General features: G+C 45.7%; 5 protein-coding genes and 2 pseudogenes across 7 annotated transcripts; 4 read left to right on the top strand and 3 right to left on the bottom strand.

The window, feature by feature from the left end:
• Positions 1–1,923: 1,923 nt before the first annotated feature.
• LOC133907036 (monosaccharide-sensing protein 2-like) lies at positions 1,924–6,240 on the bottom strand. Of its 3 annotated transcripts, none has more exons than XM_062349023.1 (6): positions 5,975–6,240; positions 5,728–5,826; positions 4,788–5,354; positions 3,746–4,698; positions 2,806–2,993; positions 1,924–2,700 (listed from the first exon to the last, which is right to left on the bottom strand). In XM_062349023.1, the coding sequence occupies exons 2-6, from the start codon at positions 5,804–5,806 to the stop codon at positions 2,256–2,258; spliced, it is 2,232 nt and encodes a 743-aa protein (XP_062205007.1). In that variant the 5' UTR covers positions 5,807–5,826; positions 5,975–6,240; the 3' UTR covers positions 1,924–2,255. The 3 variants fall into 3 exon arrangements, with proteins under 3 accessions (XP_062205007.1, XP_062205008.1, XP_062205006.1); XM_062349024.1 differs by having other exon boundaries at positions 5,936–6,240; XM_062349022.1 differs by having other exon boundaries at positions 5,728–6,240.
• A 3,862-nt stretch (positions 6,241–10,102) lies between these two features.
• LOC133907274 (protein PLASTID MOVEMENT IMPAIRED 1-like) lies at positions 10,103–13,086 on the bottom strand. Its single transcript, XM_062349272.1, has one exon. The coding sequence runs from the start codon at positions 12,848–12,850 to the stop codon at positions 10,388–10,390; it is 2,463 nt and encodes an 820-aa protein (XP_062205256.1). The 5' UTR covers positions 12,851–13,086; the 3' UTR covers positions 10,103–10,387.
• Positions 13,087–24,724: 11,638 nt separating this feature from the next.
• On the top strand, positions 24,725–25,318 carry LOC133907090 (histone H4). Its single transcript, XM_062349109.1, has one exon. It carries the CDS (start codon positions 24,820–24,822, stop codon positions 25,129–25,131), a length of 312 nt encoding a protein of 103 aa, XP_062205093.1. The 5' UTR covers positions 24,725–24,819; the 3' UTR covers positions 25,132–25,318.
• Positions 25,319–26,113: 795 nt separating this feature from the next.
• Positions 26,114–29,741, top strand: LOC133907089 (protein ALTERED XYLOGLUCAN 9-like). The gene is made up of 2 exons (XM_062349108.1): positions 26,114–27,542; positions 29,050–29,741. The coding sequence occupies exon 1, from the start codon at positions 26,459–26,461 to the stop codon at positions 27,518–27,520; it is 1,062 nt and encodes a 353-aa protein (XP_062205092.1). The 5' UTR covers positions 26,114–26,458; the 3' UTR covers positions 27,521–27,542; positions 29,050–29,741.
• Positions 29,742–33,857: 4,116 nt separating this feature from the next.
• LOC133907673 (tobamovirus multiplication protein 3-like) lies at positions 33,858–37,314 on the bottom strand. The gene is made up of 11 exons (XM_062349742.1): positions 36,917–37,314; positions 36,624–36,714; positions 36,487–36,539; positions 36,304–36,396; positions 36,146–36,217; positions 35,733–35,805; positions 35,444–35,489; positions 34,900–34,963; positions 34,765–34,818; positions 34,595–34,672; positions 33,858–34,229 (listed from the first exon to the last, which is right to left on the bottom strand). The coding sequence occupies exons 1-11, from the start codon at positions 37,082–37,084 to the stop codon at positions 34,137–34,139; spliced, it is 885 nt and encodes a 294-aa protein (XP_062205726.1). The 5' UTR covers positions 37,085–37,314; the 3' UTR covers positions 33,858–34,136.
• Positions 37,315–39,421: 2,107 nt separating this feature from the next.
• LOC133907997 (uncharacterized) lies at positions 39,422–41,418 on the top strand (annotated as a pseudogene).
• Positions 41,419–42,727: 1,309 nt separating this feature from the next.
• On the top strand, positions 42,728–46,242 carry LOC133908051 (F-box protein SKIP16-like; annotated as a pseudogene).
• Positions 46,243–71,494: the final 25,252 nt, after the last annotated feature.

A 71,494-nucleotide genomic window follows, 5' to 3' on the forward strand; every position in this document is an offset into this window, starting at 1 on the left:
CTTTTTCCTCTAACCAAACAGCCTGTTAGTAAACATAGGTGGCGCAAGTGAGATGCAGTGAGACACCTGTGCAGATATGGCAAAAATCTAAAATTAGACAATATACATGAGCGTATTTACCAAAATAGATAATATATTATCGTATTTATAAATTTAGCATCCATATTCGATGCATCATTTATCGGAAATGGATTTTCGGTACACCGTACGTCGAAAAACCATTTCGGCACACCGTGTGCTAAATACGGCACTGTAGCTCATATTCAGCACACCGTGTGCCGAATACAATTGATATTCACTGTGCCGAATACAGGCTACAGTGCCGTATTCAGGCTATAGTGACGTATTCGGCACACGGTGTGCCAAATTAGTGACCGCACACAGGCAAATGCCATACTCGGCACACCGTGTGTCGAATACGGTACTGTAGCCCATATTCGACACACGGTGTGCCGAATATGATCGGATCCGTGTTTTTTCGGTGTACTGTGTACCGAAATTCCATTTTCGATAAATGATATGCCGAATACGAATACTAAAATTATAAATAAGATAATATGTTATTTATTTTAACAAATAGACTTATATATATTATCTAATTTTGAATTTTCTAGACCAAAGGTTCCAGAGACCACTGACCAGAGTCGGTCACCAACTCCTGCCACTGGCAGATGCCCAGCTCGGATCACCGCGAATCCCCCCGCGGTTTCCGTCGTGAGCCCGAGGACACAGCGCATGCCATGTTTGTTTGGTGCCAACACGACGAGAGAAAGGGCGCTGCTGTTCAGCGTCAGCAGTGGTGTAGATCAGTTGCGGTGTATACTACTATACAAATACTAGCGCCAGCTTCCAACTGCCGCAATACGGAACTCTCCCTTTTCGGCTTACTTGCTGCTTGCTCTGTCTTTAGACACGAAACCTTTTTCCGTTTTAAGAATCTACTACTTCTAGAGATTATTGTTCCATGGGTTTGTTAGGATGCCTTGCAGAACGTGGCCAGATTTTACTTCAGATTTCCGAGATTTACCAAAGGACGAGAAGAAATGTTGGAACGTTTTTGCGTTTCTAGTGGACCGATATAGGCTCAAAATGCTCCGAAATTAGCGCCTTTGCGAGAGCGAGACCCACTTCATGCATCCTGGAGTTCCTCACTCTGGACACGTAGTTTCTACATCTGCAGCTATAGCCAAGCAAAGCTCTGAATCCTGAGCCAATCGGCGAGAACGAGCGGTAGCTCGTTTGGCAAGTGGTGCGATGGCACGCTGCACACCAGTGTTCGTTCCTCAAGATCAGCGCTGGTGTCTTACCGGAGCTAATTGGATGTTACTGTTCGAGACTATCTCTTTAAGACAGGCGTGTAAGTCATATCTCTTTAACACAGACGTATAAGTATAGACTATAGGTGTTAGCTTACGTTTAAAGGGGTGTGTGAATGAGTATGTACGTATAATGAGTGAGTGAGTTCAGATACTATATCTGTTACTTCTAGGGCCTACTAAAACAAAGCCTGAGCCAATCGGCAGATCCAGCGCCATTCCGGTCGTGTGCACCTGGTGTACTCATCACATATCTGAAAAGCAGCAAATGAGAGGACCCTGGCTCCTCCCGAATCTTCCCCCACATGTTCCTGAACCTAAAGTTTGCCAACCTGGGACCTCATTTTTCCAATCTGATCTCGAGAGGTACCACTAGAAGTGAACACATCACCTTTTTCGCTGGGATTGTGAGTCACCAAAACAACCATGAAAAGCCCAAGAGCAGCAGCTTTTTGGTTCTACTCTGACGGCCAGTAGGGATTACACTTTCTCTGCCTTCATTGGAGATATTCAGGTAGCATGAATTGTATGATTGTACCTTCTCTGCCCCCATCGAACAGATGGTGATCCTTGATCAGTCACTAGTCTTTTCGTGAACAACCAGAACTCAAATTAGAGAGGAACTGTACTGAGAAGACAAAAAACACAATAACATAACTGTCATACACCACTAGTGACAGGCAAAAATTCCAACGAACACAAATACAGAGTCTCCAAGCAAAAAAGAACAGATGATGATCTACACATCCTAGTTCTGAAAGCCGGCCTATGACAGTATCAAGCCTCACGATGTACAGTCGACTCATCTCTTTAGGCGCACTGTCCCCCGCTCCGTAGGACGGTCCAAGTTTCTTTGACCCGGCATCAAAGGATTAACCACAGTGAAGTTTGAAGACCACGAAATTACTGCCAGCGACGCTGATCGCCGGATCTGAGCAATTAATCCTCCCTAGGTTCCTTGGCTTGCTTTGCTCCAACTGAGAAGAACTCGGTGATAACCTCAAGAGGCATACCTTTTGTCTCCGGCACCTTGATGTAGACAAATACAAGAGCCAGTATGCAAACCACAGCATATATTCCGAAAACACCAGCAAGTCCGATGGCGTTCAGCATCACCGGAAGGGTGTACGTCACGATAATGTCACCAATCCAGAAGGTTAAGGCACAGATGGCTATGCAGATGCCGCGAACAGTGGTGGGGAAGATCTCTGCACAAAGAATGTTTGGAATAGGCCCAAACCCCATGACGAAGAAGCAGAAATAGACTATGACGCTGGCTGTGGAGAGAGCAGCATGTACCACGGTTCCCACATCCACAATGTTGACCACGACCAAGATAGCTAGTGCTACTATCAGGACAGGGATTGTTGCAAGGAGAAGAAACCTGAATGAGAAATAAGGCAGAAGAATTGTTACTCTTTCTACTTAGTTTTACCAGAAGTACATTCGAGCATAAATAAGCAATAGCATGTGAGACATGAAGTCTAACCTCCTTCCAGACATATCCATAAGCCTCATAGCAATACCAATGCTCGGAAGCATCAGTAAGGTTGTCAAGGCACTGATAAGAATAGATGCAGAAGACGAACTTAGACCAATGTTTGAAAGAAGAACACCAACACCTGCTTGCTCAAGAATCTGAGGAGTGTAGTAGAGAACACCATTGATGCCGGCAAACTGCATAAGAAGGTAAGTTAATAGCCAACACACTAACATTTTGTATACCATATTGACGGAAAAACAGTAAAAAGGAAAACAAAAATTACGTCACAACGTGAAATGTTGTGCTGAGCCTTTATTCTTGGAAGGCTGGAACATGTTCACAAATGTCCTTGCAAGTGAATGGGGAGAAAAGATCAACCTACCATTTCCATGTTTCCAATAAAATACCTATTAATCAAGTTCTGTGACCTAAACAAAGTTCAGGGGTGCCAACTCCCAAAGCCCACTCAGAACTGTTACTTAGTATCTTATTTAACAGAATATGTTTATGTGTTCCTTATATAGAACACCACGGCATGTGGCTTCAGATTGACTACTGCGAGATGTCAAAACTGACTTGTGTTAGGAACTAAAGATAAATTGGTAGTGTTTGCAGTCAGAAAAAACTATGCTATCCAGATTAGCATCCATCGTATCATCAGATTCATTTCCTTCTTGGGAACAGAAACAAATACCAGAGAGTTCATTACCATAATCCATAGGCTGTTAAACATTTGCTGGTAAGGCCAAAAGTAAGAGCTTTAACAAGAAAGTTATTAGCAGCAGTGCAGCACATAGCAGCAAGATGCTTTAATTTTAACTCTTTAGTTTAAAGAGAAAGAACTTTAATTCATGAAAGAACTAGAAGAAATAATTTGGTGTTTCTCAAGTGCTAAATTAGGTATCACGTCCACTTATGAATGTATATAGAGGCAAAATCTAGTTACCTGTTGCAGGATCTGTATTCCTATGCCAACAAACAGTGCATGCTTCACTCCAGGTTCAAAAAGGTCAGCCCATCTTGGACCTTTAGCAACTGCCTCAGATGGATGTACCATGGCAGGACCAACAGCACAACAGTGTTCCATCAGTTCCTTAGAGTAAAGAGCTGGTTGGCTCACAAGAGCTGCAGCCTGGATGAACTCACCACCGGGAGGAACATCCCCTCCGGGTAATGACAATATAGAACCCCTGTTGCCTTGTACCCCCTCCTCATGCAAGTAAATACGTTGGAAGCCACCTTCTTTTTGCCCATCTGCACCTTCTCTCTCAGTCCATTTCCATGCCAGCTGCCATCCTCCACCAATACCCATGCTGCTTACTGCCTCCCCTCCCTGCATAAGACTACTACTTCTTCCCACAGCACCCATTATGCTACCATGAGGTGCAGCAATCTCCTTTCCTTCTACACTTGTTGCTTGACGCGAAATAAGTGGGCTTTGGAGGTTATCCTCAATGTCATCTCCACCATGATCTGAAGCATACTCTTCACCTTCCCTTTGACTCTCAGCATCCCAGTCAGCTTTAGACTGCTGCTGTTCCGCAACACTAAACATGCTGCCAAAGTTGGGAAACAATGTGCTCCGCATGCTCCCCATTATCTCAGGCATCTTCTCGTGGACACTTCCGAAAAGAGTGACAACAGGATCCACAAAGGGCTTACCCTGACTAACCATACTCCCATGCTGAGAGATGAGACCTAACGCACTTCCAAGAGCACTTTGCCCCCGAACAGGACGGGCAACCCAAGATAGGCCTTCTTCAGGTCCATATAGTTTGATCTTTTCTGGATCTGGAGCCAGCCCTTCATCAGCAAGCTCATCATCAGGGCCAATCATGTATTCTTCAATACGCGTATCTTTGCCAACCCCCAAACCTTCAACTAGAAGAGCCATTTCTCCTGTAAAGTTAATCCAGCATGAGTAATCACCACACAAACCATATAGCTAGTACAATACATTGAATTATATCTTGCAAAGTCACACAAACCTGAAACATCTTCCCTTCCCCTCAGCCTTTGCAACACTCGCTTAGCCTCAGCCATCCTGCCTTTGCTCACAAGCCACCTCGGCGATTCAGGCAAGTAGAAGACAGTCAATGCAAAGTATATAAGCGATGGGATCGATAGAACCCCAAGCATGATCCTCCAATCAGGTTTTGGCATGAGGGACATCCCAAACACCATGCAATAAGAAAGAAACATCCCTCCCGACCCACTGAACTGCGGCAATGTGTTCAACAGTCCTCTAATGTCTGTCGGAGCAGTCTCAGAAATGTACAGAGGAACAAGCGTGACAGCCAAACCGATACCAAACCCGTCAATGAGCCTTGCCAGGAGCAACACATACACGTTTGGTGCCCAGAGCATCACCAACCCGCTAACAAAGTAGAGGACAGCCGAAGCGATCAGCATAGGCCGCCTACCAACAGAATCAGCCACTACCCCGGAGAACATCGTGATGACTGATGCCCCAATGAGCGACATGGCCACAATGAGACCCTCAATGAGGGGCTCGCTCTGCAAGTTGAATTCCTTCTTTATGTACAATACCGCCCCTGCAGAGATCAGATATCAGGTCAACAGGGTCAGGATGAAGTGAAGACATCAGTATCAATTCAAAATTTTGAAACATGTTGGCCTCCATGGTAATAAGCTTCAGACAGAGAGACTATGTATGGCGGATTCATCAAAATTATTTAGTCGCGCTAAGAACAGATTCGAAGTTCTCGAGGAAATCACTACTGTTTGGTAAAATTGAAGGTCGAAAAATAATAAAGAAATGTTTTACTATACTCGATTCCACCAAACACATCATGATCTCGACAGGAACCCAATAATTGCTACCCAACATGGACACTTGCGCAACATAAAGACATATACGAAACTGTATAAAAAGATTTAACCTTTTTTCTTTGTAAAATGGGTTACCTGCGATGGTTGCATTATCCCAGCCCTGCAGCAGGTTGCCGATGGAGGCCGCGATGGCGACCAGCACGGCGCCCGTCATGGCCGCCGAATCTACTACCCCTGCACAACCGACACCACGCAACAACAGCGTGCGTCGTCACTCACCAGCATACGAAATCTTGTAACCCTCGAGCAAACAAGAAATCGAATCGGACTCGAAAGAACCAGCCTACGCAATCAAATCCAAGCAGGAGGCTCTCTCGCTTACCCCGCTCAGGCGACCGAGATTCGGGATCCCCGGTCGGCCACGGGACCTTCTTAGCAGGCGGCAGCGGTGGACACTGGAGCGGAATCCGGGGACCTCGTCAGGTGGCCAGATGGGAGTACCCGAGGGGGGGGGGGATTCTCGCCAAAGTCGCAAGCTTTTCTAGCCCCGTGCGTTGGGATTGGAGAGCGAAGGGAGCTAGAGCAGAGCTGCAGCCTGCGAGGGGTCGGAGGGGGGAGATGATAGCGGACAGTGGAGTGCGGGGTAGAGACGAGTGTTGGGTCTTTTTCCTCACACACACTCAGCTAGTGACCCCAGAACAGGCTGACTGGTGGGCCCAAGAGTCCACTGGGGTGAGATTTTGGCGTGAGAATTAGCGCTGCGATGTATTTGTTTATTGGCAGGTGAGCACCAGGGAGAATTATATGGGAGACAACTGGACATTATGTGCTTGCTATTAATAAAAAAAGGGGGTTTTGGTAAGTGTTACCATTGTTCAAAAAAGAATTAAATCATACTCCAAATGGAATTCCCAAGAACTCAAAGCAAGGTTATTCTCAAGGAAGTGCTAGCTTGCAAGGAGGCATACATATGATATTGAGTAAAAGCGGTGTTGAGCAAAATAGAGCACATGTTGAGCTAAATATATATGATAGTGTTGCGGGTCTTTAAAAGTACAAAGAGTTTGATGTTGATATTAGAGACGAAGGTAGAAGAGCATTTTTGTCTATAGATCTATGTTAACTTAGTTGATCATAATTTTTCAAAAAAAGAGAATGATGGATAAATAAGGACATTTGTAAAAAGATTGGTCCGAAAATTTAGCACCTTTTGGTTGGTTCATGGGTCCGCCGGTGCATGTTGCTCCAAGGAATGACGACGCATCCCTGCACACCTTGAAGTAACCAGGAAGAATAACACAAAACGGGTGACCTGATGGTCCCAAACTTTATAATCTACAATGCTTATCAAGATGACGAAGACATCTTTTGGTCCTGCAAATGTTTGGATGCCACCTTGTCCAATTTCCTATCTGATGCGTCATAATAAAATCCTTTAATTTAATCTAAATGACGTCCTTTGATTGAAGTGGAATATAGAGGTGATCCACATGTCACCCTCTTCTTTTTTAGAGAGGTCTGTTGTTTCTAATGATCTTCTAGATACGCTCCCGGTGTCAATGCCCCCGGTTTAGATTCAGTAGCGAAATGTGTACTATGGTCAGTTTTTTTTTTGTTCGAGAATACACAGGATAGCTACGTGCTGAATAAATAGATCATTTCAGCAGACATTACAACAATATCTTACGAGTGTAAGATCACATAAGTTTCATGTAATTATTCATGAGACCTGACACGTCACACAAGAGGTCAGGAGCCATTACAGGTGCTGGATTCTAGAGTTTAATTTAAGAACTAGCTTAAACATCTTCTCTTTTGATTCCGCTTCTATTAAAAAATCCAATAAAATGTTTCATGCACCGGCCCCAGCAACGAAAATCTTAAGAATTCTTGTGCAGATATGAGCAATTGAGGGGCCAACCTGCCCCTATTTGTTAACCCTAGATTCTTTCGGGCCCTCATAATTTGAGTGGTGGCGTTCTACATTTTCATCATAGGTGTAGAAAAAAAGAACCTATACACGTCACTGCATGTTGCTTTCAGTAGAAAAAATATCATCAAACTTTGCCCGCAAAAAAAGAAAAATATCATCAACCTTTTGGAGCTTCCATGGCCATAGTTTGATCGTCCCATCATAGCTGCCCAAACAGGTCACTGTAACTTAACCAGCCGGTTTGCCTTTTATATCCACCTCAGCGTACCTCAAATATATCTTCACTGTGCCTTAAACTTATTCTCAATTCCAAAAATAAGTTAGCAGCAGAGAAACCATCAAAATTCAAAAATCGAGCCAGTCTAGCGTAGATAACGGTAGGTTTTGTTCACGTTGTCTCGAATTTTGGTATCTATTTTTGTAAATAGGGTTAAGTTATCGTATGGCTAGAGCTGATAGAAAAGCTCTAAGCTCATGAAACAGCTCAGCTTGTGATTCAACTCGGATTTTAAACAAACCGAGCCAAATCTCTTTTTAGCTCATTTTCTTAATGAGCCAACTCGTGAGCCGCTCAATTAGCTTTTTATGCTCAATAAATATGACAATCTCAAACTCCAAGTTCAAAGTATAGTAATATTATTATGTACGATGATATCCAACTTGTCATCCAAACTATAAGACAAACTTGGTATTAGCAAAAGCTATGTTAAATATCGAAACATCTATGTGTTTTTTAATATTGTCATGGGTTATCATAATTTATTAACATTGTCAAAATGCTTAGTCTCACGTGCGCTCTTGAATTTAAAGTTAAACTGTACTTAACGCATGAACCATCCAGGTCATATCTATCGGGATTAAATAATCTCGAAGAAGGTCCCAGGTAAAGTTCTAGCTCAAGAGGACCCGGTAAAAAATAATAATAAATCAAACGAGACAGATCAAGCTTTTTAACCGAAACAAACTCCCTAGTTTTAGACCATCTCTAACAAAAATTCTAAAAATATATCCTCTATAATATTATTACAACATCCTCTATCACTATTACAGCATTTATTATTTTTTTCATCTCCAACAGACACCATATTTTCTACTTTCAATTACTCTACTTCTCATCTGGATCCACACGCATACACTATAAACAGTATTGTGGGAGCCGTTTTCTTGCTGCAAATTTGCCGTGTCTCCCCTCCATCCCGCTTCACTGTAGCAAAAGCCCGCTTTGCTGTAGCAAAACGGTTTACAGCATCTGTTACAGATGATTTGTTAGGTCCCATCTATCCCTATTCTACTGTAGCACGTGAAAAACAGCACTTAAAAAACAAAAACACCATCTCCGTTGAAGCCGAGCCAATTCGTTATCCAAGCGAGCTAGCCTCGACAAACCGAGCTATAGGAGCCTCGTAAATCCACGACATTGCGTGTGCTGAGAGAAGTATGGGCGCGGACAGGTGTCAGCACGAGGCGTTCGGTTTGGGACTCTGGTCGATGAGTCACCGGCGGCGACAGCCCGCCTGTGTGCGAGCGGCGCGTGTCCATATATGCGTTGACGTCGACGGACGGGGCGCCCGTGCTTGGGCGGCGCTGGACCTGTGCGGCGACGCCACGGCTCCGTGCAAGATGGTCGCGGGTCTGGAGATATCTGAATATCTGATGAACTGATCGATCTGGAGGACGGAGGCTGATTAGCTCGGCGCCGTTAAGTTGTTTTCTGCTCACGGATCTCTGAAGATCTTCAGAATCACGTCTGTTTCAGATGTGCAGATCGTTTGGAGAAAGGAAAAGATGAACGATCCAGGTGCAGAAACATGTTAGTCTGAACTTAGGTAGCATATGTGCACAAATGAACTCGTTTTGTTCATGAGATTTTTCTGTGAATCTTTCATTGGTCAGGCCTCTGAGTTGCTAAGGAGTTGGCGCCTCCATTTGCTGCTCTGATCCATGACTTCTTGTGGTTGTGGCAGATTGCTGGAATGGTGTGAAATATCTTAAATGAACTTTGCAATCGAGAATCTCTTGGAGGATGCACCCGGGAGCACATGTGTGCGCAATTGAACTCGAGGTCATTTTCCAAGAACCGTCCGTAATATGAAAGCATCGTGAGCTGAAGGATGCTGAACAGTCTACCTGTACTGCTGTAACTGCACAACAGTGACGGTTTGAAGAAAAAAAAAGGAACTGTACGACAGTGACATTGTCCAAAGTAAACAGGTCATTTTGGATTGGCTGCTGCTGGACGATCAAATGCTCGGTATTTTTGTAGTAGCGTCTGGGTTTGGGTCTAGAGTAGCTTAGACTACATATATGTGGGTGTTTAGTGGTACTGTAGTTTTCGTGTATTAGAGGTCTTGAGCTTTCTAATCTTTTTTAGTATGTATATAGACGCGTACTTATATGGTGTGGGTACGTAGCCTTAAAAAACGCTCGGTATTATTGTTTCAAGTACAAAGCTGCTTTTTTTCAGGGGAAAGTGCAGCGCTGTGACATGCTCCAATTCATCACCGTTGCTTACTGGGGCTTCAGAGAAGAACAATTCTTTCTTGGTCTTAAGATAACAGGCCCAGTGCAACTAAAGAATCAGGAAAAGGAGCCAAAACTTCCTACAAAGTCCAAAGTTTTTAAAATTCCGGATTAGTAAACAATCTCCTATCAAATCGATTACTATTTAGGCTTTGATCCAAGCCATAGCAACATGAATGATCACATGACGATCTGAAACAATAATGCTACTACACACACTGACAATTCTACAACACTGATCTTGCACGTCTGCGTATATATACCTCTGGAATCTAGAAAGATACCATGAAATCAAGCACAACGCGCCCATGCACGTCCTCGCAATGCAGTCTGCAGATGATCTCACCTGCCGCAGGCGCCGATTCTCACGTCCGGGTTGCGCACCGTCTTGAGCCACATCCCGGCGAGCACCCTCGACGACAGGCTCCACACGACGTCGGGACGCTGCACCCTCTCCCTCGCCTGCGCCGACGGCATCGTCGCTCGCTTGCCTGCGCGGGCCGGCCCGTGGGCGAGCATCCACTGCATCGCTGTCAGCTTCTGCCTCTCCGCGCCCCAGCTCGCGCTCCCGCCGGCTCCGGACGGGGGGCACCTCATCTGCACGCCGCCGACGTGCAGACTCCGCACCTTGAACCTCCCAGCGCTGTGGCCGGACGCGCCCAGCAGCCTGGCCGACTGCACGACGGCGACCATCGGTGCGCCCACCGCCTCGTAGCGCCGCGACGGGTCGCGCAGCTGGAGGGACACCACCAGCGTGACGCGGCCATCCGAGCCGCTGGACTCGGACCACTCTTCGGAGGGCACCAGCGAGTCGAAAACGCTCGTGTCACCCGCGGCCGCCGCCACCTCGAACGGCGCGTCCTCGTCGGCCATCTCGGCCTGGACCGCGAGGGCGTCCACGGCCATCGCCTCCAGCTTCTGCAGGGAGAAGGCGAGCACCTCCTCCAGCGTCTCCGGGTCGTCCCCCGCGCTCCAGATGCCAGTGGCGACGCGCTCGCTCCGGCCCTCGTACACGGCGCTGGCGAGCTTCCGGACGAGCCGCACGGACCGCGCCGCGCTCGAGCTCGCGCCCTCGGTACGCCGCCCGCCGATGACCGCCTCCGCGATGCCCTCGAAACCCACCTGCTCGGGCGCCTTCCCCGTGAGATTGTCCATGCCCCCGAGCGACGCCACCTTGTCGCGCACCTCGTCGGCGCCGCCTGCAGCCGCCATCTTCTGGAGCACGTCGAAACCGGTCGCGGCCATGGAGCCCGGCAGCACGAACGGCCTGGACATCTGCATGGCGAGCTTCGGAGGTCCGTCTTTGCTCGCCAGGGGTAAGTCGAACGGGTTCGTGGAGACCAGGAACCCACCGTCTCGCGTTTGCACCACGGGGCCAATTCCCCGTCCCAAGTCCGGCACCACTGGCGGCGTCGCCGCCTTCCCCGGCGACACGCTTCTTGGAGTCACGGGCTGCTTGAGCTTCATCTTGTCATCGTCCACCTCAAGCTTTCTAAGGAACTCCACCGTCACCATCTCTTCATCCGCGTCGAGGCGCTGCTGCTGGTCCACCGCCTTTGGCGACTTCTTCCCGCCATTGGTCATCAGCGCCTCGATGGCCTCTATCTGCTCGGCAATGGAGTCGAGCTCCCGTAACACGTCGCGGTGAGCCTGATAATGCACAACTTCTTTGACCGTCTCTACGCCCTTCTCCACCACTTCGTACTCCTGGAGGTTGGACAAATCCCCGGCGTCGGTGGTGGCTATGGAAAGCTCATCGTCGCCGGGCTTCCGAGGTATCGGATACCTTACAGGGTCTCCATTCTCGTCGATTCGAAGCCTGTCAACGAGCTGCTTGTAAGCTCTCATGGAAGGTGAGATGGCAGCGTCGGACGCTGAAAGCTTGGGCGTACTCGAGATACTGAATGAGTTCTTGGTGTGAGCCCTGGCACGACCGGCCGGAGACACGTCACTGTCCTCCGCTTGCGTGTAGAGGCTGAGCCCTGCGTCCTCCATGAGCTGAAACCCCAGCTTGAGCATCAGCTCGCCGCCGGCCGCCTTGCCGGAGAGTGCAAACGTCTTGTCGAACCACCTGACGCGGCGTCCCTCGGAGCTCTTCTCGACGGAGTCGAGCACGAGCTCGCTCACGTCGACGGTGTGCGTCCCCAGGCGGACGGCCCGTGCCTCGATGGCGACGACAGACACGACGAACCTCCGCGGCACGAGCTTCAGCGGCTTCCCGGTGCCCGCGCCGCCGGTGAAGTAGAGGTTGCATCTGACGAACAGCGTCTCGTCGAAGTCTGCGGCGCCCTCGTGCACCCGGCACGGCATGGTCTGCACCGCGCCGTCCTTGGTCTCCGCCTTGCGGACGGTGACGGCGAGGCGGAGCCCCTCCATGGAGGCCGGCACGCCGCGGACGGCGGCGACCTCGATCGAGAACAGGCACCCCGCGCGGCGCTTCCCGAGGTGCGAGAGCGCGCGCACCGGCTTCCAGCTCCTCCATGCCGACGACCCCTTCTTCTTGCCACCCTCCGCCTCCGTGCCGGCGCCCGGGCTCCTCGAATCCACAACGGCCGCCACCGTCTCGCCGGCCGGAACCCTAGAACGAGCCCCACGCCACGAGGACAGCGAGAGGCGGCGCGACGAGCGCGCCCTCGGGTCCTCCCTTCCGGATCCATCAACGACGAGTGGGCCATCCCTCGCCGCCCCGGAGCGCACGATGGCGAGAGACGTGGCGCGCCGGTGGATGGCGTTGGGCTGGTCGAGGTAGTCGCTCAGGCCAGTGCCGGAGCCCGCCGGAACCGGCTCGCCGCCCGATCCGGCCATGCCAACACCTCACACTCGCTAGTACGTACTCACTCTTCGCTCCCCTTCCTTGAGCTGGACCAAGAACTCGTGGCGCGCCCGCGCTAGCTACTAGCTAGTACCCGGTACCTTTTAACGCTGCCGTGTTGGCGCCAACGCGGGTTGAAAACCGAAGGCGTACCTACCACCACACCACTCCGCTGTGACAGAAAGATCACCTGACGACCTAACTGTATTCTGGCAATTTTCAGTGGTCCTGTGTATCAACGACGAAGTTACTCATGCAATTACATCTCGATCTCCATCCGACGGGTCTGATTCGACCCGTTCGCACGTCGTTGGTTCGATCAAGGGGTCCTCGTCGCGCCATGCCGCTCCGCCTCCGCCCGACGGCTGTGGCTTATCCACGGCGCGAGCCGGACGGGACAGGACGAGGCGGTGGCCACATGCACACGGAGAGGGAGTGATGGGATTGAAGCCACGAGACTTTGGTGCCTGATGGTCATGGACTCATGAGCTTCTTCTGATGCGGGCAAAGCAAAGCTGATGTGATCCGGCGTGAATGCTGGAGAGGGAAATGACGCCCGCCGGGGTCAATTCTTTGCTTGGCTGCGTGTAGGTGGCCTTTGCCACGGCAAGAACTATTGGGATGGGATCGGTGAGCGTGTCGTCTTGCCGACGAGCTATCGGCGTCGCCGATCGATCGGATCGTGCTGCAAAGTTGCAAACGAAACGACGGCTCCGTTCACACGTGCTAGCAGACTAGTAGTCGAGCAGTACGTGTACGACTGTACGTCGGTACTTGGTGCGGTGCACGTTCATATTCGAGCAGGCAGTGGATGGGGACGTCGTCAGGATTCTTCTAATCTAATCCACGAGTATTTCTTTGTTGTGAGGCATCTAATCCACCATTTCTACCCTTCTCGTTTGTGAGTCTTTTCAAAGAGCAATAGGTCAACTGATCGTGGCGAGATGTGACCAGGATATTAGACTCTGCACCGTTTAGATTGACTTTCGTGTTTCTATTCGTTCAGCAGTCATTTCAAAAGAGCAACCGGCTCGTCGATTGATCGTATATCTCGTAATGTGGCTAGCCATGCGAAACTTGATGCCATCAAGGGGGAAAACATGTGGAATTTGACACGTAAAAAGGCTAGACACGCGGAAGGCAACTCTGCATGTGGTGTGGATGCCATCAACGATATTAGTTGATTTTTTTATTTATCTTGTGATTTTATTCATCTATCTATCTCTTTCGTACGAATCTTAATCTCAACGTAAATTCATGGTTCTGATAATGACTAGTGAAATTTTTCCTTGAACCGTGTTCTTTGAACAACCGGTGACAGGCAGCACCGTACAGGCTCACCTGATCCTTTCCTAGCCCAGTACAAACGCAGCGTCGCGGGCCGCCCCTTGGCGTCGCGGTCACCCACTCGCTCCCGCCTTCCGCTCCCGCCCACACACGGACACACCATGCACCGGCATCCCAGCCACAAGACCCGCCCGCGCGCGGAATCACACGCAGCACGCAACGCCCCGCGCGAAGCGAACGGCGAGCGCCCGACGAAGCAGCGGCCGCGCCTGCCGACCGACGAGTCTGCCGTCTCCTTGCCGTGGGCTGGCCGAAAGGTGATCGACCAGGGCGCGCGCTCGGCGCAGTCCACCTCGCCCGCGCGGCCGGCCGGCCGTCCTGGGCTTGTGGCCTCCGGAGCCTCCTCGGCCGGCGGCCGTTATCCAGGTTAGCTACGGACCCACGTCCCGTCCCAGCACAACCCAGCCTCTCTTTGCTGCACCGAGTTTGAACTGAACAACCTGCTCGGCTTTTGGTTTCGCGAGGACGCCGCGCCGCGATCCTGCCAAAGGATGTCAAACCAGTTTCACTTGGATCAAACTGGACAGTGGCCATACACTTGAACTTGCTCCAATCAACAGAACCTCGCCCCTGGTTAACTTGTTCCATTCTGAATCTCTGATACTTGTAAGGTGGTTCCTCCAGAATGCGCTTGTAGATAACATCATGTTGGGGATTTTAGATATTATGACTGAAGGGGGTGTAAACTTCTCCTAACCTCAAGTGTAGAAAAGACCAAAGCATCACTGTGTTGATCACAGCAAATAAAGAAACAAAAGGAAGAACACCAGCACACAGGAAAATATGTAGGCATCAAACGGGATGCATTTCCTATACTGTTAAATAGCAGAGTAGCAACTAAACAAACGAACTAATCGCTGATACATATACAACGACCATAGCTTTGTTCTTACAGAACACACTTATACTACCTGTATACTACTATCAAGTACTAGCCACTCTTACCACTGCTCGACTATTTAGACTATGTTCTCTTTTCTTGATGTCGCAAACCTTGCCCACGGGTTGCCAGGAACCAAATGAGCAGCCCAAGAGAACGGAATCTTTGAGCGGCAGGAACATCAGTAAACTTGGGGTGCCTCCCTCAGGGGTAAATTTATGCTGCTTTCCATTGCCTGCCACCCAAATCCAGGGCTGTTGCTTTGCATCATTGCGACGAATTCAGAATAGTCGATCTGACCATCCTGAAAATTTACACACCAGATTTTCAACAGGGAAGAAAATTTTCAACATGATGTTTTTCTATTGTTCTTAGTCTTGACAAAAGCCATGCCTTATCGTTTTTGTAGCACTAATAAGATATGAATGTCTTCCTATGACAAATCAGACATATATGTCAAAGAAGAAGACATATATTTGGATGAGAACTGCTGGAAAGAGGAGGAAAAAATGAAGGGTGATGAAAATGCTGCTCTAACTAGACCCTTTACTATTGAAGAAGTGAAGTTTGACGTGTTCTCAATGAAAAAGAATACAGCTCCGGGGCTTGACCACTTACCTATTGAATTCTATGCAGAATATTGGGATTTTATTGAGTTTGACTTCATGCAGATTTCTATGACTTCTATGATCATGATCTAGACATCGATAGACTTAATTGTGGGATTATTACCCTTTTTGCCCAAGCTAAAAGAGGCCAACACAATTCAACAGTACAGACATATCTGTCTCCTAAATGTAAGCTACAAGATATTTATCAAGATGCTGACCTTAAGACTGGAAAAATACATGCATAGACTGATAGATCGGTGCCAGAATGCCTTTATAAAAGATAGAAATGTTATGGAAGGGATTATGTGCCTTCATGAAATACTGCATGATACCAAAATTAAAAAGAAAAATATTTTGGTGGTGAAACTTGACTTTGAAAAGGTATATGATAAAGTTAATTGGGAGTTCCTATTTAAATGCCTGGAATACAGGGGTTTAATGACAAATGGTGCCTTTGGACGAGAGCTATGGTGACACAGGGTACTCTTCGTGTAAAAGTGAATGAAAAAATAGGGCCCTATTGTCAAAGAAAAAAAGGGGTTAGGCAAGTGTCGCTGACATGGGAACCGGGAGTCCTCGAGTCTTGAGGTCAGGACAGCAGAATGTCACGTGGTGTCTTCCCTCGGGGACCATCTCCCCGAGGCTCGAGAAGACCCAGTTCCGGGGGGGTGCTCGGGGCTATGAACAGTGGTCCCCGAGTACCCGTAGTTCCCCAAGGACTCGAGAAGACCCAGTTTCGGGAGTAGTGCTCGGAACCATGAACAGTGATCCTCGAGTACCCGGAGTTCCCCAAGGACCCCAGAAGACCCAGTTCTGGGAGGGGTGCTCAAGGCAATGAACAGTGGTCCCCGAGTACCCGGAGTTCCCCGAGGACCGAGAAGAGACATATCCTGGAGAGGGCGCTCGGGGCGATGAACAATAGTCCCCGAGCGTCCAAAGTTCCCTGATGACCTGAGAAGCCCCTTGCCGGTGGACCCAACAATGGCTCAGCGGTGAGGTGTCAATTGGTGAGAGGCCCGATGCTGCATTTAAGAGGGAGTGTGGCATGTCACTTCCAACCACTCCCCCCTCCCCCCACGCATGTCGTACTGAGTACGTCAGTCCCTGCCACCGCCTGGCAGGAAGGCGTGGGGACATTTAATGCGACGAGTCCCATCGCACGTCACCCTGCGGAACCCATAAGGGGAACGGCTCGGAGATATCGTTGCTGGGCTCGAGGCATATCGCCTACCGCCTGCCGTGTCAGACCTACTCTGATCGAACGGGCATGCGGGGTTGTTCGGTGGCTGCCCGATGGGCCCCCCCTTGCACCTGCTGGAGTTGGCGTAATGGGCGACAGGACCGGCCGATGGTGCATTTTTAACTCCCTGTAACGTCAAACTGTAGCCCCATGATGGTTGCTTTTCATTTATGGCTCATAGGAACTCGTGCCCTCCTTTCTGGCACGCCAAGCCTCCCCCAACGAGATAAAAGGGGGGTGCACTCCGGAGGAAAAACAGGTCGAACAAGCCTGACAAGTCTTACAAGTCTGAACCCCGACGAACAAGCCGAGTAGAAGCTCAAAGAGATCGGCACTTGAAGACCGAAGCTCTAGACTTAGACAAAAAACCTTGTAACACAAGAGATCCAGAGAGAGGCATTCCAAGAGCATTAATAGCATACACACAGGAGTAGGGTATTACGCTCGTGTGGCTCGAACCTGTCTAAAATCCCTTGAGCATTTACTCCCACTAGCAGTCGATCATCCGTCCCGCCTACATCTCACATATTCGCATTAAATCCAAATCCACGTACGAGATAGATTCAGAATCATCCCCCTGGCCGAATCTCAAAGGGGGTCCCTCAGGATCCCCGCTTGTGGAGTTCATCCTCCTACAGCAGGGGATCCTTTGTCCCCTTTCCTTTTCAATATTGCAGTCGACACCCTTGCTAAAATGATTGCTATGGCTAAACATGATCATTTTATTAAAGGGTTGATACCTGACTATATTGAGAATGGGATTGTTGTTTTTTACTATGTAGATGATACTATATTGCTCTTGAAAGACAATGAAGAAATGGCAATCAATCTAAAACTGCTCATTTACAATTATGAGATCATGTCTGGTCTAAAAATCAGTTTTCAAAAAAGCGAAATCCTCATGATCGGTAAGGAGGACGAAAAGAAACACTTTTTTGCTAAAATATTCAATTGTGTCATTGGGGAATGACTCATTAAATACCTTGGGATCCCTGTATCCAACAGCAGATTCCTTGTGACCCATTGGTTATCTTTGGATGAAAAATTACTAAAGAGACTAGATGGATGGCAAGGTGGTTCCCTTTCCATTGAGGGTAGATCCACCTTGGTCAATTCTAGTTTGAGCAGTGTGCCTATATATCACATGTTCATGTATCTCCTACCTAAAATCATTCATGAAAAACTAGATAAATTAGGAAGAAATTCTTTTGGCAGGGAGGGAGAGTTAAAAAAAATATCATCCGGTCAAATGGGGCAACATGTGTAGTCCTAGGATGAAAGGTGGATTGGGTATTCAGGATCTCAGAAAATTGAATATCAGTTTATTGTGCAAATTGTGGTGGAAAATGGAAAATGAAAATGGCATCTAGCAACAGATTGTGGAAAAAGTACATCAAAGACAAATGTGATTCCCAGCTATAGCTTGACCCTAAACAGACCCCTGTGTGGAAAGATGTAGTTAAGGTTAAATATTGTTACCTTACTGGTAGAAAAATGAGAATTAAAAATGACATGAAAACTGACTTTTGGAGAGATATCTGGTGTGGTGAAGTCTTTTTTATGGACAAATTTAAGGAGCTGTTTGAGATTTGTAATGACCAAAATATGATTGTTGCTAATGCTACCACTAAGCAATGGAATTTTCTTGTAGAAGATGGCTTAATGAAGAGTTGCAATACCAGCTAAGAAGATTGAGAGGTGTCCTAATGACATTTGCTCTGTCCCCTGAGAAGGACAAGCCCATTTAGCACTGGAGGACTCTGGGATGTTCTCTGTGAAATCAATGTACAATCATTTGCATAGAAACCAGACCAGTGCCCAGTATAAGATAATATGGAAAGCCAAACTTCCTTTGAAAATCAAAATACTCATGTGGTTGTTACTTCAAAACACCATACTCACTAAAGATAAATTGATCAGAAGGAAATAGAAAGTGGATCCCAAATGTGTTCTACTATGAATCTGAGAACATCAACCACTTGTTTTTTGAATGTACCATGACTAAATATATCTAGAGTTTAGTTGGATTGATGATTGGGGCTAACTGCGGGCCAGCAAACATAGATCAATACTTTCTTTGGGTCAGACATTTTCTTCCTGGAGGAGAAAAATTTTATATGATAGTTTTAGCTGCTATGGTCTGGGCTATTTGGAGAATGAGGAATAGAGTAGTGTTTGATAAAAAAAAAACCCCAGTTAGATCTCCTACTGAGATTATGTGTTGTGCATGTGCTTCTCTTCACTATTAGGCAGATCTCCAAGATGATCAGTATAAGGATATGCTGCTGGACGGCGTCCAGACGCTACAGGCGATGACGCACCTCTTTCACCCCAAGAAGCAGGATGAAGCTGAAAAAATCGCAAGGATGCACGGCAAGGGAAGTATTCAAGCTGGTACAATCGTCGGAATCAACTAGAAGGGTCGGTGATGGTGGGCAGCTGATCGTAAGGGGACTTTTGCATCATCCACTGATGGCTTGCGTTGCTCCCTGCCAGATCGAGCACGACAAATCCAAATGACGCTTCTCTGCGACCTCTAACGGCCCGAATCGATGCTATGCCCCAACAAGATACGAGCACCTCTGCGAGATGGACTTCTCATTGCCGTTTGTGGCAGCTACCTTTGCAAGGTTTGCGGCAGGGGGGAGGAGGCAATGTGGCGGTTTTGAGGGTGTGTTAGGGTTTGTGGCGGTGTGGAGCGAGCGAGGATCAAATGGGAGGGGTGTGGATTAGGGAGGGAGTGAGTGGGGATGAGGGCGTTATCCTGCGTGGCGTGAGTGCAACACAGGGAGGGGAAGGGAACCGACAGACACACGTTGCAGGTCCTCGGATGAAAAAGGTGAGGGGTAGCGTGGATATATTCAGAGGGCGTGGGATTCAGGGCAAATATGGGATTCATGTCGATGCAGGACTCGTTAAAAACTTTTTAAGTAAGAGAGATTACAAATCTGAATGACATATTTAAAAATAAAGAATATTGCATTTCAATACCCTCAAAAATCAAAACACTATCAAAATAATTATAAAAATTATGAACTATTTTTTCTAGAAGATGCTATCATCTAGCTCTCTAACCAGATAAGAGTCTAGATTTGCAATTTATCAAAAATAGACATATTTTTTGAATTTTTATTTATCTCTACTACTTAAAAAATACATAGTGTCATTACAAGACATACAACACGTCATGCCTTCCCACCTGAATCCCACATGGGCCAGCATCCCCACATGGACCACCCTCACATAGACCACACGCACCAGCTACCAGGTCGCCTCGTGTGAGGAACTGTTCAAACAGTATTTGAATTAATCATTAAGTCGATCATTTTACTTAATCACGACTTCAACGATTTATCCGAATACCACTCCGGTAGTCCTGCCACGTGTTTTGTGCCTAAGATTGGAACACATGCCTTCAACATGATACATCACAACATAGCTTAATAAAAAGTGGGTAATTAACATTATATTACAAGTTCTTTAAACATGCAACGGTTTCCAACAATTTACAACAAAAGGAAAATAACAACTACGCAGCGGAAGAAACCTATACAACAAAAGAGAGAGCGGTGCCACATACCATTAGGCACCATCCCGAAAGCATGACCTCCTAGAGTAGGATGAACTACTCTTGCCCGCCACCCTGATCGGCAGGCACGAAGTAGCCAAATACAACCTCTTCCTCGGCAGCAGCAATACCTGTATCAACTTAAGGGCAGCACCCTGAGTACGAAGGTACTCGCAAGATTTACACAATATGGGTATATAATATTCCAACTACAAGAATTATGCATTGAGTTGTTAGTAAGGACATACCATAAGGTTAAGTAAAACATATACGGTAGACAACCTAGACATATATGTGTGAGCACCTATACTTAACTAAAATGCCATTCTACCCTGCAATAACCAACTGAACATAAATAGAACTGTATCGTAAATGTAACATACGTACTTGAATATATAAGTAAACTAAACCAACTCATCCACCACCATAATAACCGAACCATCAACCACATATCCGAACCATCACCTACAAACGAGAACTCTACGACCAGGTGCAAATGAAACAATAGCATGCTCATGACCGAGAGTGCGGTAGTTCGAACTGTTTATATACCCTGCAGAGGATACTCTTGGACTCACATAACACGAGAACCATATGGCTTGTGCCACCCGCTAAAGTGCACACAAGGGGTACTCGTGACAACCTTTCCCAACCAGCCTGTCGGAGGATGAACTCCTCAAGCGGGGATCCGGAGGGACCCCTTTGAGATTCGGCCGGGGGGATAATTATGAATCCGCATCGTAGGTAAAATAAATGAGAGTAAATGAGATGCATGTGGAGGGGAATGATCGGATGCAGGAAGGAGTAAATTCTCAGGAGATTTTTAGTCAGGTTCGGGCCGCACTGAGCGTAACACACTACTCCTGTGTGTATGCTATAAATGCTCTGAGAATGTCTCTCTGAGGATCTGCTGGGTTACAAAAATATGTGTCTAAGTCTAGAGCTTCGTGCTCCTTGTTCTTCGAGACTCGTCGATGTGTTCCGTGCTTCGGTTTTCATCGAGACTTGCCCGGTGTGTTCCGTATTTCGGTCTGGATCGCCCCTGTCTTCTCCGGGGAACTCGCCCCGCTTATATACTCGCCGGGGCGGTGGCATGCCTAGAAAGGATGGCGCGAGTCTAAGGCGCCATAAATGGAAAGCAACCATCATGAGCTACCGCGCGAGGTGACGGGGAGGGTTGAAAACGCGCCCCCGTCTGATCTTGTTCGTCATCATTCGGCTTTTCGGCGAGTGCTGCGGGGAGGGCCCACCGGGCAGCCACCGAGCAGCCCCGCGTGCCCGCCCGATCAGAGCAGACCTGACACAGCACAGCGGCAGGCGGTGTGCCTTGAGCTCTACGACGTTATCCCGAGGCGCGCTGGATGACGCGTGATGGGACCCGTGCATTAAATACCCCAACGCCTCCCTGCTAGACTGTGGCAGGGACTGACAGCAAGCGTGGGGGGAGTGGTTGAAAGTGACAGGCCACGTGCCCTCTTAAATGCAGCATTGGGCATCTCACCAGTTGACACCTCACCGCTGAGCCCTTGTGGGGACCACCAACGAAGGACTTCTCAGGCCCTCGGGGAACTGTGAGTGCTCGGGGGCCACTGTTCGCAGCCCCGAGCACTCTCTCCCGGATATGCCCTCTTTTGGTCCTCGGGGAATCGAGAGCTCGGAAGCCTCTGTTCATGGCCCCGAGCACTCTCTCCCAGAACTGACTGTTCGAGTCCTCAGGGAACCGAGTGCTCAGGGGCCATTGTTCACGGTCCCGAGCACTCTCTCCCAGAACTGACTTCCCTTGAGTCCTCGGGGGACTCGGGTGCTCGGGGGCCACTGTTCGCAGCACCGATCACTCTCTCCTGGAACTTGGATTTTCCTGTTATCGGGGAACTTGGGCGCTCGGGGACCACTGTGCATGGCCCCGAGCACCCTCCGGTACTTGGTCTTCTCGGGTCATCGGGGAACTCGGGTACTCGGGGACCACTGTTCATGGCCCCGAGCACCCTCTCCCAGAACTTGATCTTCTCGGACCTCGGGGAGATAACCCCCGAGGGAGGGCGCCATGTGACACTCTGCTGTTCTGGCCTCGGGACTCGGAGACCCCCAGTTCCTGTGTTACCGACACAGCCCCAACCGTATGGATCGTGCATCGCTCGGCGCGGGATATTAGAGGAGGTTATTATGAAACAAAAAAATTAGTTTCATAATTTTTGAGCTACGAAGAATTTACTATGAATTTTACAAGTTATCACCATAAAAGAAAAAAAATTGATAAACAGTCAACCCGGAGTAAGTTGACCCGGATACTCTAGGTACCGGAGTCTCCGGATGACCCTCCGGGAGGGGTCCTTTGTTATTTTTCTGCTGGGAGTCGCCCGGACCCTCCGGGTTAAACCCGGATTCTCCGGGTGGCTCCAGAACAGCCCGTTTGAGAGGGAAAAAACTTGTGCAAAATGATTTGCGAACTTCTCTATACCAAAATGAGACATTTTAGAGCTAATTCAAGGGTCCTAGAACTCACTACCCAACCTAAAAACTCAATTCCTAACTCAAATTCATCTAAATCCTCAAATTAGGTCTAAAACATCAAAATACCCAAACTTCACTACCTAGCTTCAAATTCGGATTTTGACCAAACAAATGCGTATCCAAGCCATGGGAAGCTTAGAAGACTTACCCAAGGTGCTTTGCCGAGGTTGGGGACTGTCGGTAGAAGGAGTAAACGGTGGGAAATCGAAGAACTCCAGTGTTCTTTGAGCTTCAACTAAGAACACCAAAAGACAATAAAATCGGCTCGAATCCTTCAGGAAAACGAAAATGAATTGTAGGAACGGAAAGCTTATGAGCTCGTGATCGCAATGGTACCAATCAATGGTACCACACACTTATCTCCACTCCTTCTTTTGAGCTTGGATTTGAGGGAGGAAGAGAGAGTTTGAGAGAGAGGGGGTGCTCCTCTTGCCTTAGCTGGTTGGAGCTCGGGAGCAGGTGGGAGAGAGAGAGAGAGAGTGGGCTGCTACCCATAGAGAGGTGGGGTGGTTAACCCACATGTGGAGCCCACGTTTTAGAGAAAATGGTTTGTTTTGACTGCGAATTTCATTCTTTTTCTTCCTGGATTTTTTTTTCTTATCCAATTGACTTTTAACGAAATGCATTAGGGCCTGTTTGTTTCAGCTGAGATTCTGAAAATCAGCTTATAGAAGCTGGATTGTGAAAAGTTGGATTGTAAAAAGCTGGATTGTGAAAAGCTTTTAGATTGTAGATTCTAAAAAATTTTGATGGATAGTTTAGTAAAATAGACTTTCACAATCTGTCAAAAACTGAGAAAAACCAGCTTCTCAGATTCCACAATCCAACCAGCAGATTTTAAAAAGCTATAACTAAAAGTTGTCTATTTGTTTCAGTTTCGGATTGTAAAAGCTGAAAGCCACAATCCAAAGCTGAAACCAACAGACATGATTATGCTTGATTGCGTGATTAAAAATTTAGGACGTGATATCTCGTGACCGTATGGGCCATGTGTTGAACAACTAGGCTGCCTGAGTCTCACGCCCCCGCGCTAGACTACACTAGGCTAAGACCGATTGGACCAGGGGCGGACCCAGGCCCATGGCAAGCTAGACTTTAGCCCGGGCCATGGCACCAAATTTCCATTGAAATTACTATAAAAACAATAGAAATTTTTAGATCCAAGCCAAATTTAAATAGGTCAGCCTGGATCTTGGGCTAGGACTGACTCCGCCCTGAATTGGACCACAACAACATTGCATTTTTCTCCAATCCAAACAATATTTGAACAGTACATTAACAACTATACATAGCTCCTTAGCCACGTGCATGTAACTCTTTTTTTAATTTTTTTTTCTTTTATTCCATAGCGCACGCACGTATGCTTTATGAAATGCATGACTCGTGACGCAATCCTAAATAATGTTATCGTAGGTAAATTTTTAACTTCCGTTCTAACTTACCGGCATTCAATTAGTAAAATAAAAAATCTCTGAGAGTAACGACCCTGCCACGTCATGGATCCGCAGGTCTCAGTTCGAACCAACCATGCGCCTTTGTTTCCCATCCAACGGTGCAGCACCACCTCTCGCGGATCGACCGCATCTCCCCGTCCTTTGGGCCACGTCACCGATCCGCGCAGAGGCTCTCTACCCAATCCCATCAATTCCCCACCTCCCCATGGATCGAGCCCCTCGACTTCCCGCCCTATAAATACCCGCCCACCTCACTTTCCCAATCCTCGTCACCTCGCAGAATCCCCAATCCTCCTCGCAAATCCCTCGAGTCCTCCGCGCCCCCAAGTCAATTCGTCGTCGTCGTCAGCTATGTCGGGCCGCGGCAAGGGAGGCAAGGGCCTGGGCAAGGGCGGCGCGAAGCGCCACCGCAAGGTCCTCCGCGACAACATCCAGGGCATCACGAAGCCGGCGATCCGGCGGCTGGCCCGCAGGGGCGGCGTGAAGCGCATCTCCGGGCTGATCTACGAGGAGACCCGCGGCGTGCTCAAGATCTTCCTCGAGAACGTCATCCGCGACGCCGTCACCTACACGGAGCACGCCCGCCGCAAGACCGTCACCGCCATGGACGTCGTCTACGCGCTCAAGCGCCAGGGCCGCACCCTCTACGGCTTCGGCGGCTGAGGAGGAGGGCCCCGGCTTCCGCCCGCGTCTTGCTTCGGGAGAGTGGTTAACCTAGGGTTCACAAGGGATCGTTTGAGTTTGCGTGTTGTGGTGTCCTGTGTGTAGCTGTGTTGTGGTGTTCTGTAACGGACTGGATGCTTATGGAGAATTAGATGCCTATGAATTGAGGAGATTGATTCTGTTGACATATTTCGTCTCTATCTGTTCACGTTTTGGCTCAATTCTAGGTACTGAGTGAAATTTGTTCGAATATTTGGAATAGTTAGGATGATATGTTTGGTGGTTCATAGCATGGTTAGCACTCGAGCACAAGAGTCAAAATTGTTTTGTTAAGAGGATGTCGTGATGTCAAAGTAATGGAGCGGAGGATTGGAAGAACAAACATTGATTCTTCTGATGTACTCTTTCTATTTTCTAGACCATTATTGCGAAACACAATTCTTGAAGCCAAATTTGAACCGTGGAATGGAAGAACTGCCTGTATAAGGGCAAGATTTCGAGTGCGTACCATCTGGATTTCGGTGAAATGATCGAAATTTCATGATTTTTCGATCATTTTACTATGCTCCGTGGATAGTGAAAGAAAATTTAAGAACCAGATATTACTAGTGTGCTCGACACTATGGTTTTGTAAAATTTTATGAAAATTTTAGTTATCACGGTTACGGACTAATTCAGTTCGTGCCGTATTTAAAAACTGCCGATCAAACTCAAATTAAAAAATAAAAAAATTGATAAAATTTGTTGGTTTCTACTAATTTTCACTAAATTAGTGTGTGACTGTGGTTACCGACCCAAATGATTTTAAAGATTCTATCGAATTTGTGGAAGACACTAGCATTGAGATCGGATGGAGAATCCGGCAACGTTGACTTGCCATCAATCTGTCGCTGAAATCTCAACTCTAAATCTGGAACCTCCAGGCAGCAACACAAACAGGGACCAACCCAACCGACCGCCCCCCCTCCCCCCCCCCCCCCCGGCAACCCACGCCGGCGCCGCACGCCCCGGCCCGCCCCGCATCGACGTCCACAGCTCCAAGCACCAACGCGCCGGCGCCCCGTCCCCTCCCCACCCGCTCTGCCGTTCCGCGGTTCCCATCCCGCCGACCCCTTCCACCCCACCAACCCACCACGCGACTCGACCTCGACCGCGGGGCCCTCTAATCTCTCTCACTTCCGCTCCACGCCGCTCGACCGGCCGCCCACCCGCCTGCTTGCCTAACCTCCTCGCGCCCGTGATCCCGCGCCGCGGCCCAGATCTGGTGGCGCCCCGCGGAGACGAGCGAGCGCGGGGGAGTGGAGGCGGCCGCTTGTTCGGTCGGTCGATGGTTTCGGCTGCGGCGCAGGTGGGCGTGGTCGCGGCGTGCGTGGTGCTGTTCGTCCCCATGGGGCTGGCCGGCTGGCACCTCAGCCGGAACAAGGTGCTCTTCTTCTCCGGCGCGCTCTTCGTCTCGCTCGCCGTCGGGGTCCACCTTTCCCCGTACCTCCCTTCCCTGCCCCACCTCCTCGCCGCCTCCTTCTTCCCCCACCCGGGCGCCTCATCCAACCCCTCCGCGTCGCCCTGCGTCACGTTCCTGCACCGCGTGTCGTGGGCGGACGCCGCTGATGGCTTGGGAGGAGGAGGAGGAGGAGGAGCTGGGCGGTCGTGGTCGTGGCCGCCCACGCTGGCGTCCACCTGCGGGTTCGCGCGGCTGTCCCGCGACGAGGCGTCATTGCTGCTCAATGGTTCGTGGGTGATGGTGGCCGGGGACTCGCAGGCGCGGCTGCTCGTGCTCGCGCTGCTTCGCCTCCTGCTCGACCCGGTCGCGGCCGCGGCCACCGAGCCGGAGCTCTTCCGCCGCCACAGCGACTACCGCACCGCGGTGCCTTCGCGGGGCATCTCCGTGGACTTCGTCTGGGCGCCCTTCGAGAGCAACCTCACGCGGCTGCTCCGCGAGGATCTGCGCCTCGCGCCGCGCGTCCCCGACGTGCTCGTCCTTGGATCCGGGCTCTGGCACATGCTCCACGTCACGGACGCCGCGCGCTACGGCGACGCACTGGCGTCCATCGCCGGCGCCACCAGCTCGCTCCGCTCCCCGCTCCCCGTGCCGCCGCCGCATATGTTCTGGCTCGGCTTGCCGCGCCTCGTGAACCACATGCTCAACACCGACGCCAAGAAAGCACACATGAACGGCACCATGCTGCGTGCCTATGACCGTGAGGTCGATCGGAGGGGTGTCTTACGGCGTGATGGAGGCCCATTCCGGCTGCTTGATGTGGGAAAACTCATCCAGGGATGCGGGCAGCAATGCACTGCTGATGGAATGCATTATGATGGCGAGGTGTATGATGCTGTCTTGCATATCATGCTCAATGCATTGGTGATTGAGTCGCAACAAAGTATTTGAATGGGTGGGGGTTCTTGAACAGGTTTGCTCCCACCCCCTGTTCTTTTGGTCCGTTACAATACACGGGTAACTAGAATTGTTGTGAATTAGGAAGGTTCTTTGATTGCTTCAACATTTTGGTTGCTTGCCAGAAATCACCCTTGGATTGCTCAACCTTAGATTGTATAACGGGGACGTCTTAGAACCACACTGTATTTGGCTAAGTGGCAAACCAAGCTGGTTGTGGCTGTATACTTTTTTCTTGGGGAAATAACTAAGATGGTGATTCTGACATGTAGGAGGGAGGAGATTGTGGAATACTCAGAACTAGTCACCTTTTCATTTTGGCAATAGAAGGTGTCATTGTTGTTGTAAATTCATAAATTTCTCTGAATCATGCATGTGATGATTGATGATGCTTCCAGCCCTCAGATTCATTGAGTTATCCAATTTTAATAAGGGCAAGATCTATGTGTACATGTCAATTTTAATAAGCTACTTCCCCTTAACATAGTTATATACTTTTCATTACTAGTGAATGAATCCCACATGGTCGAACACAAAGTTGATAAGAGTGCTGCGACCATACTGCATGGAAGGTTATGCCAGGAGTGGAAATGATGGTTTTACAAATTCTTGTTACTATAATGATGTGTCACTATAGTCTTCCTGTCCAAAAAGAAATAAGATCTAGTTATTTGCTTCATTTAGTCTTTGATCTTTGCTGTGCACCTCTATACTTACCAGTAATTGACTTTAACTGAGATCCTTCAATGGCACCTAGAGAAAATTAGGTTTTCAATGGATCAAATAATAGTCTTCCATATGAGTTAGACATTTGGACTTTATAACATTGTATGATGTATTTTTCTTTCTCATATCTGGTTTATTCCAGTAGTTGGTTTTTGCATTTTGCAAACACCAAACCAGTGGCACTGGAATTTGAAACTGTTGAGAATCTAATGCTCCATCATCCATTCACTTCGGCGCTCGCAGAACTAATGTATGGAAGTCCTTGTTATGGTGGTTCATCAAAGAAGGCACTTAATTGCTATTTCATTTTTGTAGATGAGGTATTTCCATGTTGTATAGTCCTTTTAGCGATCTCTCACACTAAGTGCATCCCTTAGTTTTACTCACTTTCCTCAGTCTTTCAGTTAAGGTAATCAGTATGTTCATGAAGGCATTTTGGCCTATATAGCATATGACAATGTCTGATTATCAGAGAATGCCATAGTCAAACTAGTAGTAAGTGAGAACCAAAATATGTCGCTGTTGCTTTGCTTTAGTGAACAATGTCTACTTTTGTTAGCATTGTCCAGACATGGTTTAATTGCCCATATGGTGTTCTATGATGCGTCTGTACTATGTAGCATTAGTTTGAATTGATCAGTTGCCTTTCCTTTTTGCTATGCATTGGGTGTATTACACATTTCATATACTTTTCTTTCCATACTGAAAGCAACAAGCAAACAATGAACATCAACATGGAAGATAAACAATGATATACTTTCATGACTGCTTCACAATTCCTGGTGTTTGTTCTCCAGGTCTGGTTTACCATGTTTGGTCTAGTCCACATACAGGATTTTCAGTGCAATTGCAAAGTGGCTCTGATGGAAGAAATTCGTGTGAGCATGTGCATGCACACACATAAGCTTGTGTTGTTTCAGGATGAAAGATGGCGAGCAAGGTCTCTGGCCGGCGGGACCATCTCGCTGGCATCGGAAAAGGGACTACAACAGTTATTAATCCCAAGACTTGCCCATGACGGACTACCCTGGCGTCCGGCTTTCGCCACTATCTCACCTCTTCAGTTCCAGCTCGTCGGAGGCGAGCAAGGATCGGTTGCCGGTTTTCCCGCCTCTTGCTCAAGCCGTCGGGATGGCGAGTCTGAGAGAGCAAGCCGAGGAGAAGAAAGGAGAGCTGCTGTTGGAGTTGTCTGGACTCCGGAATGCATGCACATCTGCGCGTGAAGACTGAAGAGCGTGCCCAGGAGAAGGATCAGCTGTTCTGCCTCCTTCGGACAGCAAAGAGGCGCTGACATTTTTGCTGATATATATAAATAGGTTCTGGCAAAGTTTGGCAATTGCAACACACCAAACCGTGTATGACATTGCATTGTTTGATACCTTAGTTTTGAAGCCAGTGCTAAATGAGATAGGCGTGCGTGTGGTGTGCTTATGTAGTGTTATGTGTGTTTGAGTGCATCACTAATGTTTAAGGTCTCAATGAGCCTTAAGATGGGTCTTACACGTATTGATTTGGTTTAAGGTATGCTTGTGTCCCACTTGTAAATAAAAAAATTCTTCACGAGCGCTCCAGTCGGTGCTGGTTAGCAGAGAATGGAGAGGAGAGAGGAGAATCAATGTAGAAATAACATTTTATTGCTTGAGGCTTGACCTTAAGTTTAAATACCGGTCATAGTAATATAGATTTTAAGGTTTCCTCTTATGCCTTAAAACCACCTCTTTGGCTTACAACCCCATTTTGCAGACATTACGGGTGCCATGAGTGATGTGTCGTTGTGTTGTGATGAAATGAGACCAATATGAGATAAGGGTTATGATTTTTCCGGCAAAATATTCTCCCCACTACGTGTGAGTCATATATAGCCCATTAGCACTGGATGGTCCAACACGTATAAATCGTCGTTTGTCATTGTGATGGCTTTTTAACAGATGGGTGGAAAGAAAACAACATGCATGTTGCCTTGATTCAGGTAGGAGGAGCGTGAGCAGCAGTTGGGTGTGAGAGGAAGCCACTAAAAACAACAAAGGAGAGGCAATAGAGAAGAGAAGCTGAGATGGTCTAGTAAACTACCTATTTTTGGTTGATTTGTTCAAAATTTGATGATTTTCTTGATGGTAGGTGCAGATGACGTTGGATCGCCCCCTGATTTTGGTCGTTTTATTTTAAACACATCGGATTTTAGTAGGTGCAAATCACTTGGGACCGCCCCCTGATTTTGGTCGATTCGTTTTAATCTCATTGATTTTCTTGATAGTAGGGGCAAATCCGTTGGATCGCCCCCTAATAATTTTGATCGATTTGCTTTAAACTCATAGTCATATCTCATATCCTTAGCGGATAACGAGGTAAGAAAGCTAGATGATGGGAATATACGATAAAATGAGTAAATTATTCAAATTTTTAGGTTTTTACCGGATGGTAGAAGAATAGTAAAAGATTTGATGTGAGAATCAACTCGTATTTTATATAGTATAGACTGCGTGGTATTATATGTTCTAAGGTGTGGTTCGGCTCGTTACTACTATGATAATGTGTCTTAATAAATACCCCTAACAAAAGGTGAAAATCACACATAGTTGTGACCATCCAGTGTTGTTAGACAAACTTCCCATAATATTTCCTCCAGTCATAAATATATGTTGTTTTGTAAAAAAAAACTAGTTAACTTTTTAAAATTTATAACCAACATTACCTTTCAAAATATTTACTTTATAAACCTTAAGATTATACATGTAGATTTATTCTGAAAAATATTTTTATAATATCACAAATTAAATAGATTTTTTAAATATATTATAATAAAAAATAGTTGTTAAATCTATGTATTCGAGATCATTTCTTATGAAAAATGATATGTATTGACGGAGGGAGCAGTAACAAAAGCTCAGCGGTTCACTCATAAAAATCTCATCAATTACTATGGCATCCAGTAATAAACGACTTAGGTTCCTCTAACATATAAAGTCCATTAAGAATTTACCGATAAAGTCATATAAGGTCCATTAAAAATTTAATAGACATAAAGTCATAGTGACTTTACGTTGAGAGGATTCCATAATAAACCTAGTATTTTAGCCCCCTGTCGAACGCAGAAAGAGCGTCCTCAAATTCCCCCACCAATAATAACGAAGCAACGACTCGTCCCCTTATGCTCCCCGCCGAGGCGAAAAATACGGCACCTGCACGACGCCGGCGGCGACGACGGGTGGAGGCACGACGAGGATCTCAACGATCCCTCGGACGCCTTCGACAGCGGCGGCGGGGATGGCAAGGAGCAGCAGCGCCAGGCACCGTCGGCTAAGGACGCCTCAGGGGACGCGCTGTAGCAGTGGCGGGGCCAGAGCCTCTCCGAGGTGGTTGTTAGGGATGATCTCTCGCTCCCATTCGTATGGCAAGTTAAAGTCTATCGGTGGCTAAACACTTATGGGTGTTGTAGTGGTGTTTCAGGAAATGCAGGCGAAGATCATGGCATACCTTCGGTCGAAGCCCGAAGGTTGGCCCAGAACCCCATTCGTGCGGGCGAAGGCCACGACGGACCTTCGGTCGAAGCTCGAAGGCACATCTGCAGTTCCTGCCGCCCGCGTAGGCGAAGGCTGCGGCAGACCTTCGGTCAGAAGCCGAATATTGACTGGTAATTCCGCTTATCGAAGGGTGCGAAGGTACTGGCGTACCTTCGGCCGGAGGCTGAAGGTTGACTCGTGGCGCCAGAGGATAGGAGCAAAGGTCGTGGCGAAACTTCGGTTGGAATCTGGAGAGGGCCCTCAACGCAGCCATGAGATTGATCGAAGACTACAAATGGACGTCGAGGCACACTTAATTGTCCATGGCAGAGTTGTAATTATACAAATATACTTAATTGTACCATAATGCCCCCGAATATACCGGGAATGTGGCAGTTGAGGGGGTTAAACTGTAAATCCAAGCGCTGGCTAGTTGAGTACGAGCTATAAATAGGATCATACTGTACATGAAGCGATGGGAGAAATCAAGATCATTTACTCATAACACGTGTCACATTCAGGAGCCTTGGTCTTCTTAGAACGAATGCTGTCTCTAGTTAGGGTTAATGATTCCAACAGTGGTGCTCTCCTGGTCCGTGGACCAAATCCTCGACAAGGGCATGCTCCGTGACAAGGTGAGGCGAGCCGCTTGCGCAGCCGGTCACGCCTCTTTCTCCCCCTCCTCTCTATCGGCCGCTCGGTGATGGGCACCTGGCGTGCGTAGCGGTGACCCGTGTGGATCTGATGAACTGCGTGAGGTTTGCGCGTCAATGGTGATCCCTCCTGGGTTTGTTTTAGGTTCACGTGGTGTCATTTTGGGGCGCCTGCGTTGTGAATAGGTGATGAATTTTGTGTAGAATTCGTAACTTTTTGCGTCAGTGGTGAATGCATCACTGTTTATGGTTTGTCTGGTGTGTGGACTGCACCTAGGTTTCCGAGATATCTGTTGGGTCTTCTGCTTGGGTGTAGTGGAATGTATCAGTGTGGAATATGATACAAGTACACTGATGTCATAGAATGCCTACGTTTCATGCACCTATATCAGGCTATATTATAATTTTTTTTTGTCTTGAGTCAAAATTCTTCACTGCCTTAACAGAATACGTGATATTGTTCTTATAATCTTCAGCAGCTTTATGCACTGAGTTTTTTTTTCCAAAATGCGACAAAAAAGTACAGCTTTGTGAACTGAGTTTTTGCAAATAGCCATTATAATAATCTACAGATTCATGGAAGTGAAATGGTTTTACAGGTATCAAAGGTCCCAGATACATTTAGCAGCATGGAGCAGTACATGACATCGTTTTTTGGACCACTTTTAGAGGAGGTCCGGGAAGATATGTGCTCAAGCATGGAGGGCATCTCTGATGCTCCATATGCAAGTTTGCTATCAGCCAATTCAATGAGGAAGGGGAAGGGATCATATGAGATCAAGCCTGGTAGATGGAGGGGTACGTCTCATGGCTGTGGGATTGATAGTTATAAGCCAAAAGCGGCAGATGTGCTACTGATTTCAGAAACGAGACCGACAAATCCATCTGATATTCTGAAACAGTCCAAATCATGTGTCGTTGTATGGGTTGTTAAGGTTCAGGGTAATAAGATGACAGTCAAGGCATCACGGTGGATGGAAACTGGGGCTCATGGAGATGAACGGCAACAGATGGGTGTTAGCAAGTATGACAAACTGTATGCTGAAGGTTTGGACGAGTCTTGGGACATGCTTGATCAAGAAGCAGTGGCTCCAAATTCTAGCAACTCATCTGCGCACAGCAATGTCTGGAAAGAACCACCAAAAGTTGGAAAGTTTAGTGACCTGCAAGAACAAAATGAGCTAGACCAGGTCAACTTTTAGCTTGGTTACAAAACAAGCCCGAGCCAAGCTAGCTCGTTAGCACAATGAGCTTGATTCAACCGGGCCAAGCCATTTCGATATCCACCCCTACTCAGGAGCCGGTTTACGGAACCTGTCAGACAAACAAATTCTTCAGGCGTGAGAACGGACAGAACAGTTTTCAAGGAATAACTGAAGGCTTGAGCTTGTGAATAGATTTCTTTGTTAAGCATGAACTCCTGAGATACGAGCTGCTCGGCACAAGGGCGAAGAAGATTGGCCAGGGGATCAAAACACAACAACAATTGCTGTGATGTGTACAGATGATATGCACTAAGAAGAACAAAGGTATATAGGTTACATTTTCTAGAACTGTGGCAGCACGAGATCGCATTTTTACACACGATAGCAACCTAGAGATTCTAAAGGTTCCCTCGTATAAACTATAAAAGCTGGGCAAGCTGGAACTTTTCACTCTGCCTTTCTGTATTTACCATGCTGTATAGACTATCCATAAGAAAACATTTTGCCAGTCTCCGCCAGGGCTGCTCTAGTGGATAGGATGGTACTGTGTTACCCCACGCTTTGGTGGCAATTTCCTTAGAATGAAGAGCACCAGAGCTGAAGGTAAGATCTCAACCAGCTGCAAAATATTAGGTGGATTCAGTCAGTAAAATATCTAGAAAATAAAATCAGTTGCCTAACTACGCACATTCAGGACTAACATGGAAGGTAGATAAATTCCCCACTCAGCACAAATCATTAAAAGGTGAAACTAAGCAATGTACAGCTGAAAAATAACATTAGCACAAGTCTAGGATTGCTTGGTATCTATCAGAGAGTAGCTTTCTATAAAGATGATTACAGAATAAACTTTTGCAGTTGCATTTGTGGAAGTGATTATGTCCATATCTCAACATTAAATACCACTTTGTCATAACAAACTCTACATATTGATGCAAGACAAACTACATAAGGTGAATTGCTTGACACTGTGTAGCAGCGTACCAAGTAATAAAAGAAGTTCAGAATTGGATGGTTCAGAACATCAAGGTCCGCTGTTTCATCAAATGCGTTGAGGCACATCTGTAATTATAGATGTTCAGGTTAGTGGGCTCCTCTAACCTACCTACCTAGATCGGTAGCATAGCCAGAGCAAACCAAATACAAAAGCTTACCATGACACATCTGATCAAGAAACAAGAAAAGCAGATCGTAGTCACATAGCCAACCTGCATTAAAAGATACAGCATTACGTATAGTTTGTATAGACATGCCTCCAAAAAATCAGACCAATGGAATACAAAGTGTACCTCCTGCAACTTCTTACGCCTTCCTTTTGATTCTACAGGGAAACGCTGCAACATTAGGAATAACCTGCAGAAATAGACAACATTAGATACTATATCAATCAATGAAGGATCACCATAAGCTGGAATCCATGCATGCTTAGATTGATAGAACATGCCTAGGATTCAAATTATACAGAGAAGGGGTACAAGTTGTGCATCAGGATGATCTTCGCATGCATCCTAGCATGGCAATGAGCACATATATGGCTAGCAATATCACTGCTACATATCCTGGTACTGCATGTACAATGGCCATTACAGAATGCAAAGAATGGTTCCAGATTTTTCAGTGGTTAATTATTTACCACCCAAGCAATAGAAGACATAGCTATACTCTATCAGGGCAATAGGGCATAGTAATATCATGGTGTTACAAGTATAACACTCGTCACAGAGCGTAAAGGATTATTAGGAATTTCAGTGGTGAATATATTCAGTTAACCATCCAACAATAGAAGACTGAGCTACAATTTATGAAGGCAATGACGTAGCCATGAAACATTACCTCCCTCCATAGAGAAGGAACCCAAAAGCTGCAAATAGTGATACACCTGAAAAGTATAGCACATCATTAGCTGAAAAGATCAAGAAGTTAACAAAGTCTAATGTTTTCTTTGTGCCCCATACGATCAAATCTGTGACAGCTTTACATGCGATCTTGACCAACAACAGATACCAGGAACTAATGTTATATAAAGATGGTTTGGTATTAGAAGGCAACAAATAGCACCGCATGAATGCCAATATGCTTATGTAGACGATCGATGGAGAAGGGAAAGGAAACAAGCATTTACCTGCAAAGAACATCTTTGACACGATGACCACAAGTCGAACTGGTTTCCACCAAAAAACCAACCATAGAATTATCTGAAAGTCATACATGCCAAATCATCTCATGGACGTCCAGAATGTTCCCGATTTGCATGGGTCAACACAAAAGGTAAAAATATAATAAGCTAGAGTGGCTGTATTTCCCGCAACAGATTGCACACACTAGGAAAGTTACTTTGACATGGGTTATTAAAGTGAAATGCAACACTGAACTTTTCAGTTTTCTGCAAGATATAAAAAAGCTGGCAACTATAGCATGTACTTAATAGGATTCTGACACGGCAATTGCTTTACTCCCACTATCCAGTATGAGTCCCTATTCTGGAGTCCAATCTAACTTATGATTTCAATAAGAAATCATGTTTCAGTAACTCACCTGAATTGCATAGACCACAGCATTGATCCAATAGAAAGTTGGCCTAAGTGAATCAACCGACATTGCACGTGCCTACAGAACCAAATCACAAATTAACAAGCGCAACAACATTAATGGAACAACACAAGAAACTATAAGGGACAAGTCGGCTCTAGTACCTGATAATAAATCTCAGCCCAGAACAGCACCAAAAGTGCGTATGTCGTGAAGAACGCAAGCCCAGGCATATCAAGAAGCACATGCTGAATTATCTGTGGCACCACATTGCTTAAAACCATTACTCAATTACTCCAATGAATTCGTGAAACCAAGATAATAGAACCGTCAAGTCAGCTACAGACCTCAGGCTGTACGAGCTGCACATTGTGTCGCAGCACAAACACAATGGACCGCACTGCAAACACAAAGACACAAAGATGAGTCAACCAAACCAAGCAACCGATAGAAGCAAAGCAACCAACACAAATGCTTCACTCACCTCCGTTCACAAGGAAGTTCAGGAAATGGAACACCTTCTGTGTCGTCCACCCATACTCGGGCACCCTACACTCGATTCTGATCAATTGGACCTGCAAGAGAAATCAAGCACCACAAATTCATTTTTTTTTCGCAGGCCTCACAATTCCCCAGCTCCCTTAAAATTGCGCGCCCACAGATGAAACCAGCGCGCAATTGAACCGAATACCAACCAAAAGCGACTGGAAATCCGATCTGATGGCACAATTCTGACAGATCGGACCGCACCGCGGCAGGGGTAGGGTGCGTGCTCACCAGCGCGACGGCGGAGACGACGCCGTAGAGCACGGCAAGGGCATGGAAGATGCGGTCCTGCCACAGCGGCGACTCGTTCACATCGCGCCACCAGTCCACCGCCCCGTTCAGCACCAAGGCCGACGAGGCCGCCACGCCCGCGGCCTCCACCGTCAGCAACCGCCTCATCTGCAACCAACCCAACGCACAAGCGGGGAAGGGGGCGAACGCGCGCGGCTCCTCCGCGCCTGACGCGGCCGGGAGACGGCGGCGGATCGAGACTCGGGCGCGGGCGTCTCGAGAAGGGCTGGAATCGGGTGGAGGAGTCGGGCTTCGGTTTCGTTCCCGTGGGGGGCGAGAGGAAGGAAGGAGGAGGAGAAGGTTCGAGCCTTGGCCTCGAGTTGCGTTGCGTGCGTGGTGAGATGGGGGTGAGGTCCACCGGGCGGTGAGCGGATCCCGGTGAGACAGGCCGGACACGTGTGAAGGCGGTAGCTTTGTCCGTGGAACGTGTCTACGGTGTTGGAACTTGGAGCGCGCGGGAGGGTGAGGGGGAACGGTGCATGGACCGGGCGCACGGAAGGGTGAGGGGGGCGCTCGCGTCCAGCCCGGCGCGACTAGTTTAAACTTTCCGCTGCTCCGACGCGATCGGACAGGGCGAGGGTGCGTACGACGCAGGTGGTTTACCTGACCGTCCATTTTTTTTTTTACCGAATTGATTCTGAATTCGAGTCGAATTTAAATTACAACCCATGTCGATAAGCTAACATCTGACAGTAAAAGCGACGTTCTACCACAGTGTAAGAACAGTCACACACTCGGATGTAAGATCGGATTGGATCTATCCGTTTAGCTCGAATTACGGAGAACTAGAAACGAATTGAGATGTCCTTAAAAAAGAAAAGGGATTAAGATGGGCTCACGGATAATGGGCCTTTACATTCCGGTAGCCTACGAGTTCTACCACCAGTCCATTCCACGACCTGTTGGGCTAAGCCCATGATCCAAAACCAAACAGTTCCGCAGAATTCAGGCCCAAAACACAACAACGGCGACATCCTCCTCGTCACATGATCCGGCAGGCGGCGTTGACGTCGTCGTCGAACATGTTGCCGATAGGGCTGTGCTGGTCGCCGTCGTTGTACCCATGGCGGTGGTAGTTGTATCCCTCGTGGTACGAGCCCGTGTCGCGAACGAAGTAGCTCCTGGCCGGGGGACGTGAACCGTAGCGGCGTGCCGCCGCTCGGCTAGGACTCCGCCTTCTTCCCGCTCCGCCGCAGCACCTTCGCCCGGTCCATGCACCTCGTCACCACCACCTTCTCCATTGGCACGTCCACCTCCACGCTCTCCACTCCTGCAATCACATTACACGCCACTTACTCGGTCTGCATTTTTTCTAACGGTGTTTTTCCACGGCGCGGTTTTCGTTGGAGACCTGCGGGTCAGAACAGGAGCTCGAACTACCGTCGGCTTGACTCTATTCGGGAGTGTTGCCACCGAGCTCCATACTCATCTGCAAAATTACCATTCCTATATATTTCTATGTGTATGACTGTTTGCATGTAAGATATCGAAGGTCGATTTTTTCTCTATTATTTAAAAAACTCATTCTTATATGTGATCTAGCGTCTTTTCATCGACTGTGTCGATGCTTGAAACGATTTTTACTGTTCTAGGAGTGCAAAGATTGTGGACGTGGGTGCCTCGGAGGTTTTGGAGAGCGTGTCTGACGACTCATTCACAACCCTCGCAGGACATCCGCACCTTGAGCTCCACGGTCTGGGTCGGAGCTTGCGTTAGTTCGGTTGAGGTGTTCCACGAACTGCAGGAGAGAAATGCGCGAGTTGTTCTGCAGAGTTGTACCTGCAGAGACACGGGCCTGCTTCTGCTGGCAACCTTACGGCCGCGACGGTGATACGTGTGTTTGGAATTTTAGGTGGCTTCAACATTTGTTCAACTCAATATGGAATCCGTACTCTACCGGAGAAATGTGGATGCATGTAACCGGTAATAATTGATGTGAAATTCCACTTGAGGAATTGATACTCAAGGTGCTAAGGGCGGTTATATTGAAGTACAGTAAATTAATTTGTTGAGATTGACAATACTGGAATTTTATATGTGTGTATATGCTTTACTCGGGAATAGCACAGTGCATAAAGATCTATATTTGTTTTGCAAAATCGGTTGGCAGGCCGCTGACCGACATGATTAGATTGGATTTGGTCTCGTATACAGTTTGATCATGGCATATGGCTCGTATATATGTGTTAGTGATTGATATATTTTAGACTCGCGTAACTGACATATTTAATCGTGGTTGTTGATATGGTTTGAAAATCTTACGGTTTTTCAAAAACATACAAAATACTTATAACACCAAAAAGTGAAATTTATAAATGGATCTCTACATTCTAACCTCAATATGTATTATAAGCAACAACACGCGTAGCGCCACAAGCCCTACCGACGCGGCGGGCACCGGGTGGCCACTGCTGTGGTGGACTGGTGGTGTGTGCCGGCGCCATGATGGCCACCAGGAGGGTAGAAGCAACATCAGAAGAAGGACAACAACACGTCAGAGACCACGTCCGCCATGTGTGGTTTCGAGCTTCACAGCGCAGAGTTGCATGTCTTCCCCGATCAAACCCCGATTAAACGACGGCGATCGAACAGATGCTGGATCTTGTAATTTTGATGGATCTAGCTAGACAACATCTTCAATCTAGCTCTTGTGTAGCTTTGTTTCGTTCTCAAACACATAGCAACGGAGCGAGATCATCTGCAATTACATCATACTCATAGACACGTGAGACCAGATCACATGTCAACCGGCGTGCATTACTTACTGAGGATTTGTGTCCCATACAGAGGGGGGGAGGGAGTCGGATAGTGCAACAGAAAACTTGTGCTTTGTGGTGCTATATCGTAAACAAGTCACAGTGCCTCTTTAGATACACAGGATCACTTTATATTTATGCAGAAGTATAAACATGTGCAATTATACAAGCTGCAGTAAGTATATCATTTGGTTGGTATGCATAGTTATTCTGATGGTTTCATGATTTTTGGCAATCCTGAGCAGGCTTCTCATACTGCTCGGGGAGCCACTTTAGTAATTTTGTGGGTCTACATTCATTAAGATCAGAGAGCTCAAATATTCAATAAGCGAGAAGCATCCAGGGTCTACATTCATTAGTATTTGCATATCGTTTACTAGGCTTGATGACACTGAAGTTTCTCAGGCATCAATCTACAAAATTTTTTGGATTGAAGCGGAAGCTTCAGCGTGTAAACTCAAATACAAGCTTCAACTTGCTCGTATGAAGCTTGCGGCAACGAAAGGTCATACCAACATACTAAAAGGTACCACGATGGTATTGTGAATTAATGTATTCGAATGCTTCTTGGATTCTCCATATGCTCAAATTTTTCTAACTTATAGATTTATGTCTTTTGTCAATGCAGTTCCTGACTCATCGGAAGGCAGTAAAGGCTCTAAATCATCCATATCCGGTAGCAAACCACAAAATCATGGCAAAGAAAGCATTACATGCGGTGCAGCTTTGCAATGTCAGGGAGGAGATAGTGATGGCAGGCAATCTCCTGTTGTAAATAGGAGCATTGCCAGTGGTGTTGATGCTGATGTGTTCGCTAGATTGAAAGTTCTGCAGTCCCGTGTTGATACTTTAAACTCCTTTGGAGAGATTGACTGTGAAGGAGAGCAAGAAGCAAGCAAGAAATCATATGCGGTTGAAGATGCTGTAATGGCTAGGCTGAGAATTTTGGAATCCTGTCCTTACATTATAACCTCGTCAAGTCAGGAAAGTATCAAGCACCAGCTTGATTCAAGCACAAACAGAGCAGATAATGTTGATGACGCTGTTAAGGCTAGGCTGAGAATTTTGGAATCCCGTCCTAACTTCTTGGGTCAGGAAAGCAGCAAGCAACAACTCGATGCAAGCACAGGTAGTGAAGATGGGATTGATGATGATGTTATGGCTAGGCTGAGAATTTTGAAGTCCCGACCTGATAATATAACCTCAGTGGGTGGTGTAAACATGGAGCATGAAGAAGCATGTAGTGATCCATTGAATGGCGATGAAGTTGGCGTTATGTCTGGTGGAGGCATTATCAACATTAAAAGAGTTGTTAAGCAGTGCTCGAAGTTTCTGAACTCTGATGATTTGGCAGTCCGCTTTGAAAGAGAAGACTCGGTTGGTGACCTAGACTTTGCTGATGGAAGTTGTGTTGGGGAGAACAACGAGACAGGTGGTTCAGCCGATGTAGCTATTCCCAAGAGGTGCAAAACTCCATCTGATGAAGTCAACCACAAAGGTGCAGTCTAGGATGAAGGTAATCTTGGTGAAAACCATGTGTGGCCTCAAACTGCAGGAGACTCTCATGTTTGCACAGAAGGGTCTCAGGAAATTCGCTCGAGCTCCTCAGTTCACTAGTGTGGCAGTTCGCCGTCAGAATGGGAGTATGTGCTGAAGGAGAACTTCTTCCACCCAGGCAAGCCATGAACTGAAAAGCAACTAATTCAGCCCATGTTGCCTCAAAAAGCTTCTGCTTATTGTATGTATGCTATTATATATATACTTCACCTTTCCCTTTTTGTGTATGACCAATAAGCTGCACGATGGGTGATCATCCTGATGTAGCCATTATCTATATGTGACAATTATATGTAATGGAATTGGCATGCATTACTGTATATATTTACTCCCAGCAAATACAGACCTTGTGGTTGATTTCTATTTCTATTTCTGATGTTTCTTTCTCCAGTTGGCTGGGCAGGTTATGGACCCTGCTCTTGTTGATCTGTAGCTGGGTCTCAACTTTTCATCATGTTTCAGTTTCTCTTTGCTTACATCTTTCTTTCTTTGAACAATGGTGGAACGGCCTTATTATGTTATGCTCTACTGTGACTACTGCGTAAATCTGGTATGTGATGCTTCGACTGCCATGTTGTGATATGCTGTAATCCTCAGCTGCTATGATCAACAGCATCTGAACGACCAAGGCATGGATCTCCGCTCGAGTTCAGCAAAAAGGATCAGCATCGATTACTAAAGCTTCCTGTCGCCGTGTACCATACCCTCGGTCTGCAGCGTGTTAGTTGATAGCTGCAGCATCAGTGCAGAGCTTCTTATGCTTTTTCATCAGAACAGAACTGTCGCATGGACCCGACAAGAATGCATTGTCCCTCCCATGAGGAACTCGCAGCTAGTACTAGTAGGGCTGGGCTGTCCTCCATTTTCCTTCACGTCGGCGTGCTCGGCTCCGGAGCAGAGCTGGTACGATGGTCGTACGCCTAAAGTTACATAAGCTTGACGCAGAGATCAGCTGAATCTCCATAACATGTGCTACCAGTCATGTCACGGACTTGTTTGGTACACAGTCACACAATGACATAACCCGATCCATTAAGCTGAGCATGGCCTATGTTCATTCGTACTCTAACCTGCGGCAAGAGCCTGTTCCAGCCTGGTGCAGACGTGCAGCATCTACCTTTTGCGTTCCAGAGTTCGGGTACACTGGTGCAGAATGATATGACCCTGTCTTTGTTGAATTTCAGTAGTTGAGCGATCTTTGTTTTAGCGTGCTTTCAGCTAGTGATTGATCCTGGTTTCGCGTGTTCATCAGGCCGCTTTCAGAATGAAACTTAGGTGTAGAAACGTAGCTAAGTTGAACCTGGCAAATCATGAGATGCCAATTAGTTATAGCGGGTACGGATAATATTTATTTATATTTGTACTTGTCGGTTTTTTTTATCTATACGTGATATCTCTCCTACTTAAAAAAGACACAAGGCGTGATCCGTCCGCCCGAATATTCCTCTGCCTCCTATGCGATTCCTCTGCCCACCTGTTGTTCGTCCGTGCATCCGCTCCATCCGCTCGCCCACGCATCCATCCGATTCGTCCTTCGCCCGCCCGCCCGCATTCCCCGGTCCCCTCCGCGCTCCTCCTCTCCTCCGCGCCTAAGTCGTTGCCTCCTCCGTTCCCCGGTCCGCGTGCCCAAGCTGCTGCCTCCTCCTCCGGCTCGTCGACGCCCGCCCCGACAGCCTACACCTTATCTCCCTGGCCCTCCTCCTTGTCCCACAGATCTGAAGTAGAGTGCCGCTGCGCTCACCTGCGCCAGTGCCACCCTCCACACCGCCGCCTCCGCTGAGGTGCACTAGAGCCGGTTCTGCGCCGACGATTCGGCATCGACGTGCCCCTAGACCCCGACGACCGCCTGCTCCACTCCTTCATGGTAGAGGTCTCACCTTGCGCACGTTTCTTGGCCCAGTTCATGCGTTTCTTGGTTCGTGTGGTGCGAGCATCGCTCGGTTCGAGTTTAGTTTGATAGCCTGCGATAACTAGCACTGATTGTGTCCTCTTTCTTTTCTCTCCATTTTGTTTGTATTGATCTGCATGTGGACATGGGAGAGAAAGATTGATTCTTGAATTGTGAAAGACTTGTTTTTGTTCTGCAACTATTATCAAGAAGAAATTCCGTTGCTAAGCAATTTTTATTGGATTCTTCCATTTCTTGGTTGGCTTTGTTTGGTTGCCTGGCATTCAGTTTCAGACTAGACTCGTTACATTTACTCTTTTGTTTGTTCGATTATGTTCGTCATGATCTGTAAGGATTATGAAAATTTAGATTGGTTCTTCAAGTGTAGATGTTGTTTTTGCCATTATACTGCCGTTATACCTCTTGCATGATTTAGGATAGCTGGTTACATTTTGGTCAAGAATTAAAGCTGTTTGTACAGTTCTGATGAAACTAGCATTACAATGAGAAAACAACCGTTGCTTAGAGGTCCAGCAAGCTAGGGCCTTATATTTCAGGTTGCCACACTTTATATTCCTTGTGAAACTAGCAACTGGATTGAGGTTCCAAACTATCCTTTGTCATTGTTAGAGTTCTATGTAATTTCTTTTTTCTTTCTTTCTTTTTTTTAAAGGAAGCATACAAATTTTGGTTCCAATCATTTCGCATGTACCCCTTACCACTTGTGAAGAGGGTGAAAAGTTTCTGGATTTCATTGAAAAGTTGGTTGTCTGAATACTGTTCAGACGCACTTGAATCACTAGCTGAAGGTCTTGCTGATATTGAGATAAGATTCGTAGAGCATGATCTTCATTGTCAGCTTCCATTGCCCACAAAGTTATTGTACTGGTTCTGCAATGGTCAGATTTGGAATGAGAACCAACCTTCGTGTGGCATTATAGGAGGCTATGAATTGGACATTGGCATGGTTGATGTGCACTTGTTGCCTCTCAAGGAAGCTGTTGAAATAGCAAAATCGCTTTCTAGGGAGAATGGTGTCTTAGGCATATCTAACTACATTGTAGTTGCCGCATCATCTGATCAGGAAAAAAAATCTTTCTTCTTGATTGTCTGACTGGCCAACTCTATATTGGCACAAAAAATCTGAAACCATGGGGACAAACGATGCCATATCTACCTTACTCACTGATAAGGCTGCATATAGATGATAATAATCATATGCCTCAAGATGATCTATTGTTGTGGTTGGAAGAACACCTTAGTCACCTGCAGGGTGGCTTGATCAAGGTGCATGGTTATTACCACGGAAATGATGCAAGACACATCAGCTTGTATCCAAAAGCATCCCCTTCCTGTTCATCTGTGGTCACAAATGGTATAAAGGTGATGAATTTTATCTTCCTCTGTGATTTTAGTGTCCTTGCTAAACGTGACAGAATGCATCATCTGATCATTAACTGATTGCCATTAATGCCGGAATGTAATTGAAACAAATTAGTTGTGGGGCTTCTTTCATGGTTAGGATTTGGGGGAAGATAAGGATCGAGTCTTCGCGATTAGAGATGCTGTTTCTTTTTGGGGGAAGATATGATGCTATTTCTTTTTGGAACATGACATAATGCATCATCTGATCATTAACTGATTGCCATTAATGCTGGAGTGTAATTGAAATAAATTAGTTTTGGGACTTCTTTCAATAAGATATACATTCTGGAGCATAGTGGTTCTTTCACTTTTCTAGGAGGCAAGTAACACCACTTGGAAGTATAAATGTTAGATATCTTAGCGTACTTTTGTAGTTATAAAAGGATAAAAATTTGAAATAGCTTTCCTGCCACATTAACTGTCATTGTTCATGTATTGTACTGGTCCACTGCACCTTATATTTACCAGGGCTATAAAATATTGATTGGAGTATATTTTTAGAGGGGGAAAAATGAGAATTGCACCTGTAATTGTTGAAGTCATGTGTTTCAGGGGAATTGAACTATGGTGGGTTAAATTCAGCTTCATGATGCTTGGTTAACAGTGGTGCTTGAAATCAGAAAATTGTGATGTCTCTGAGAGTCGAATTCAAATCATACTTGAAATCTGAAACATGAATATAAACAAGTGTTTCACCGATTAATTATCTGCTACTAATAACTGTGACATTTACAGGCCCGTGCCTCTGCTGTTTTTGTCAGTTCATTATCACAAGTATTTGCTTTTGTTAGCATTTATCATGTGGAATGGTTTCGATCGTGGACTATGTATAATTTTGCTCCCTGTGTTTGATGCTATCCGCTCACAACTAGCTATAATTTTCTCCATCCAAACATGAATCAATCGGAACATGATAAGCTAGCCGTTGCAACGCAAGGGCAATAAGCTAGCTATGATTTTTTTTTTCAGAGTCTAGATCTTTCAAGAATTGATCAGATCATTCGACGCTCACTTGGATCACAAGGTGAGGGGTGGACAACTTAATATTCATTGCTTCGTGAAGAACACTATGTCACATGTATCTTTTAGTTGGCATCCTCAATTATGTGGTGTTCTTCCTAAACACAGGAGTCCCGGTGCCTGCCGTCGAGCCCGTGCAAGAATCCAGCGTCTCGAAGGTGGAGGACAGGTCTCCAGAGGACAAAGAAAGATGGTGGAAGAAGGGGTTGATAGCCATTTTGGAGGGGAAGCTAGCAGTTGTCCTTTTGGCTGGTGGTCAGGTATTCTTAATTCTAAAAAAATCTTCTTCTAGATAGCATCATACCTAAGTCTGCACTAAATTGAGACACTACCTTCATGATTTGATTTATTCTAATGTTGTACTCAGGGGACTCGGCTTGGCAGCTCAGATTCTAAGGGTTGCTACAGTAAGTCAATTCAATCTGAATCCTTGCATGTTACTTGACTACGCATGTCAAATGTGTAGTGTCATGTACTTACTTTTTTTTTTTTACCATAGAGATACATGCTATTGCTGCTGTGAATTATTTATTATTCCAAATATTATATACTTTTGTCAAAGACTAGCACTGTATTTCACATGTTATCTATTTTGAATCTATTTATGTTGTGACATTTAATCAGAATGGCAAAACATGTGCTTACTTACTCATCTTTGTTCAACCATATTGGGGTGTAATTGCCCCTTTCCTAATAATTATAAGTCCTATTTTGTTTTGATGGATATAACATCTTCCTTTTTTGCATCATGTATTGGACTTCCATCCGGAAAGTCACTTTTCCAACTCCAAGCTGAACGGATTTTGTGTGTTCAAAAGTTAGCTGCTCAATCAAGTTAAATGCCCGTGCGTTTTGGTCTAATACCGCTTTGAGTCTAATTCCTTGACTCTACGTAATCCTCACATTGTGGTTGGATCATTTGATCATCCTAACCTTTTCTACGGTGCAAATTGGTATTAGAAATATCTTCAGATAGGAGGGTAGTGGGTGTGCCGGCAGCTGGGGCGGCGGAAGTAGAGTTACGAGGAGCCGGGACGCGATGGTATATTCGAAGCCAAGAGCTGCTAGATAAGGTAGATAAGGCAACGCACTATCGGAGAAAGCAAGAAACATAGGCATCGTAGAGCACTATTGCTCTATGAATTAAGTATTACTTTAGCATCATGTTAGGATCTGTTGTATTTCCCTAGCATTTGTCAGTTCAGTTGTTTTACATATGTTTCTTCCAATCAACAATATTATCTTGTATAAATTTTAACATCCGTTGCAACGCACGGACAATAAGCTAGTAACCGTAAACGTCCATAGGTGAAGGGCCGACGCCTAACTTGTGGGTGGGAATACCCGTGAGGTGGCTAGGTGGGGTCGGGGGCAGGGTGGCGGGGCGGATATACGGATTTTACGGGTATGTGTAAATCTTACACATATGTATCCATCTATCTATTGAATAGTATTTTTTACTCACGAACATACGTGTGGATACCAAATACTATTTATATCTTATCCTATTAAAATATTTACCCATAGATAAATAGGTAATCAGAATAAACTGCTATGCCTAGCCAGTAGCCAGGCTCGCGACTTGTTGCACATGCAGTATAATCCAACACAAGGATCATGTTTCTCACTGCAGGTTCAGAACAGTCGGAGGAAAGGCTCTGAGGAGCAGGGCAGCGTGCCGGCCTGCGCCTAGCCGCGTTGACCTGCTGGAGATCCATCGCGACCAAGCAACGTGCAGACTAGCAGTATGGTGACTGTCGCGTATGCATGGCTTCGGCATGGTATGGCGCAACAAAAAGCTATCCACCGCCTGCGCTACGCAGAGCCTGCTCTGCCGTACAGCGCCCACCTGTGATCTGCACAGGAGGAGCATCATCGTAGCCGCGGCTGGCCAGCTGGAGGGACAGCACGCAGCGGCAGAAGGGGCAGCCGCGGCAGAACGCGCGCAGCTTTGTGCGCCCTCCCTGCCGCGACTCGTGAGCGGGGATGATGACGCGCTGCGAAGGAATGCTAGGCACTTGCATCCGCGTGGTGCTGGGATGCTCGGGGCTCGGCGGCGGCCGGGGCGCGCGTGGCGTGGCGGAGCGGGATCGAGCAGCACCGCGTTGCGCTTGCGCGGGGACGGCCGGAGCCGTCACGCGGGCGTGGGGGCTCGTGTCGCGCGGAATATGCAGCCGCGTGGGTAAGGTGGTGGATGGGACGCGAGCGGAGACGTCCACGCGTGGTCGAGTGAGGGCGGCGGAATGGGCCGGTCGGCCGCGCGCAAGTCGGCCGGTGCGACAGCCGGTGCAGTGACCGATGCAGAGAAAACTGATTGCCTAACGATCAGTGCGGCATGCAGCACAAAGCTGCAGGCGTGTACGTTCTTGCATTGGGATTTTCGTTCCGTTGACCTCTCGGCTGATGATCCTGCCGTGCCAGGGAATACACATGCCAGAACCGCCAGCTCAGGATAAGCCATGCATGGCATCGAGACAACATCCACCAAAAATCCAAAACTAGATAACATATAGTTTGAATCAACATATTTACAAATTTAGTATTTTTATTTGACATTTCGTTTACTGAAAATCTGATTTTGATACACGAGATACCGAAAAAGATAGATCCAACCGTTTTCGATACCTGAGATATCGAAAATGATCTGTTCTTATGTCGACAATGGTCTTGTCACCGTTCCTATTATTAGAGTTATATAATTAATCAAATTAATTAGTTTTATTTAATTAATTTGATTAATTTAATTAGTAACCATGGTAGATAGTGTGTAGCAGCCACAGCAAAGATGTATGGTGGTGGGCCCCACATGGCTATGGGCGCATCCCCTCCTGGTGGTACTTTGTGCAAGTGGTAACTTAAGGTGATGGTCTAGTGCATGGATACTCTCTATAAATGTAAGTAGGGTGTTAATGCAATAACGAAAAAGAGAGAAAAAAAGTAAAAAGACAGAAAATAAATTTCAGAAAAATTCAAAAAAACTTAGGTTGGACACAAAGATTTGATTAAAATAATTTGTTGAATTGAAATTTTGCAAACTGAATTCTAGCAAAAAAACACTAATACTTATAAATATTTAATTACAATAGTTGTATATTAATACTAAGGTAATGTTTATTAAATATTTTAATTCAATCTTAAATATTAATAATTTCATTTGAATTCAATATTGATGATTTAATTAGTATTGTTAATTTACTGACATGTAAATAATTAGTTATGTATCGTGTATACATCTAAGTAGTTATTTTATTACATGTATGTCTGTTTAGCAGATACGGTATAATTTTTTATATTTATTATGGAGAATATCCCGTAGTTTTGCATGAGAGCCTTGAATAATTCAGAACTGCCAGCACATAGAGAGTCTGATTGAGCTATCTATTGACCTAGATGATTTGAAATCACATATTATGAGCCTTTTGCGCGTGAACCTGCAGTCCTATAATGTTGTCCTGAGGATGTGCGGCCATAACTTGTTCTAAATAGCTCGATCGTTGTCCATACATTGTTCGAGATGAGAAAGAACAACACATGGGCTTTGTACTTACGCGACGCATTGGAGGAGAACTTTGAAAGAGGGGTGTATGTAAATATAGTGCCACAACTGGTGCAATATGATGCAGTGACTAGCGTGGAAGAATCATGGCAACATGTGATGCATGAAGAGGAGGGAAGGCATGTCGGGGAGGGTAGTTCCAATAGAGAGGGAGCTGGAGTGGACCCTTCTGAGGTAGATACATGATGCATGGGCGATAAAGCCGGTGATAGCAAAGATGAAGAAGCTGCTGACAACGATGACCCGGTGCAAGAGATCTAGTACTTTCATGGTGTTGAACTGCTGGATTGTGCCATCGTTGAGTATGACACATTATCTAATTGGGGATAATAGAATAGCGACATCCAGATCGGACAATGATTTTATAACAGGGGGATGCCATCCACTTTATTAGCAACTATGCTGTAATAACAAGAAGAGACCACAACTGCACCTGATCTAATCCTACGGAGTATGAGGTCAGGTGTATTAAGCACCTAAATTGTCCTTACTTTGTACAAGCACATAAGCCGAAATATGAGAACTATTTTGTAGTCAATAGACACACCCCGCATACATGCAGCGAAGAGGCTGTTAGGAATGTAAGTCACGTTGTTGATGCGAGGTTCATAGCCCAACTCCTAATCACCCTTGTTGGCATGAACATATGTTTGTTGCCAAAATTGATTATGAGGGAGGTGCAGACTAAGACGGGTATGCTGATCAATTACTACACCGTGTGGTGAGCAAAATATAAGGCGTTGAAGATGCTATTTGGAAGCTTTGCAGAGTCTTACAACTATGCTTCGAGACTACTATAGAAGATTGATATGATGAATGCAAGGACTTAGTGGGCTATAGCAAATAAGCCAATCAAACTAGAGGATAGGTCATACAATATCACTGACCGATACCTCATTAGGTTATTCTGGTCTTTTGGACAATTCATTAAAGCTTTCAGACATTATAGACCAATTGTATGCGTGGATGCCACATTTCTAAGCGGCAAGTACCATGATACCCTTATGACAACGATGGTGGCAGATGTAGATAGTCAGATCATTCCTCTCGCCTTTGCAATGGTTGAGAGTGAGAATAATGATAGCTAGTTGTGGTTCCTCACCTTGGTGGGGACATGTGTCACGGGCAATAGGGAATGAGTTTGCATCATCTCAGACTACAACAAGGGCCTTCTGCATGCATTGGACATACTGCATGATAGCACAAACAACTCCATTGTATGGACTAATATGGAGAGAAGATGGTGCGTGCGACACTTGGTTATAACCTGTACATAAGGTACCGTAGCAAGTCTCTTGTAAAGAGATTAAAAAGGTTGTGTCTTCAAAACCAGTAGACAAAGTTCAACGAGATCTGGAGAGAGTTAAATGAGACCACTCGTAAAATGATGACAGAGCAGGAAGCACAGGAGGACCATCTTCGGACGTAAATGGTTAGGGGCCAAACTATTGTTAGTTGTTCAGGTGCTATGTTTAGCCAGTGGATAGCGGGAAAGCCGACGGAGCGTTGGGCCTTGATCCATGACACTGATGGTACCAGGTTAGCACATATAATTTTAATGATCGTATTTTAGTCTTTGTTATGCAAATAGGTTTTCTAAAATTATTGTATCCCATGTTAGGTACACCATCATGACAATGAACATAGCAGAGACGTTCAATAATGTCCTAAAGGGAGTACATGGCCTCTTGTTGTGTGTCATTATTGAGCTCACATTCTATAGAACGACAGACTATTTTTGAGACCATGGTAATGCTGCTATGAAGTGTAGGACACGGTTCGCACCTAAGGTGGAGGCAATTATATCCAGAAGGAGAAACAAGGCTCGCTGTCATCGGACGAGAATCTACAACCTGGCCACAATGAATTCGGGGTCATGTGCCGCCGTAGGTATGTTTCAGGGTATAGCGCAGAGGACACCATACAACAATGTCAACTTGAGCTTCACGAGATGAAATGCACATGTAGTAAACCAAAACAATACCATATCCCATGCTCGTATGTCTTAGCTGCTTGCAAGGACATGAGTGGCAACGACGGATCGCAATACACATCACCTTACTTCACAATCGATGCATTGAGTAGCACAGGGCGTTCAACATCGGAAGAAGCTACAAAACGTTCGAAGTGCCTAAGTGGGTATATTATCCCTGAGCACGACGCATGGATCCTAAAAGGTCTAGATCCATGAGGTTGTAAGGTGACATGGATGAAGCAGATGCTGTTGACGGCCTACGCAAGTGCAAATTTTGCAAACAACCTAGCCATGACAGGAGGACTTGACTGACCCGGTAGTAAACTATCATGCCACTATCGAACTGTACTATATTAGAGTTATTGAAATTTAATTTGTTCTTTAAAGTTATAAGCAGACATGGTTTGTATTCTAGATTGTTATTCAACTATTAGTTGTACTACTTATTTTGTAATATATCATATGGTACTGGCATCATAGACAATATTTTTTTATTGAACCATGCAACTTGTTATTCACCTATATATTGAACCATGAAGATTGTAATATATCCTATTTTTTATTCACCTATTTATTGAACTAGGAAGCTTGAAATCATTATCATGGTGGTCTTCCAGAGGTTTTTCAATAGTGGTACGATGAGAACTCTAGGGAAGGATGATTTTCACAGGGCAAGAGGTACCACGATTATATGTACTTCTTAATTGCCATGATAATTTGCTACTAACTCAGTATATGTATTAGATAACTTTTGCAGTTGCTTTCGTTACGAGTCCGGAGTGTCCACACGATTAAGGAGTTAGACCCTCTATTCCATGAGACACTTGCATGGGCATGACTTATACCTTTCGCTCTCATGATTTTTGGAGTTCTCATGACGGGCGGTGGTAGGACACCTCTCCCACCGATTAAGAGCCACTGCTCACAGGTCTCGTCAATCGGTGACATCTTGAGGCGCACACGTTTCACTTTCCTTTTGGCTATAACATTAAGGGACATGGCCATGCTGACCAGGCTACTAATCAAGGGTGCCCAGTTAGTAGTTTCACGACCATCCAAGGAGCAGTGGAAGGGTTACGTTGAGAGTAGGTAATTAGTTGTTATGTAATGCACTTCAAATATTGTAGTACTATTCAAGCTTTGTTGACCCTCTGCATCTTGTAGGTTTGATTTGCAATATGACATGAAGAATGTTGGAGTCTCCATATCCTGGATTCATGGGCTCGTCACGTGCCTCCCACAGCAAGCACTCGTCTAGTGCCTGTGATGAACCTGTTCGGGCACAGTCGCAAGCGACACCTTGGGCTTTGGAGCATCATATGTCACATTCTGGTGCTAAGGACGAGGAATGAACGTAGGCTCTGGAGCCCGAGCAGTGTACACTAGGTTCATAGGCCCCGTATTAGACACAATCTCCTCAGACTACGATGACACCTCCGCCTGCAGCATCGACTCATCACAAGGATGTTGTTGATTGCATGCAGCAGATGCCTGACTGGAGCGTCATGCATGATTTTGACTGGACTACTGCAATGCAGGTTGCAAGCTTCACCGATCTTCTCTGCGGACAGTACCCCTAATATCCCAATGCACCTAGAGGTTCATAGTGACATACAATACCCGTAATATTCTGATGCACCTATAGGTTCACAGTGGACCAGCAGGGCGAGCCTTCGGTACACTGGATTCCATCAGAGCACGTTTTAGGGGTGTCCACATTTTTGTACGAGGATCGTTCGTCATGATAAATGCAAAGCTGAGTTAGCAGCTTTGGATACACGTTCTATGGGGTCCCACATGTGAGGACGATGATGATGATAGGCAAGGGCACATGAGGCAGGGGCCAGCGTAGGTCGCTGGTATGAGGGCCACACACCTACCAAACGCTTACACTTCTGGGGATTGTGTGCAATGACGTCATCGTTGAGTAGCCAGTGTAGTTGTTTGGTGCACTTGTACTTGTTCATGATATATGTACTATTCATTTTAATATAGTAGTCATCCCTATTATGTCTTATTTACTGTATTGTTAATATAATTACTTTTAATCTATTTAATATTTGTCAAATAATTATAGCACATAAGTTTATTTATTAAGTATTTCTTATGCATTGTTACATATTAATTATGATGTTTAATACTAGTTTAATGTTTGTTAAATAATTAGGGATTCATGCTTTTATGCAGAGCCAACATGTTGGAGTCAAGGATCAATATAATGATCGATATAGCACTTAATGCCTCATTGCAGGTTGTGCGTGGAGGGAAGGATGATCCCTTAAAGTAGAATAACCTAATCCAAGTCATGTCCAAATTGCATACAAGACCCTTCTGTTTGTGTTAACCGTTCTGCTCCAACATGTAACCACCGATTACTTAGGACCCTATTGCATGAGTGGCGTCAAAGGTACCTCAGGGTGTGCAAACTAGCCTACCATCCTTCTGTGCTAGGTTTCTCTAGGAGGAAAATAAGGATAGCGATGTTGCTCGACTAGTATGCATTCTACATCCAGATTCGTTATTTTCTATTTGGTCACCTTACTTATCTTTTTTCCACTAAGTCGAACGCTCCTCTTTTGCGTTAGGCGTCCTCGGAAGACACATAGCTGATCAACAAAGAAATTCCAAACTTCTTGGTGATGTATATGCTCTTCGGCGGGGGTGTGATGTCTGGTTCGCATAGGAGACAACGAAGATCAGCGAACCTAAGGGGTACATGAACGCCCTTTACTATTCAAGCAGAAAATGACGAGAACGATGAGGATGATGATTTCATGCCATAAATACCTCGACATTGTAGCAGCAATACAGAGGAAGGGTCAAGGAACATTACAAGAGGACGTTCACACACCACATCAAGATGGCGTACAACCAAAAATGAAATAGGACATGCTCGTACCATGATCGCTCAAGATGACGACAGCGACAATGATTTCATGCCACAACGACCCCTCCTCCTAGGCCTCAATCTCCGAAGGACACTGATGATCCTGAAGGTGATGGTGAATTTACTATTACTCATCCTTACAACTTTCCATCACCACCTCGGAGACGAACCATTTTACCCTGACAGCATTTACTGTCACAACAAACATTCTTTTGCTATTTTGCATCGACACTTTCCACCACCATCTTGAGATGATTTAGGTATTCTCCATATTCTCTGAGTTTGTACACATTATGTGGCAATACTAACTCATTTGTGCACGCTGTGATGTAGGTATTTTCTGCATTGAGACTGCCACACATGTTTGCCACAACGACCATCCTCGGGAGGAGGAGAAGGTAGCTGTCCAAGCATCAACACACATGCCAAAGTGTGCCAGAGGTAGGGGTCAGGGTACGGGCCAAGGTAGAAGTCAGGTGTAGTCTCTTTTACTTGTATGCTTAGGCAATGTATTTTGTTCAAACTATTGCACAACTATTTATTTTGTGTACCTTTCTATTACATTAGTTCAGTTCAATAGGTGTATAGTTAGTGTCTTATATTACTGTACTATGTTATGAACTATTTGTGATCTTCATGTCTAATGCATGTGATGGTTAGTGTATTATATTAACGTACTATCCAAGCATAATTCTTTCTAACATGTGAAAAACATCACTTAGCTGCTTTCGAACATATCCGTGTGCCGTCCAGTCAGGCAATAAATTGTTGGCTTGCAACTTTCCACATCAAAACCATTCGCACATGAATATAACGTTACATCATAGGATACAATTTATGCAATTACGATAACACGGTAAAATGAAATATTACATTAGGCTAAGGCAGTACATCGGATACATTGTTTCTAGTCATACAGAACTGGCAACACACGTAGCATACGTCACATGAATGCATTTCATGAAATACATTGGCGGTAAGAAACTCAATGGCCTGCACTTATTGAACCACCCTTCCCGTGAGATGACATTTCTTTCTCTGCCTCCCACCTCACAAAGTCCTCGCCCATTTTCTTCAACCTCTCCTTCGTCTCCTCCGCTTCTCGCTTCATCTTGAGGTCTTCATGTCCCATTTTTTGAACAGGTTCACCCATTCCTTGTCCTTAGCTATGATGTCGAAGTTGATCCGTATTATGAAGTCACAAAGCCTAATGGATGACTATACGGACAATTTAGTTACTATCTGGATCAAAAGTTGATGAATCATGCAAAAAATGACATAAACTAAATACCCCATGACACATGGACGAAGGATCAAAGTTTGAACACCAGAAGAATCTCCTCCCATAGGTTTCGAGCTTATGGGATACCTTCATTTTGCATGCAGTACCACACTTGCACAACGGCGGTGGGTATAGCAAACGTATGTACACAAGAGCTCGCCATCTCTTTACTTCGTCTTGTGTTTAGGGTAGGGATAACATATGCAGTTCAGTGTTGCCTTTTACAGTCGTTCACAGTGCCACTTGAAAACACATGTTGCTGTAACCACACCTTGTTGCCAAAATAGTACCTTTGTCATGAGTCAAACTTTTGAGATGAAGTGACCAAACGACTTAGCTTTAAGCATGAAATGACAACACCTTCCTTCCAACACATCATCTGTGTCGTGACTCACACTTTAGACATGAAATGACCACATGACAGAGCTTTAAACATGATAGGACAACACCTCTGTCGTGAGTCAGACTTCAGACACGAAGTGACCATACAATAGAGCTTTAACTATAAAATGACAACACCTCTATTCTGACTCAGGCTGTAGACACGAAATGACTACATGACAAAGTGTTAATCATAAATTAAATGACAACACCTCTATCCTAACTTAGCTGTTAGACAATAAGTGATCATACGATAGAGCTTTAAGCATGATATGACAACACCTCTGTCGTGAATTAGGCTTTAGACATGAAGTGACCACATGACTCAGCTTTAACCAGGAAATGACAAAACCTTTATACGGGCTTAGGCTTTAGACATGAAGTGACCACACAACTGAGCTTTGATCATATATTAAATGACAACATCTCTATCCTGACTCAACCTTCCATGCAGAGGCAACAATAAATCCTTGTTGAACTTTTGCAGAATGAAATGACCACACGAAGCAACAATTTTTACAGGCAATCTATGCCAAGCATCAATGCCATAACTTTTCTAGCTTTCACAGAGAATCCCATGCTCCAGCCCCTCACCCATGCCATCCACTCAGTCCATGGACCAGCCCCCAACCATCATAAATAACCCAACCCTCAACCATAGATATACCACTACTTTCTCAGCTCTCTCAACTGCAATGTCTTCCTCAGCTCCACCAAGCCCACCGAAGAAATAATAAGATATTTTCATTCTCCAGGGGTTGAACCACCGATGTGCTTCTGTGGCCACCCGTGTAGGCTTCGCGAGTTCCAGGACATCTCCTATACCTATGGCCTACACTTCTTCATGTGTGCAACCTACAAGTACAACAAGCGTCGACATAGACCGTATGAGTACCCACCAGTATAGCGACATAGATCACTCATGTGGTACTTTTCGTATGATTTCATATTCTGTTTTACTAATCTCCCTTCTTATTTCATTTGTCCAATCTTCTCCACCTATATGTGACTTTATGGAATGGCTGGACAAGCAAAATGAGCACTACAAGCGGTGGGTCGGCATGAGCATGCGATGGAGGAGGGAAGCGTACGAACGCTGGTAGCACAAACAACAATATGAGAAACTATGGCTCAAGTATCAGGAGGACAAGTGCATGAGGAAGGCTGCAGAGGAGCATGCCACAACTGAAGCTCGTGAAGAAGAGAGGGAGAGGAAGCAGGAGAGAGCCTGTCACGATAAGGTGGAGGGCCCTGATGCTCTGAGGAAGGGCAAATATCATAGGTGCACTCAGTAGAGAGTATTTATTGTAACCCGATCTATTTTTCATTCCCTAAGGCATGCTATCAAGTTAGTCTTTAGGTTACCGTACACACCAATATTTGTTATTGTCATCTGTTTATGGTTAGGGTCCATTCATGCAACGTCGAAACACCCCATATCCAATGTAATGTTTATCAGTGCATGTATCCTCTGTGTCGGGTTATATGATAATTATGCTTCACAACTACTATAGTTCACTAAAAAATTACTCACACAAATTTACATTAAGAGAATAAAGAAATGTCAACAAAATTACGTCGAAACAAATTTACAACAGCAACATGCCGCTGCTGACACAAGAACATATATTGGCCAGTGCTGCTGTATGACCTAATGAGGTGACGAAATGTGGTGACAAGACGCGGCAACAGTCGCCGCCGACACAACAAATTTATAGCAGCAGCACACAACATGGATTACAAATTTTACAGGTACTCGATTCCTTGCCATCTGAAGCTGAATCACCCAATCCTGACAAAGGATAGTTTGACAACCACTCTCACGTTAACAACAAACAAATAACTAAATAATCTCCCTGTGAACGTTCATTCTCCCTGTGACATATCCCATAATCAAGCATTGATTTTAACGCTTTTAAATAGTGAAAAAGGAAGAAGGTAAGGAGAAGAGTAGAAAAAAACAAAAAAGAAAGTACAAAAATAGCACAAAGCTTCAATTTTTAAGCGAGTACTGGTTGACAAAAGCATTAGCGGCAGCTGGAGCGGTGACGAGACGCGATGACCAGATGCGGACCACTGCCGACACAACGAACATGCCATTTTCGGCACTTGTGGTGCTGAATACGGTGCAGAGTGCTGTATTCAGCACCTCAGGTGCCAAGTACATGCCGTTTTTGGCTTCTCAGGTGCTAAATACGGTGTACAGTGCCGTATTCAGCACCTCAGGTGTTGAAAATGGTCGGTCCTACCCTTTTTCGGTGCCTCACGTACCGAAATCGGGTTTTTGGTGAACAAAGTGCCAAATACAAATACTAAATTTGCAAATACGGTGATATGTTGTCTATTTTGGCAAATACAGTGTCGTATGTTGTCTATTTTTAGATTTTTACCCAACTGGCTCACGAACTAGCTAGCTAGGAGAGTACTCCCCATCTCAAAATAGATGATGTTTTTGAGTTGGGCATAAGTATTAAGGTAAAAAATAAAATAAACATCTTAATTCTCTTTTAATATCATTTATTGCGTAGGAAATGAGACTTGCATTGGGAATAAAGTTAGTTAATGGATGGACTAAGATTGGAAAACTTTGACTAAAATTATCTCAAAATTGTAGAACGTCATATATTTTGAATATTATAGAAGAGGCTAAAATGACATCTATTTTGAGACTAAGAAGTATTGTTGAGTGGGGATACGGGGAAAAGGTTGGCGAAGCCTGTGGTAGTCACGATCAACGAACTAACTGAACAACGTTTGGTGCATACACAGATCATGGGATCTAGTTAGCTGTTGGGAGGCAATCTTTGACAATGTATCAGGGGTATGCCGGATGATGGTTAAGTGATCAACATTTTTTATGGCTGTTGGTGTGTGTGTGTGTCAAAGGAACTTAAAAACACTAGGGTTTATCTAGATTCAGATCTTCCTTGGGATAATAATTCTATGTCATGTGTATTTTCTTATGAGTTGGATGAACTTATCCGGAGTGCCCCCCTTTACAAGCTCGATACTTCCCCCTTTATATAGCAGGAGGCGAGGTGTATCGCGTACATAAAAGCAGACCGTACCAAATACGGTGACTGCCCTATGATTGATGAAAACAGTTACTCTTTGGTTATCATTATAGGGGGTGGGCACACCCGGCCCGCCCTATAGAGTGGTTTGCAGTGCTTGGGTTGGTAGGTTGGTATGTCGACCATGATACTGACATGACTCGCACCATTTCACCAGGTCGCAAGCATCCTGGAGGGCTATGGGCCAATAGAATCCTTACCGGAATGTTTTTCAACTAGAGTGCAGTATGAAGCGTGGTTAGCACATATGCCTCCGTGGATATCAGAGAGAACTATGCTCTCCTCTTCCTGAGTGTTGCATTTCAGTAAAATGTCGTTGCTCCCATTATGGGTAAAGGTGACACTCTACTAGGGAGTATCTACGGGCTTGCCGCGTGGCCTTTTCTACTGACGCATCATTGTCAGGGATCGTTTGATTCTAAAGGTAGTCTAAGATTTGATCCATCCAGTTCGTACCCAAATCGAGCACGGTGATCACATGACAACCACTTGAGGTTGATTACCCCAAAGGAGGTGTTGCCTCAAAAGATATTCCCTCTGGTGCTTCATTTCCAAGCGGAGCATCCCCTTCACCTTGGCCCGAGACCATAGTGGCTGGTCGTGTGAGTCTCTCTTCACATGAAGCTGAGGATAGGTTTGCAAGAAGAAGCTAGACGGGCCAGCTCATCGGCTAGGAGGTTGTCATTGTGAGGGACATGCTTGACCTCAAAACTGATAAAGCATCGCTCCAGCCTTCTCACTTCAGCAAGGTATGCTTCCATTGTCAGATCAAAGCACTAAAACTTCTTTTGAACTTGGTTCACAACTAGTAGCGAGTCCTCTATCACTACTAGGAGCTTGATCCCAAGTGTGGAAGTCGCTCGCATTCTGCACAAGAGGTTCTCGTACTCTGCAATATTGTTAGTGGTCAAAAAATATAATTGAACTACCTACCTTACAATGTCACTGGTCGATGAAGTTAGGACCACTCCAGCCCCTGCCCCCTTCAGCATGAACGATCCATCAAAGTGCATGGTCCAGTGCTTGTTAACCTCTGGTCGTTGTTCCTGCTCGGACCTGGGACTTGATAGCTATTCAGGGGACAAACTGAATATCGTACTCCCCGAGCTCTACTATCCACTTCGCTATTCTTCATATTGCATCCCTGCTATGGAGAATTTCTCGAATGGGGAAGATGAGGTTACCTTGATTTTGTAGGCCTGGAAGTAGTGTCTGAGTTTGTGAGAGGCCATCAGTATAGTCTATGGCAGCTTCTGAGCCTGTGGGTTCCGAGTCTTCACGTTGTATAGTACCTCACTGATGTAGTACGCTGGTCGCTGAATACCTTCTTGTTCCATGACTTGGACCACGCTCGCGATCTGGGGGGTATTTGCAGCATATAGAAAGAGGTCCTCGTCTGGTCGAGGAGCGATTAGTACAGGAGGCGGAGAGAGGTAACTTTTGATATCTAGGAAAGTGGCCTCCACCTCCAACTTCCACTGGAAGTTGTTGTTTTTCTTCAGAAGTTTGAAGAGCGGAAACCCCTCTTCTCCCAGCCTTGAGATGAACCTGCTCAAAGTTGCCACACATCCTATTAGTTTCTGGACTTCTTTTAACCTAGTCAGAGATCTACTCTGGTCGACGACCTTGATCTTGTTAGGGTTCACTTCTATTCCTCGGCTAAACAAGAGGAAGCCGAGAAACTTCCCTGATGATACTTTGAATGTGCATTTCTCTAGGTTCAGCTTCATGTGATACTTTCGAAGGTTGTCGATGTTTCCTGTAGGTTTGCGACCCGGTTGTCCTTGGTCCTACTCTTCACGACCACATCATCAACATATGCCTCGATGTTTCTACCGAGCTGTGGTCGAACAATAAGCTAAATATACCGCTGGTAAGTGGAACCAGTGCTCTTCAAACCAAAAGGCATTTTTACATAACAAATGGCCCCGAAGGGGGTTACAAAAGCAGTCTTCTCTTCATCTTTCCTACACATGCTAATCTAATGGTACCCTGAGTGGGCATCTAAGATGCTTAACATATCTACCAGCAGTGAGTCAACAAGCTGGTCGATCCAGGGGGGAGGGAAGGCATCTTTTGGGCATGACTGTTGAGTTCGGTAAAGTCGACACACATCCTCCACTTACCATTGGGTTTACGGACCATGACTGGGTTAGCTAGCCACTCTGGGTACTGCACCTCCTGGATGAAGCCAGCTCAAGGAGCTTATAGATCTCCTCATGAAGTGCTTCCTTTAGGTTGGACACGAACCGACACGCCTTTTGCTTTACAGGTCACGCGCCCTGTTGCACTGATAATTTGTGCTTGATCACATCCCTAGAGACTCTAGGCATATCAGACAAACTCCAAGAAAAGACATCCGCGTTTGCCCAGAGGAGAGTGATGAGCACAAGTTCCTATTTGGGGTCAAGACCGCCCCCTATCTGGACCGTCCTGGATGGGTCGAAGTCGTTTAGGCAAACTGCCTTGAACCGATCGTTTGGACTCGTGACAACATGGAACTTCACCAGGCAACCACTGGGCCTGGTGTTCTCTAGTTGCGACCCAAAAGTTAGTTCAACTATGTCAAGGCTCCTCTTGTCGTAGTGTGGGGCTGTCTTTGCATTGCCAAAAATGGTGATGGCCCCTACCGATCCAAGGATCTTGATTTCTTGGTAAGTAGTTCTGAAGTTCACCACATCGAATAGGACCTTTTCGGTCCTGAAGTTACTCGGCGAGTCGAAGGTGATGACAGCTCGATTTGCCCAAATGGCTTAGCTGAGGAGCCAGGGGTAATTCCGAAGAAGAGAGGATATGGTTTCAACATGCTCCTCAGAATCTATAAGGTGTCCAACGCGTCGGCGAAGAGGATGTTGATGGAACTCCTACCATCGACCAGTACGTGACCCAATCAGATGTTCTGTATCGTGGGTTCAACCCCAATGGGATAGTGACCAGTGTGTCTAACACACACGGGGTGGTCTGCCTGGCTAAAGATGAGGGGTACCTCTGACCATTTCAAATGGGGGCTCAGGCCCGACGTGGTCACTCTCACCTCACAGACCACTGACTTGTATTCCCTATTCAAGGAATACGTTATGACGCCCCCAAAGATATGGTGAACCATATGATCAACCTGCTGGAAACCCAATGCCGACTAGTCGGGGTCAACCCCATCCTCACCATTGTCGTCGTGACTAGGTTTACACTCCTCAAACTCCTTGTCGATGATGCACCACACAACCTTGCATTCGGTTAGGTTGTGGGCGTCTGTGCGGTGGATTGTGCAGTAGCCTTGGCCCTTCTTTCCGTCTTTTTTCTTGAAGCGCCGATGCAGTTGGCCGGTCTGCTCGACCACCATGACATCGGATGGTCCTACACTGTGTTTGCTCCTTTTTCTCCTTCCGACTGACCCCTTTGAAAGAGGTGGGCTAGTTGGAGGTTGGCTGCAGCTTTGGGCTACTCTGGCGCTCTCGAGCCTCAGCGTCCTATGTGCACTTGTCCACGAGCTTGAAGAGCTCGGTGGTACTTCATACTTCCTTGGTGGCTAAATTTTCGTCCATCTTCTGGTCTCATCTTATAGTCTCTGACCCCCCCCCCCTCCAGAATGCTATGACGAAAGACTCACTCATGATCCTTGGAATGGTATTTCAGGTTCGGTGAAACACTAGATATAGTCTCATAGCGACTCGTCCTGTCACTGCCTGACCTGGTAGAGGTCATCCTCGGCGCGGTGGGGGTCTCCGAGTACTTCCTGTCACGGAGGAAGCACACGATCTTTCCTGTCGCGTGGCTGTTGCGGTTATTGGTGATCGTGACCTTCACCAGTCCTTAAGACAGACGTGGTGTTTGCCGCCATGATTTGGTGTCAGGCAGTCTCTACCAAGCGGGTGAGGTCGCGTAGCCATGGTGCTACTGGCAAACTCACCGGCACGACCACCGACGGGTGGCTGAGAAGCATTCGTACGCTTTATAGATTCTGCGCGAGCATCATGACCTTGTAGTGGAACTGCTAAGCGCGGAGCAGCGACATATCGCTAAAGAGGAGTCCCTAACGCTTGCGTGGTGTGGCGGCTTAGACAACGATGATACTAAGGACCGCACCCTATGTAGGGGCTGTATAGAACCGCCTTCCTGTTCGGTTCTAGGCCAGTTTTCCTCTGGGCGCAAGGCCTGAGGCTCACCAATGGTGCCTGAGACACGAGGGTCTCCGTTGCCCTCTACTGCATGGTCTGCTATGCAAACTTCACATTGAGTCTCGGAGCCTTCAGACACCGATTCGGTATCCCAAACTTGGAGCACATTGGGCTCATCTAGGTCATAACCCATGACGAATACCTCGCAGTGACCGAGGTCCTCGGAATGAGACTCAGTGGTTGCCGTGAATCCGGCAATGGGTAGCCCAATCGAGTTATCAACACTTACGAAAACGTGAAAACACGCCCCCTATCTGGCGCGCCAACTGTCGAGGATAATGTATCCGGGATATGCCAAATGGGTGTGTGATCTGCGTTTCCGATGGCTGTTGGTGGGTGTGTGTACATTGAAGGAACTCAAGAACATCAAAGTTTATTCAGGTTCGGACCTTCCTTGGATAATAGCCCTACATCATATGTATTTTCGTATGAGTTGAATGAACTTATCCAGAGTGTCCCCCTTTACAAGCCCAATCCTCCCCTTTTATATAGCAGGAGATGAGGTGTAGCGTGTACATACAAGAAGACTATGCCAAATACGGTGACTGCCCTATGCTTGGCGAAAATAGCTACTCCTAGGTCATTATTATAGGGGTGGGCACGCCCAGCCCGCCTTAGTCATCCGGCACATCATGTCCCATCCGCCAAACACCATCACACTTGCTACAAGCGTGTCACTCTCACCTGTTAGGCCGTCACACTCACCTACCAGGCCATCCCGTAGCATTAAATGCTACGGGATGGGTCACACCGTCTCTACGATGGTTCATAACTTCGCCTACTAAAAAGGTGTCTAGAGAAGGAAAATACATGAGTGAATATTATTAAATGCGATTAGACTGGTTAGATGAGTACTTGTCTCGCGACTAGCGTGACCTTGATCGTAGGGTTTTCATATACGATTAGGAGACTGATCACGCGAGAGACATAGTTCTAAAACTATCAACTGCTAATGGACATCTATCGGTGTAAACCCTCCTAATAGTAGACCCCTTATTCATTTACATCGCCAATAACTCTACCGAGGCCGAGAGCCGTACGGTCCATGCAACCAGGATGGGCCGGCTGCCTACTTGGCCTCACGCTGATTCGATTCCACCCACATTGGAATCAGGTGGCAACAACATGTATCCGACGTGGGAGGTACGTGCGCGCGAAAGATTTACGAAAACGCCCATGACAGTGCCGTCTCATCTGCAATTCTAAAGGAACCATGAACACAGATTCAGAAAAGCACGCAGGATCGAGCGCATCTGAATTAGGCTCGATCGGTACAAGTGCAAACTCTCTCTGTCTCTATATATAAGATTGAACATGCCCCAGGATTATATAATAAGGAGCATGGCATCCATGCCCCTTCCTTTGAAATGCCCGCCGGTGACGCTTCTACGTGCCTGGCTTCAGTGCTTGTACATTTTAACCAAGGTTCAGAGACCACTAAAGCTTTGCATACACAGAAGACGCCTCCCTGTTTTATTTTAAAAGAGGAGAGTACTTACACGATCTATAAGCACTTGAGTTCAAGCTCAGATGAACAACCTCTCATCTGGAGGCTCTACTAACTGAGCGTATGAGCTATTGCATACATAGAAAGTTCTTGAGTCAAAAGTCAATCTTCAGCCGAAACATAGTTGTGAAAAGGATCGATCCGTATGTACAACATCAGCAGCAGAGAGATCCAGCTAAGACAATTGACAATTGCAAGTAATAGTACCATATATACAAGCCACTATCAATGCCTTGCGGGTGCTTGCATGGCACCATAAAATACATGTAGTGTAATTGCACTGCTAGTACCTTCTCCATCTTGCTTTCTTCACTCTCATGCTGTGATCGATGTCTCTCCTTCACCAAGGGGTCCCCTACTCAACTTTGATCAACCGCCATTACTAAATGCTCTACTACATGGCTGGCTGGCATGGCTAGGTAGATCTTCCCCCACCACGTACGCTAGCTCCATCCATGGCGAGCCCGGCCTACCGCAGCGCGGCACGCATCACGGGGACCTTGATCCTTCTTCCTCACGCACCTCCCTCTGCGAGACGACAGTATCAATGTACTCGTGCTAAAGAGGCACAGAAGCTAGCTAGCTGCTACATTAGTACAAAAAGCTAGCTTGCATTGCAAAGCTAGCATGCATGCATACTACTCCGTACTGTCTGAAATAAGAGTTGTTTTACATATGGATACGGTCTCTAAAACAAAATTTGACTATTATTTTTTATTATAATATATTAATAAAACATAACAAAATATATTATTATAAAATTATTTTTCAACACAAATATACCCGTGTTATTTTCAAATATACCAACTCAATATATAAAAAATAATTTGTAACTAAAGTTTAAAACAATTGACTACTTATAACTCAAAATGACACTTATTTTGGACTGGAGAGAGTACTCACTTACTCATTAGTCAATAGTCTTTCCGGTTATAAATTAGTGTTGTTTTGGGTGGCGTGCAGTCAATATTTTCAAAATATAGCTACAAATTACTCTTTATGTATTGAGTTTGAATATTTAAAAATAATACGGGTAGATTTATCTTAAAAAATAGTTTTATAATAGTATAATTGTGATGTATTGTATAAATATATTACACTAAGAAATAATAGTTAAAGATGTATTTTAGGTATCGTATCAATATCCAAAATAATTTTATATTTGTGATCGGAGGGGTACTACTTTATCGGCACCTCCAATTTTCCAGAGAATTATGTCTAGGGTACGCATGCATGGGTCAGTTCATCCTTGAGATCGAGGCCTCAGACCTGGGATCCTATGAATCAGTACAGTACATATGTACAACTGATGCATGGAAGCTAGCATATATTTAGGATATGCATATATCAGGAAAAAGGTTGTAGCACAGTGAGGGCCGGGCCAAGGTCATATATATAGCCATGATGTGCATGTGAGGGTACAATTGATGCATGGAAGCTAGTTCCATGATATGCATGTGAAGCTGCAGACCTGGAGCTGATATGATGCGCCAATATGATCAAATCCAAATCTGAATTCTGTATTAATTGACTTTGTCTTGCGTATGATCTAATATAGGTCTAATTGGCTGTTGCTTCCCTGCTTCTCTTGTATACATATGACATATATAGTACCTGTTTCCTCTACTTCGAAGAAAATCATCAGTGACCTAAGCCATTATTTGTGAGTGTTTTTACGATCTTTCGGAGGTACTATGAGGTACCATCAAATTATACGTTCGGATGTACCGAAATTTGGTACCGAGGTACCAAATTTTGGTACGAACCTAGTTATAATTCTTGGTACCTCCTAAGGATAAAAAAAAACTCATTATTTGCTGATGCTTTTCTTAATTAGGACGAAATTAAAATTGTTGGTGTGTTTTTATATTATATATTAACAGGTGTTACAGACATAATAGTATTGGCATTTACATTAACATGGTTGATAGGGAGACTTCAGAAATTAAAGCAAATGATACTCTAGCTCTGAATATCTGATACAAGCCTAAAAGGATTGCATATGCTAGCTCAGTTTATTAGGATCCTTGTGGTGAAACATACCCATCCGAATTCGAGTCGTAGGCTCGGTATGGATACTCATATTTATAAAATAATGGCTATACAGAAGCTAGAAGTTGCACTTTCTTCATCTAACAAAGAAGCTTATGACCTTCAGACACTGAAAAAAAGTTATGGGTGACAGGTGGTAACCGCCATTAGTGACGGGTTCAGCACCCATTTCCCCGAATATATCACTGATTTATCAGTGACGGGTAAAGACCCATCACCAATGAGATCAGAGGTGATGGGTCACAACTTGACCTGTCACCAATGAAAATCATAGGTGATGGGTTATAATAGTGACCCGTCACCTATGACTGAACATAAGTGACGGGTCTTAATAGTGGCCCGTCACTTATTACTAGTAAGCATTTTTCGTGTTTTTTAGACATAAAAAAAGTCAAAAAAAATATTTTTCACCCGAGCCACTTCGTCATAAGAGCCCATCGCATATGCCCCACAAAGCCATGCTTTTTTTTTCAAACTATTTTCAGTCTTTGCGTTCCGAGGAATCGAACCCACGATCTCCCTCGCGCGTGAACCCCCTTACCACCTTAGCTATCACGTCGTTGTGCTAGAAATCAAATATTTCATCCTTTTCACCTTCGTTGCCTAAGGTCATAGGTGACAGGTCAATCATTGATGACTATTTTTTCTGAAATTGTTGACGACTGAATTGTTTGATACTGAATTCAATGAATTGTTGATTTACATATAAAATTTTTCTTCATCCAAAGTTGTACAAATATTTTATGAATTGTTGATTACTTCGGTTTCGGTAAATTTTTCGAGGTCAAATTTAACTTGGAAGATTGAATTCTCGCCCCTTGAAGTTTCTGTAATGTTTTTAGATCGTGTGTTTGTGTCTATAGCCATCACCCTTTACATTAAAATTGAGTAGAAATGTATAATGGTTCCTACTCCAATACTACTGATGTGAGAAAAAAATAAGATAAAAATAAAATAAAAATAAAAATATTCATGTCATAAGTCGTTGGTGACGGGTCGTAACATTGACCCGTCACTAATAAAGCCATTGATGTTGCACGAGAAAAATGAAAAATACTATCATTAGTGATGAGTGACCCATCACCTATGACTGGCCTAGGATGACCTGTCACTGATGAATTTGTCATTAGTGACAGGTCACAACTTGACCCGTTACTAATGACTAGCTAGGATAACCTATCACTTATGACTGATAATAAGTAACGGGTCACAACTTGACCCGTCACTTATGATTGGCCAAAGATAACCCATCAGTTATGACTGGATAAGGATAATTCGTCACTTATGACTAGCAATAAGTGATGGATCACAACTATAACCCGTCACTATTATCATAAGTGACAGGTCATGTTACGACCCGTCACTAATTTTCTGTCTCCATTGTTTGTTTTTCACGTAGTGAGAGTTGAAAAAGCCGCAACCTTCCAATTACTAGACCTTCTCTACCTTAACTTTTCCCTTGCTCTACATGTGCATACTATATTTTCACTCCCAATCTATCTTTGTTTACACTACTGCAGAACCCCCCATCACCGTTTGCTCCAAAACCCCTTCACTGCTAGTTTTGGAGCTAGCAATGGGTAACAGGCAGTGATAGTTGGGGACTATCACTACCGGCGCGGAGGACCAGCAGTGAAAGTGTTTTTACTGTCGGTTGAAAGCTTCAGCCGGCAGTGTTTTGCCTCTCTGGCCTCCCCTCTCTCCTCCCTATCCTCCCTCTCTCTCCTCGATCTCTCCGTCTCTCTCCCTCTCAATACATGCATACAATGAGATATACATTTAATGTAAATCAATAATAAAGTTAGCTTCATTAATATATATTAATTCATGTCATACAACGAAGGTGTTGGGCATTTACAAACATACATATATATACATAATACTTCTCAGAGGTCACCCCTCAAAAAGTTGATCGAGTTGAGCTAGTGTAGTATCCCTCTATCTCTCACGCGATGAGGACCGCGTCTCTGTATGGACACTGCGTTGCCTATGCTCCAGGCTCGTCTGTGTGTCGAAGAAGTCAAAGTCGAACACTTGAATGCCACTATGGTTTGAGCCTTCGACCTCACTGGTCATCCTCTTGTTCTCATCCATAGCACACTGATGGGCCAGACTCTCGTCCTCCTCTTGGGTATGCTTATGGGATGCACTTCTTGCTCCTCCGCAGCGCACAGCTGATGGGACAGTCTCTCATCCTCCTCCCCTTAGGCACGTTTACGGGCTGCTGCTTCTTGCTCCTCCTTCGCATCATCGGTTGAAGGCCATTCTATTGAAGAGTCGTCCAACGGTACCAACTCCGAAAGCTTGTCAAAGGTCACAACAGTATCCTCCAGACCATGTGCACTAATAGCAAGTGCACTTCTACCATGGCTTCTTCGAGGTGATGGCTATGGAGGTGGACTTCTAGGAGATGGCTGAGGAGAGGACGATCTTCGAGGCAATGGTGGCCTGGGGTGTCGTGGAGAGTAAAGGTTCTCGGTATCTGTCCATGGTGAAAACACTATGTAGACCTTCTCTCACGCGATGAATGTGTGCTCGTTCTCTCCTATAGTGTTCGCCCCTCCTCTGCGGGGTAGTCCACCTCAACATGATGTATTGGTCAACTATCTAATCTACTTCGACCACAGCGTAGCCCTCTGGTATCGGACATCCGTGCAAATGCTCATGGGAGCTGTGGGGATAAGCCATGCTGGAAGCCACCTTGATGGTAATGTTTCTAGCACCAATGTGTAGTTCACACGGTGTCCATACTATCATGAGGCCCATGTGATAAGTGATGGGGTCAGCTCTCAAAACTCTCGTGAACACATAGCTACTCCGACAACCGCTGAGGCTACAACGCGCAACATTAGGAGACGCTGCTAGCCATTTCTGTTCGCTCGCAATGGCGCCCCGTTGACACATGAGGGTTTGCTGTACTGCTTGTGCTATCTTTTCCTCCGTATATTCTCTCTCCTTTTGTAGCGCTTGTTCAATCATTTCATCATCCTAGCTTGTTGCGCCTCTTGTTCTGCATCTCGCTGTGCTTATGATCTCTTTTGACTCTTGTAACTATCAACGTCACCTGGGAATCCATATTTTCAACCCATCACCCCAACGCCTCATATGCAACCACTGTGCTCCTTGCTTCTCAGTGCTAAGGTGAGCTCATCTCTATCCTTGTCTAGATTGAAAGAGCCTTGTGCAGACTATTCGTGGGCTTCCTCAAACTTTTTTGTAAGAGTTTGCGTCACTTTCTGGTCTTTGGAGGTCATAAAGCATAAGCTTCCATTAGACGAGTAAGAAACACCCCTCCCAAGAAGGAAGTGCATTGATCGTTCGCTCTAACCCTCCATCTCATATGTGACACCTCTCTTTCATAGCCATCTATCTGTTGTTGCCACTATCATTGTTTCCTCACGTACCCACGACTGCCGACTTTGTGGGGGTAGAGGTTCTTCTTCGAGTTTAGTTTGTTCACCTTACTCAACCTCTGTGCTTCTTCGAAAAACTTGTACTCCGCAAAGGCTTGCCAATGATCTTCCAGTTGCGGCCATTTGCTAAAATCTGGTGCTGTATCTTTCTGCACATAGGTTCTATTCAGTGCGTCCTTCCAATTATTAAATAAAAGGCTCAAAATCATTAGCTCCTTAAGCTTAACTACGTCCATATCTATCTTTGTAGGGAACTCGAACCTCTCTAATATGTTGGGCCACATAATGTCATTCTTGATTGAATCAGGAACCACGTACGGATCACCTCGTTCGCTAGTCCACAATCTGTAGTTGATCGGCACGTGATCCTTAATAGCTACCCACAAACTAACTTGTATGGCCCTAGAACTCTCTCTGGTACAGTTGGCTCTCTTGTTGATGAGGCCTCCATAATCATAAATCATCTCGTAGGCATCTTCGAGGGACCTCGGGCACGATGCCGCTCCTAGGATTGCTCATTGTTGTGACCCTCAGGAGCATCAGACATCCGCGCATAAGCAAAAAAAATATTGAGAACCTATATGATAATATATCGAACAGATGCATTCTTCTACTTATGAATTACCTCATCGCCTCCATAGACATCTGTTTGGTCCAGATTGAGGTAGTGACTTGGTTTACGTTCTTCAATGTTTTATAACGGAACTACAACTCCTTCTGTCACTTGGACTATATCGGTGGTTGGTGGTGCTATCCATTTCTAGAAGTTTTGCATACGATGACAATGAGCGGTTGAATATTCTATATATTATATGTCTTGACTGTTGTATGCCGCAACAGCTTCCTGTTTGGACTTGTGTAATAACCATCATAGTCAAGCTTTGCATTCATATATATGGTCTCCAATTTCATCTTTTGCAAAAAAAAAAACAAGTATGATAACAGCGCAATTTTTAATATAACACATAACAGGAGTAAAAAAAATACGACCTTAGTGTATAGCAAGAACTGGATAGTAGGTGTATAAAAGTGCTCTTACGAAATGAATAACAATTTTCCCCAGGACAATCAAGGTCCTACCCTCTAATTGTTCTATTGAGTACATCAACAACTGGACAATTTACTAAGTTCTCATCTAGCTAATAGAATCTGGACATAATTCTAAAAAATCACACAATATCATTATGGATAGTGCTGCTGTACCAAATCAGAAAGGACATATTCTAAAAAGGAAACGTAATTTCTACCAAGATAGAAATAGAGATTGAATAGCAGAATTCAAACAAATAATGACAGAACAAAAAGGATGATAACTTCCTTATCTAGAATTTGATATGCTAATCAATCTCTGAACTTACATCAGCATATCATCCAGGGATCAAATTATAATAGGTAGACTACTGCAAAGACAACACAAGAAATATGTCTTGGTATACAAGAACAATCCAGCAAGAAACATCAACAAGTCTCACCAGGGGCTACAACAAATATCAGACAATTAGATAATCACAGGTCTAAACTATTGTATTCAGTAAATTGCTCAGTCTTAATGTACCAATTCATCATCGAG

This window comes from Phragmites australis, chromosome 24, assembly GCF_958298935.1.
Source record: "Phragmites australis chromosome 24, lpPhrAust1.1, whole genome shotgun sequence".
Taxonomy (NCBI): domain Eukaryota; kingdom Viridiplantae; phylum Streptophyta; class Magnoliopsida; order Poales; family Poaceae; genus Phragmites; species Phragmites australis.

Excerpts from the sequence above, each read along its gene's own strand:
- LOC133907274 (XM_062349272.1), bottom strand. The coding sequence starts at position 12,850 with ATGGCCGGATCGGGCGGCGAGCCGGTTCCGGCGGGCTCCGGCACTGGC.
- LOC133907673 (XM_062349742.1), bottom strand. The coding sequence starts at position 37,084 with ATGAGGCGGTTGCTGACGGTGGAGGCCGCGGGCGTGGCGGCCTCGTCG. Across the intron at positions 36,397-36,486 it reads TGCAGCTCGTACAGCCTGAG|ATAATTCAGCATGTGCTTCT; the intron begins GTCTGTAGCTGA and ends GTGGTGCCACAG. Across the intron at positions 34,230-34,594 it reads TGAACTTCTTTTATTACTTG|CTGGTTGAGATCTTACCTTC; the intron begins GTACGCTGCTAC and ends AATATTTTGCAG.
- LOC133907036 (XM_062349023.1), bottom strand. The coding sequence starts at position 5,806 with ATGACGGGCGCCGTGCTGGTCGCCATCGCGGCCTCCATCGGCAACCTG. Across the intron at positions 5,355-5,727 it reads GGATAATGCAACCATCGCAG|GGGCGGTATTGTACATAAAG; the intron begins GTAACCCATTTT and ends TGATCTCTGCAG. Across the intron at positions 2,701-2,805 it reads ATGGATATGTCTGGAAGGAG|GTTTCTTCTCCTTGCAACAA; the intron begins GTTAGACTTCAT and ends TTTCTCATTCAG.
- LOC133907090 (XM_062349109.1), top strand. The coding sequence starts at position 24,820 with ATGTCGGGCCGCGGCAAGGGAGGCAAGGGCCTGGGCAAGGGCGGCGCG.
- LOC133907089 (XM_062349108.1), top strand. The coding sequence starts at position 26,459 with ATGGTTTCGGCTGCGGCGCAGGTGGGCGTGGTCGCGGCGTGCGTGGTG.